The following is a 72089-nucleotide window of genomic DNA, read 5'->3' as shown; positions in this document are numbered from 1 at the left end:
CAAATTAATTAATTGAAGAGGCATATTTGGACACCTACTGACCAGCTAATTAGCAGATATTGCATAATGGTTGCACCTGCTGAACCACAGTGGGATGAGCAGGCTGATTGGAAGAGCTGGTGTCTACAGTATGAAAAACATTATTGTGGCAAAAACTATTATGTCAATGCATACATAGAGTTGTCTCTCTGTATCTCAATCTGTCTGTCCAAAGTGAGAGTTGTCATTGTGTACAAGAATTTGTCAAATTGCACCAGAATCTTCAAAAGTTATGTCTGCATTTAGGTTTTGTCAAATGTTCAATAATCCTGCTACTCCGTATTAAAACATGCAATAAAAGTTGTCAATGTGTACATAGAGTTGTAAATGTGTACAAAGATATTCTAAATTGAAAAATGTACACATGTGGTGTCAAGGTTTAAAATACAGAAAACACCACTTACAAGTCCAGCAGTTTCACAATTTGCTGGATTTTTTTTTTTCATGTGACTTTTGCTGCACTCCGGCCATCAGACAGATTGGTATTAGTAAAGTAAGGGTATTGGTGCCCTGAGCTCAGACTCATGAGTTCAATCAGATGATTGGAACTTCTCTAACCTTTCCATCAAGGACATGAGAGCAAAACTTCATCAGAGACTGCATACATTAACATCATGGACTGTTCTCTCTGATGGCCTCTGGCAGGAGGTATCGCAGCCCGAGGTGCAGAACAGCCAGGCTCTGCAACAGTTTCACACCTCAGGACATAAGACAGCTGCCCTCCAAATAGTATGTAGTGTGTTGTCAGGTTTGAGGATGATCCAGAATCTGGTAGAAGTATTAGTTACAGCATTTCACTACAATAATCAAGTGCAGTATTTTTATGCACCTTACCATTACTGCCTGCTGTTTGTTTTAGCGTCCAGTGAGCAGAGATCCTGTCCGGTTTAGGTCCAGACGAAAGTAGTCCGGCAAGTTTGCTGGGGCCAAGAAAATAAAGCGTTTTTCTTCTCAAACCAATATGTGTTCGAAAGATTGATATATTTGCATCACAAAACCGTTTTTCACGAAAAAGTCAGACCTCGTAAACGCTTGGCACTTTTTTCTCTCCCTTCATATCACTCCGCGCTGCCTCCAGCTGGAGCTAACTTTATGAGTGGTAAACAAAGTGAAACCAGCGCGGCTGCCAGCTGGAGGCAGCGCGGAGTGATATGAAGGGAGAGAAAATAGTGCCAATTGTTAACGAGGTCTGTGTGAATGCACAACACTGCTGACGGGGATGCCATACAGATTCATTTAAAAAATCCCGAATTATCCCTTTAAGTGTTGCTATCTGAGTCATTTGCAAAGAAATTTCATTCATTCGTGCACCTGTGGTATTTTGAATGACAATAAAGATCATTTCAATCGCTCACCTCTGTGCTGTTGCTCAATGTAATCTTGGTTTGAGTAAATGCTGAAGGCAGAGCTGCTTCTTTAAATCTTTAAATGCAACCTGTATGAAGTATCTCAAATATATTCCATATATTTACATGCATCATGTTTTTGGTCTTATTTGGGTGAAACAGATTGGGAACATCGCCGTGGAGCCAAGACAGTTGATACCGAGAATTTTTCAATATAGCTGTTTGCCAATTTTTCAAAGCTATATTTCATGTCATGTGCAACGTCCACGTCTTAGCTCTTTAAGAGCGCAGTTGCCGATTTTCATTTTGGACTCTCCCAGCTCTGGAGGAAAATAGCTTGCTCATTACGCACCAAATGCTTTGCTACATGCAAGCCACCAGCTGTGCCTGTTTACTGTTTGCTGCGCAGCAGGCATATTACCATTTTTAAATACTGCTTAAAGCTGTAGCTTTGGCTTGATTTCAAGTACATTGATTAAAATAATGTATTTCCCCTCCACCACGACGAGGTTCATGGTGTGAGTGTTTGCTTTTGTAAACAACACGATTTTGAACTAAATCCACTGGCGTGTGGGCAGGGTTTGCAAGTTTCTCCTGTGCCATATGAGGACTAAATAAATAAAATAGCAGGCACAGATGGATGAAGGTACAGATGCCTCAGCGTGAGTGGATATCTACCTGCACCTTGAACAGAATATCAAAAGGGTCGTTTTCCTTGGAGATTTCATGCTGATGAATAAAGACACGTTTCAGATTGCCTTTCAAACATAGTGGTGAAATAAATCAAATGCAAATATCATAATTTGATTGGTGATACATCAAAATATATAGGAACTGTCCAAATTCTAAAAGCAAATGGCTTTCATGGTATAAAAACGCTGCTATAGTGTTCAATGACACTATTTTCTCCCTTTTTGTTTTTTTTATAATTTATATTTCAGCTGCATGTATTTTGGATTCATTCAAAGTTTTTGCAGCATAAAAATGTGCATCTTGAGTAGATTTGGATACATAAGGGGATTAGCCTTCAACTCTGTGCATCCATTACTTCAAGCAGAAGCAGAAGAGCTTGTGCCACTTAGAATCAAGAAGGGGAAAAGTCAAGTCTGTGCTTTTCCCAATGGTGCCTCTGATGGAAAACAAACATTTATACTTTAAGTACTCATGAATGAGTCGCATTAATTTCAATGTGCCACAGTAATTTAGTTTAAACTTGATTCATTGCCAACGTTTCCAGTTAAAATCCTGCATCTGCAAAACAGCACGAAAGGAGGGACAACTCGACTTGATTTACAACTTGGGTGCAACATAAAATGAGATATCTGATCAAGCAATTGATAAATACTTTTGAGGTGTGTCAGACAGTTTTATTCTTTTGTATTTTTCAGTATAATCAACCACGTGAGCACTTAACCAGACTGCAATTTGTTTACCTTATTATCTCCAGTTGACAAGGTTTTTGGTGAAGGAGACAGACGAACAACCCATCTGCTAAAACTTGTCATTAAAAATTTGAGACAGACTTCATCATGGTTTGGGTTTGTAACTTTTCTTTTTAAACGGAGATACATTTTATTCAAAACAAAACAGAAATCTTTGGTGGCTTTTTTAAAAGACAGCAGCAATAAAGACAATACTTATCCAGGGTTCATTACACCTCTGGACATGAGGGACCAATGTCAGGTTCTTACTGATGAACTCAGGTGTGGAGAGTGAGCCGACGATGACGGCAGTGCACTGGCATCAAGTAGCCTCGTAAACTTCCTGTTGGAAACTCACCGAGCGCAGACTCTTGCTCTTGCTTGATTGATGTAATACTTGGTATTTTGGCTATAACTTTACTTATTGCAGCTTTAACACGATGGTTAAAGTTTATCTCTGTAATTTCTGCGATGCACAGTGATTGGGTCACTTCCGGTTTAGCCACCGGAATTCGCCAAAAAATTTGAAAACAAAAAGCGGCAACGCTGATTGGCTCAGCCGTTTCACGACCGAGTCGAATCCCCTTCTATCAGTTCCTACCCAGACTGAGCCCAACTCCAAAATCCAAACTGGATGAGGAGTGGGCGGGGCTGGTTTACGAGGCTAGGCACCAAGGGCATCACTGGTGAATTTGCTTCCAAAAGCTAGAAATCAAAGATTCTGACAACACTGAGGCAGTTCAGTGATTGTAATATCTAAATACTATCTCTGTACATTAGTCAAGACCAAAAGTTGTCCAGGGCCTGAACCTCTACGTAGTTTTCATTAGATGCATTTTAATTAAACTTCTTCGCAAAATACAAGCGATAGAAGTGAAGCCTTTTTCAAATGTTGCCAAAGTACAAAAGTACAGCTGTTTCCACTGAATAGTGTTTAGCGCATCAGAATTAAATCTCGAACAATCTCGTCCTGTGAGACTCTACTAAGAGGGAGATGTAGATACAAAATATTTAGTATATTCCTTGTAAAACTCAGCATTTTGCTGTTGTTTGCAATCAAGGACGGTGGTTATATTTTTCTCTTTAATCATGTGTGAATAAGATTTTAAAGAGGGAGTATTACGTGTTTTTTAGCCCTTTCGTATCAATCTACAGCACACTCAAGCAACAGCTTTGCCCAAAGTTGGATGGTGAAAGCTGCATGCAGCTTCACGCATGTGTCAAAAACAACTTAAATCAAATTTGCCTCTGCATCAGGCTGCCTCAAACTACTGGAAATGATTCCCTATGTCTTTAAGAATCTCCTCAGCTTAGCAACACGCCCCCCTCAGAGCGTCTATCTCCATGTGCATTCTCCGAGAGTGGAGAGGGGCGGGGGAGCGCAAGCTGTGCAGGAGGAGCTGTGCATTATGGGCTGAGCTGTGCAGCACCGAGCATTTCAGCGCTCAACATGGCTGCCAGGAGGAGATTCAGGGATTGCTCAAATATGCGTGAATGTTCAAGAAACAACTCCCTGAGTCTTTTTAAAGGTGCTGTAGGCAGGATTCTGCTCGTCAATGCTAATTTTTCTGTGTTTTCTTTGGATTAAATGTTAGAGTATCCATTGATAATCCTTTAGGAGTGTAGCATAATTGCACTACCGCGAGGGCGCAGCATTTCCATCTGTCTCTGTTCTGAGCTGAAAAGGAATCTCGACAGCTCCAGGTATCTTTGACCAATCAGAAGAGCCCCTTAGGCTCTAACCGTGATTGGTCGAGGGGCGTTCGTCGTACATTCTTGTGGGAGGGGCTTAACTTGCGTAAGGGCGTGATGTCAGAGAAAACAGGACAGGATTGGCTGTGCTGGGTTTCAAATCGCCATCTTAGATGGGTCAAATCGTCATCTTGCTTAGGTAACCCTAAGCAAGATGGTGGAGATGCGGAATCCTGCCTACAGCACCTTTAATGGGGAAATGACACTATAGCATTATGCAAAGCTCAAAAAAGTGGATTTTGCATAATACCCCTCCTCCTCCATCGAAATGCAACGCTTCTACCATGAATGGACCGGTTACGCAACGTCACGTTACGTCTGTTGACATAAACGCGAAAAAACTAAAATGTTTTCATTTCATTTTTGGAATATACTTCTTTATTGACATGCCTGAAAAACCACCTTGCAAGAGCGTAAAATCTTTTCAGTGATATTTGGGACTTTTTCAAAATATGGGTGTTTTCATTAGCAGCTTTTTATTGCTTATTTTTAACTTTTTATTATCTTTATAGTTTTTTCTATATTTTATTTGTTTCCCTTGCACTCTCTCTCTCTTCCTATCTTTCTGTCCCCCTGTCAGTTCCAGCAATATTTTGTACCAGTATTCAAAACAAATAAAATAAAGTAAGAAATCATATTATGAAGAGAAGCCTTATACTTTTAAGCTCCTCTTGGAAGAGCAAATCTGTCTGGCACATTACAGCAGCCACTCTGTTGCACTGATGCTGGGAAAGATGGGTGTAAAAAAGAAAAAAAAAGATAACAATACATGGGATATGTTTAATGTAGTCTTGATGCTTCTTTTATAAGAAGTACAAACAATATGATGTTTTCATCTAAAATCTATTAACGTCTGGGGTGTTGAATATAATTGTTTCTCAAATGCATCATGATGCATACGTGGGTAATTCTGTATTGATGTAGTGACAGAGTATAATCGATTGTATTGCATTAATGCTGTTTTCTTGATTTTTGTCCATTCTTTTTAAATATACTGCACAACATTGATTCCATTTTAGTTTACTATTAGTATAAACTGACTTGTTGTCTTGGTTATCATTTTCTAAATAAAAAACAGTTCATATTTATCTGACCACTTGAATTCATTAATGGGGGTGTGACACAGTTCTGCATGCACCGTGACCCATCGCGGAATTGAATCCAATGGAGTCGTTGACAAGATCATCGTAATCAGATCGACTCGTGAGACCAGTGAAGATGCACACCCCTACTAACTTCATCTATTGACAAGTGTGGGGAGCAATGGTGAGTTAAAAAAATTTACCTTTAATTAAAGCTGTTACAAGTCAAATCTGTAGTTTATATGATATGATATGACTTAAATTGAAATGAACTGAACACAGAAAGATCAACACCAAGATTAACACTCACCTGTCAACAGCAATGGCAAGCAGTGCGTTTGTGGACACATAGAGCGACACAGTCTGCAGATAGTTCACAGAGGCACACAGCACCAATCCATGATCCCAGGAAAGCTTTTTTACCACATAGTAGTCCACCAGGAACGGGCAGCACACCACTGCGACAATGAAGTCTGAGATGGCCAGATTAGCTATGAGCAGGTTAGTGAGGTTGCGGAGCTTTTTGTATCGCATCAGCGTGGCAATGAATATGAAGTTTCCTAGCCCGCACACCAGCATAATGCAGACGAGGACCACACCGATAACAATGGTAGCCACAAAGAAGGCCTGGCCCTGGGTGGTGTCGGGGATCTCGTCAGGGGGGATGCCGTAGTCCATATCATAACCGTCCATGTAGTGATCCAGCGGACTCTCTGGAGGTCCGTCATGCATCTCTGTAGACGCAGCTAGCAAATGGCTGATGTTGGCATCCCCCATCTTAAAGCACACACTGCGATGCTTGTTGAGCTATACTTGTTTAAGACAAACTGATCCAGCAATTTAGGTTGAAGACGGTGATGCCTTTTGGTACATGACACCAAGGATCTCTTCCTCAACCAAGTCGTCTATGTGATGATGCTGAGTTGAATTGGCTGATTCTTCCTTGGGGGAGAAAAAAAAAAACATCCTCACCTGAAACAGAAAGTTCTCATGTAAGCAATGCTCTCAACAACCTTGGCAATCTGTTATCACAACAGATTAGACGATCTCAGAACGTCTTGAGGCATCGTAGTGACATGGCTGACATTTCTGTATGTTCTGATGAAAGCCAGTGTGGGTGTGAGGTTAATTTATCTAGCAGCGTTCCTGTAATTTATTAGGACCTTGTCACATTACAGCAAGTCAGCTTCAGACTGGGCACAGCCTGATGACAGTTCATGTAATTTGTTGCAAAAGTGGTCATTTAAACACGTCCCCCTGCAAGCATGAGGTAAGCAGCACTATAATGGGAAACCTATTAGAAGTGAAAGAGCTTTATATGATCAAAGCAGATTTTTAACAACACGTCTGCACCAAACTATTAAGTGAAGCCCTATACATTATAAGGTGACGATGACAGAAGAAAATTACAAGGAGCTTATTGTGTAAATGCCAGAGCAAATTATGTGATTAACTGTGTGCATATGAATGGAGCCCACTGCTGAATTAAAAATCATCAGTTCTAATGTTTGCAAAAGTCGATTGTTTCAACTGACATTAAATCATCTGTTAAACAAAACTTTAATATTGAGAATCAACCGTAATTTAAACAGAAGGTATGTAATCAGTTTTCCTTGAAATTTTTCCATGAACTTAGAACGCAGCAAGTAAGTGGAGGAATAAGATTTAAGACACTCACCAGCAGTCATTGGAGGTTACGCCACTTTCAGCAGCAGCAGGATAAAGGGGGAAAAAAGTGGATTGATAAAGCTGGTTTGAAGCTGAGCAGATTTCTGGTGTGAAATGCTCGGAGTGAAGACACGGGGTCGCTCCATCCACGCAGCTCCCCGCTCATCGGCCGCCTGTCCTCGGCTGCGCGCTGCGCGCTGCGTCCCTCCTCCTCCCGGAGCTCCGCGCAGGAGGAAAAGTTGCGTCTGTTTCTCCTCCGCCGCAAGTGATAAATCTGACAAGAAGGTGTGGAATCTGACGAGGAGCCACACGTCTTGCAGGAGGTGTGTGTGTCTGTGGTAGGTGAAAGTTCAACCCTCCTCCAGGACATTCATAAATATGCGCTACGGAGAAGATGTTGATCCAAGAACTGCTTCTCACACAGGAAGGAGCTATGGAAATACTTATCTGTTTTTCCTCTTTAGAAAGCAACAAACATTATTAAATGGTGTTTTCACCCTGCAGCCTTGCGGTTATCATGCTTTAATGCGCCTCATATCACAGGTGAGCGCTGCACTGAGTCTGCAAATAGTGTCATGGACCTCCGAATGATCTGAACTCTGCCATTTCAGTTATTTGATATATATGTGTGAAGATGTGGGAAGACATCCTTTATCTATCATCAGACAAGTCAAACCACAGCTGGATACTGATACTTATAAGCAGGATGCAAATATCATTATTATATGATCAACAATTTGTTCTCTGTCATGTTAACATAATAAATATGCATGAAATATTTACTTGATCAAATGAAATTAATCGTCTTGCAATTGCATAAATACATAATATACAAATATTGTAAGTGCCTGCTTAAGCAAATTTAAATAAATATACAAGAATAACTGAGCCCCATCACTGTTGGGAAAGTTACTTAAAAATAATAAAAAAAAAATGGTTATAGTTACTAGTTACTTCTTCAAAAAAGTAACTGAGTTAGTAACTAAGTTACAATATTTTAAAAGTAATCACTAGGCAAATTAACAATTGCATCACTTTAAAAATGTGTTTGAATATGTCAAAGATTTTGGATCCTCTCTTAATAGAACTTTGAGATGCATGTTCAATTATTTATTCTAAAACTGAATATATGATTATTGAAATAAATGGAGACTTGAGAGAACAAGTTCGAAACAGGAAATGCGTCATTAATCTAAATTATTCAAATGTGTTGCTGTGAGATGAGACAATCAAATTTGATTTGTAACTGCAGACAGCATTTCTACATTTGTAAAAAAAAATAATAAAACACTACAGATGTCTGCTAATGGTGTTTTAATGCTAAAAAGTAATTAGATTACTAGTTGACTCCATTAGTAACAGTTGCACTCATCAAGCTTTATTTGACCAAGATATGCAAAGGAGTATTTATGCAAATGAGATGATGACGTCATTTAGAACTTTTCTGACTGATGAACTGGCAACAATGTATCAAGTTTCAGTAATGTTAAATGATGTCATCATTTCATTAGGGGGAGCTCTCAACAATATCCACACTACCACGCCCCAGGAGAATATGGACTAAGAGTGTATCAATCTGGGACCCAAGACGCAAAGACAGTTTCCCGTTTTCACTTGAAAACGTTGTTGTGTAAACAGGCCAAATTCCTAGCTTGAGATTAGACAGTTACAGTGACTTGCTTGACAACAAATGAAAATAAATAATTCCATGTATAAAATCTTCAAAGCAGATTTTTAATTCCAAATCTCATTTGTTTTTTAGGAAGTCCCACATTTACAGATAGGCTTTGCCTGTGTAGAGAAAAAATAATGGGAATGTGCTCAGCTGTGTTTCACTGTGATTTTGGGGAAAAGCGGGATTGACTGAGTGACAGAAACTGGCTAAATGGCTTCATACCGTTACAACATGAAGCCTGACGAGGTGTTTCATTACGGGCTTATGAAACCCAAAACTCCTTGTGCTTGACATCTTTGACTGTAGTTGTATTTTTTTTTTTTTGTTAATTGGGGACAGATAAGAACACCTATCAACAAAACACTATATTGTATACTCACGAGAATAAGTTAACTTCAAACAGAGCTGATGTAAGGCTCACTGAAGCTTCTACACAGGCTGTAAAAACATGATTTATGCTCAGATGTCACACTAGAATAATCATCCAGAAAACAGAACTTGGGCTCCCTTGAATTCATTCTCTGGATACCAAAGTGTGATTGAAAAGTATTTTAGGAAATGTTCTCCACAACACCAAGAACAGTTTGGATTGCTGACACCTGGAGCAATTTGGGCTCAATATTTTAAGTATGAAGTGCAATCAACTATTCACATGGTAGACTAGATTCTTCCGGACGTCTGGAAGTTCAAAATAAACATGTGAAATAAAGTGAATTAAAGTCACTTAAGTCACTTTAAATATAATGTATCTGTGTGTGGGCTGGTATAAGTATTTGAGAAACTGAGAAACTCCAAATAGAGTCGCTCAAAAGCAAATTAAATTCAAGTAATTCCCTAATCTCTGTTCAATGATGATTTCTCCATTCAGTGGAAGATCGTCAAACAGGTTCCCATTGCATCGATTACAACGTGCTTGTCTTTCATTCGCCTCATATCTTATTGAGGAGTCTCCTTTAAACTCATTTAATATTTCTTTGTTCGTTCTTTTCCTGTTATATGAAAGCTATTCCATGCATACAGTATAAGTCTATGCAGCCTCAGATCCTGGTGTGGGATTTCATCCGTTATTTCAAAGATATGCTCTGTCTGCACCGCTAACTTTGTAATGGGATTACCAAAGCAGGAGTGCCCAACCCTTTTCCTGGCCAGCCCCCTGCATGTTTTAGCTCTCTCACTGCTGTAACACACCTGATTGCATTGACAGATTCATTACTGGCCTTTGTTAGGAGCTTGGTGATTACAGAGTCATTAGAATCAGGTGTGCTAACAGAGCTAAACCATGCAGGATACATGGGCTCTCCTGGATTGGGTACCCTGTTGTCGTCAGTACCTAACAACCAATGCTTGGGTGGAATTCAGAATCACTTCTTGAGAAGCCTCTCTCCTTTGGCTGAGTTAATGTTGTATTTAGTTATTTTTTATGTACTTAGCCTCCTCTCTCTTTTGAGATGTCTTCATTTTTTACCATTCCGTCCTCACGCTGGGCTCCCCACCGTAATTGCGTCCAACTGTGTCTTAATATACTGCTTGCACGCTGGCTGTTTCTTCGCATCTGTTTTGTTCATTTCTTTAAGTGTTCAGTCAGTTCTTGGAAGTTATTGGTGCCTCAATCTCCTGTTCTTGTTGGTTGAGTAAACGTGCCTTTTTACTCCCGACTGTCTGACTGAGACTTCTCAGCTGCATTTAATAAACACATTTCTCTGCATTTGACATCTTTCAACTCTTTTCATAACTACTTTAGATTTGAATGAATTTTTTTTCCATGTCTTTATCTTTTTTCTTTTTTCAAATTGAGGTGGTGGTGGCCCAGAGGCTAGAGCAATGTGCTCAGACAAGTAAATTCAAGGTTTAAGACAAAGAGTGTTGCATGACGGTGGGCCTCTGGCACAAAATTTGGATATAGAGATTTTGATCTCCGATAGTGCCCAGAAGAAAGCAGCCAAAAGACAATTACCAATGATTTTTTTTCACATTTTTCCATGTACAGTCCCCATTTTTTTCTTTATTTCTGCTGCTTCAGTCTTACATTTGCCTCTCTTACTACTGAGCTTCTTAATTTTTCTGTATATTAATTGCCACTTGTGTCATCACTGTATGGTAAATTATCATTACTCTAACAAGGTTAGTGTAAAGTAGAGCTGGTTGGCTCATTGGGCAATATAGGCAAATGCTGAGAGTGCTGTGGCCTCCAGGGGGCGCCACCAAATCAGGAAACATTTCATTTTCAATGAGATTATGATAAAATTAATAACTTTTAAATGGAAAGCTCACACTGATTCAAATTTAAAGCTATGGCTAGTTACTACTGCTACAGATGCTTATGCCAAATAACGTTAATTTGGCACAAATGTGGCGTATGTATAGAGCAAGGAACGTTACTTATTTAATAATGTTACTTATTTAACCTTTAAATGAAAGATTTTTAAATTACTTAAGTGATTTTTTTCACAAGGACAATTTTATTTATTGTCTTTTGAACTGTTTTTGTTATTCTTAACTTTTCCTTCATGTTTATTAACCATGTATGGTTTCATCTTGCTATTCTGAAGCCCTGTGGAGGTTGATCCATGACGTAGCTATGTCCTCAGTTTGCAAGGAAGGATTCCTCAGCATTGGGATGATGCTGAGACTTTGTGGTTCTTTTCGTGCATGTAACCGTTTCTATAAAGTGACTCAGTCTGTTTACAAAACCAAATTGATGTTTTCAGCGAACAAGTCTATGAAATTCTAATACAATATGTATCTCAACAGTATATTTCCAAGAATCCTTCAACCACAACTGACCTTCAAAAACCTGCACATATCCTCAGTGTTTGTCACAGGCTGTGCCTTTGTGCAGCAATATTAGATCAGATAAACTTATCACTACTAACAGGTTATGTACCACAGACCTCTAAGATTACTGTTATAAACCTCTTTTTAAAAAGCCCACTCTTGATCCAAGTTACAGGCCAATATCCAACCGTGCCTTCATTTCTAAAATCCCAGAGAAAGTTGAAGCCACGGAAAAATTGTGCTGTATTTATGAAGAAATGCTTTCCTTTTGAGGAACAGCATGTTGTTTGTTTGACTTGCTATGGGCAAGTTGTGTGGTTATTTAAATTGTTTGATGTTCTATTTAAGTGATCATTATTGTTATGCATTGACACCTATTTCCAGGATTTTGTTTTGTGGTGAGGATATTTATACTGCATTTCAATTTTTTTTTTTTTTTTTTTAGATTTATTTGTAATTTGCTCAGCATGTCAATTGGGTGATGTTAGCTTTAAAATAAATCAAAATGGTAAAAACAATGCTGATCAGTTTCTTTTGTTTATGAATAGCTACATAGATATTGATAGAGATGGGTGCCTTTAAAAAGAAGTCACCCAGGGGATCAAAATGTGTAGGACAGGCCCTGATGTAAAGCCTACTACAAAACTGTCCCTGTACCCTGGACTGTGGACCCTGGACCTTCACTCCAGACCTGTCTGCCTTGGGTGGCCTGACAGGGAGCATGTGCTCCTGACCACATAGCTCTGGCCCTCATGTCACCATGCAAGCTCTTCACCCCAAATTAAAGTCACAGCCCAGGAAGGATCAGTCAATCAATCAATGCAGCACAAAATGCTTTACAGGTTAAAAACAAGATAAAAACAGATTGGTACCCACTCATACACTCACACCTTGCCAAATATAGATGGAAATTCCAAAATCCCAAAACAGATAAACAGGGGGCATTAGTTTAAACCCTGATTAAAAAGGAAGATTCCAAGCCTGCTTTTAAAAACACAAACATTCCCTGGAGCCCTCGGGTTCTCCAGCATTGTAGCCGCTGGGGGTCAAAGGTCTTGCTTGGGAGCCCTCAGTCGTAACCTGTCAACCTTGGGAATCGAATCTGCCGTTCAACCGTTCAATCCAAGCCTCCCTCTCTTTCCTCTAGTGGAGTCACTGCCTGTAATGTGTAAGAAACAATGTTACATTTTACATTGGCATTTTTGTAAATGTGTTATTCTTGAATCTCTATGAGTCACTTCGATCTGGGATTTACAAGAACAAGAACATCCACTTTCAATTTTATCTTCAATTATGAAAAACTCCAACAAGAAAATAAATGTTTAAATTCATCTATGTTTAAAACTATTTCAATTTCATCCAATGCAATGGCCAATGCCAATCCTTGAAAACAAAGGATAAAAAGTTAAATGAAAGGCACCAATCAACCTTACAAGTCTGTTTGGAAAGAAGGAAGAAACTATATAACCATGTGAAAACTCAAACACACAAAGAACACACAAGTTCCACCCAAAAATAGCCCTACACTGGAATTCAACATAGATTTTTGACCCATCGAGAAAGATCAGATATCCGAAAGCAATGTCCTTGGATCTGTCAATATCCTCACTAATTTCCATTGAGTTAAGATTTAAATCTAACTTGTATGTTTTCATTTTTACTAGTACCCATAAGAACTTATTCTGGTTTAATTCCTTTGCTTCTGGTTGTTCAACATGTCAGGGACAAGTGTTTTACAGTGAACTTGGTTTTATAAAACTGCAGACATTTTAGCATGATTCTGTACAGACACATTTTATTAAACATTTGACTCTCATATTCTCAACCTTGTCCTGAATTGCAGGGTGTTTGGCAATCTTTGACTATGACTGCTATCCTTTCATCTGTTTTAAATTGGAAAAAAAACCCTCAATTTTTATGGATTTTTCAGCCACTGATTGTAAAGCGGTCTTGCTGATAACCATAAACTCTTTCATTATTTATCATTGGAGAAGCAGATTTAAATTAATCATCTGGCCTTCATTAAGTTGAATGTCTGCTTATTAACTGCAGCATTAGAACATCTTCATAACTAAGACAGTGAATTGAATATAGTAATTTTTCTTCGATAGGATCAATGTATAGACAAAGCTGTGAAAAGCTTTCAGCACCATCTATGGAACCATCCTGAACAGCAGATAAACATACACAGACAGCACCGCAGATGAGTTTTTAGGATCAATTTCTTATTGCGACGGAACACTAGTGCTGCTGTTTTTACATTTGCTCTCACAATCGTCTGTCAATAACCACGAGATGGCTTTTTTGTGTTCTCTCAGATGGGGGTGCGGCAGGCTTTCAGATGTCGACTGTGCAGTTTAAATGTTATGTCACATAACAAAAGACATGACTGTACAAGCGGACAACTCTTTCCGCCATCAATACTGGACATGAGAGGAACAAGAAACCCTTCTTTTCCAGAACTTTAGCACCACCACCATCTGTCTTCTCCAGACATGAAAGCACTGCCTCTGCTTGTTCCTTTTGCTTTTTATTTATTTTTATTGCCCACTAAATAGTAGCTACTTGCACAACCTTGCTCGTGTCTGTCACAGCCCAGGAGGCCTGACCAGCAGGATAAACACTGCGCTTTCATTTCCAGCAATGGACAGCTCTCTAATCTCACCCAGCCGCTAGATTTACTGCCCCTCGTAACCAGGAAATATAGATGGGGAAGATGGCAGTATTTTTCTGGTGTTCTTTAGCCAACCGTGGAAAATATGCACACAAGACCTTTTTATCTATAGCCTCTGCAATAAGGCGGGCAGATGAGGAAGTAGTTTATTGGTAACAGTGTTATTTGTGGGATAAACAGCAGTGAAATCCATACACACGTCTGGGATTTAGGTCTAAATAGATTCTATCTGATTTGTTTATGTTGGCTCTGAAGAATAAAAAACATGTGCTTCGTGAGTCGGCATTTGTCCAAACACCAATATTCTCAATCCTAGCTCCCATCTATTTATCTCCTTCAGGGTGTGTTTACCTCATTTACTCTGTTCCTATTTTGCAACAAGTTACTCATTGTATTATCGTGTTGTTTGTCTGTCTGTGTAGAGCATAACAGAGGAGTGGATTAATGTACTTGGGGGTGCTTCTATTACAATGTAAACTCAAGAGGAAGACGGGGATGAACTCTCACAAAAACTCTCCCCACTGGGCAGTGGTGGCAGAGAGGTTTGACAATGGAGGGAGTTTGAATGCCACAGCTGGCGTGTCACTACTGTGGGTCCCTAAGCAAGACCTTTGACCCTCATCAGCTCCCCAGTGCGTGGGTGCACCTCTGCATTGTATTTCTGTGAAGGTGCAGCCAATGCAGAAAAAAAAATTCCCCAAGGAGAATAAAGTAGATAAAGTATAATTACTTTACTTTTAGTTCAATGGATATATGGGTCAAGTATATCATACAAGTACGTCATTTTCTCCACACTGCAGACGTGGCATGTGCACACAGTAATATGTGTCTCAGTGTGTGTGTGTCCTTTCAAATCAGCCTATATTGTGTTGTTGTCATTTGGAAACATTGAAAGCTTGAGAAGTGGTGAGGGGGAGGTTGATTGATGAAATTTGTACCTTGAGCACCTGAGCCTGATGCAGATCCCTGCACATGTCTGGTGAGTCACGCTCAGCAAGGTCAATCACAAACTCCTTTGAGAGTAAGTTGTCCGAAGAAAGACTCAGCTCAGGATGCGTGTTGAATATCAAACAGAGGGAAAAGTCTTCAACGGAATTGTAAATCTCTATTTTACGAGTCGTGTGTGATAATACCGCAAGATTTGAGAAACAGATGTCGAAAAGTACCTTTTTACTTTAATCTCTACAGTTTTGATGCTGACACTGAAACACTAAAGATGATTACTGTGAGATCATTGCTTTTCTTGTAGAGAGAACAAACTGGAACTACTGTCCCTCTTCTCCAGCTTCACCTGCCAACCATAAGCGTCAGCGCAAGCCAAAAGTGCTTTTTTTCTTCCAAAAGAAGGCACCTCCACTAAGGTCTGCATGACTCCGAAGACACTAATAATTCACAGAGATGTGAATGATTTGTGTGTTCCATCATGTGAAATCCAGTTCCGGTATGTAACTTCAGCTGAACTCGATCAGTGAGTCAGTTTTCACGCTGACCCACACAGCGGTGACAGCTCAGCCTGTGTGTCACAGCAGCATTCCAACTATGTGCAAATCATTGAGACGTTTCAATTTTCAGTCACTAAATTCATCACTTTTCAAAGTATCAACAACCTGTAACAGTCAAGCTCTACAGTTCAGCAACTTTCTAACAGTGGTTATCGATCTTCTAACTCACAAAGACTGTAGAAATCCCACAAGATCACAACTTTGGACGAAATGGCCCAACGGTGCGGAAAGTTCAGGTCTCTTAAAAATTGCAGTGCTGAATGTTGTTCAATACTACAGTAGGCAAACAAGCCACTTTCAGAGGCATTGATTTTTTTTTCTTGTCTTGTAACACAGCAACTGCACCGTGTAAAGATGCAGCATCTTTATAGTCGCAGCTTGCTAAAGTTAACGTTCAGGTGGAATGATTTACAACAGTAAAAGATATGTAAGATATAGTTTGATAAATGTAAATATAACCAGGTTTTTCTTTAGTAGATCAGTTTTTCATGGTGCAGCACGTGCCTGACCTTGAGCTGTGGGCTTTTCTGGGGCCAAAACATGCTGAAAGGCTGAATGTAAAGCCATTTGACATGTGTTTCGTTCAGCTGTTTTTACAGACGGCCTGCCAGATCTGTCCAGAGAGAACGCCGACTGACCTTGAACCTGCACGAGTAAAGAGTGAACTCTTTTGTCACATCCTTGTTTTTCCACTGTGCAGAGTTTCAGTTTGCGAGCTATTATCAAAGCACAAAAATCTCTTCTTTAAAATGAGACAATCAAGCTTAATAAGAACTCACGGATTCCGCGGTTGGGTAGCCTATGTATATTAAATTCATATAATACCTGGCTGTGTTCACTTCACATTGACATTACACCTTTGTCAGATGCGAATCAACAGATGCATGAGGAAATACTTTTCTTGCACAACAGCATAATTTGTACCCACCTGTGAACAAAATGTAACATTTTTTTTTCCATTATTCCATCAACACTTAGTCATTTCTGGCAGGTACTGTCACCACAAACTGTGCCGCACGAAATTTCCCCCGTGTCCTGCGGTGGGCCAACATCCAATCTGCCATATCAAACAGGGATCTAGAAAGCAGCTGACTAAGAACCAAAATAATAGCGTGTGACAACCCAGGGCTTTCGTGGCCAGGCGCTTGTTTGTTTTTGTGATTTTGCCTTGTCATCAACAGTGGGGCTGCTCTAATCTCCCGCACAATGACAACAATAAACTGGAAGGCCCCAGGCTCACAGCATGTGTGGCGACAAACCGGGGTGAGGTTTTGGAGGCTATTTCGCCTCCAGCCAGTGCTGCACAGCGTTTAGTCTAGCATGAGACAGCCAAGGGTGAGCACCCAAGTTTTCACACAATAAAGGTGCTGAAGGGGAGCAAGTACTCCGGGGACAACACCGACCCAGGGGGACAGAAGTGGACCACCATGTTCAAAACCAGTTACCTGCGCGAGGTGCGCAAGGAGAAGTATGAGCGATCAGATGTCTTTGACGAGGAAGCTGAAGACTCCGAATCCTCTGCAGGCATCTCAGCCATCCAGGGCTGGGAGAACCTCCAGGAGCTCAACAGCCGCTTCGCCCGGTACATCAACAGGGCACGAGTCCTGGAGCAGCGCAACGCCGTCTTCCGCAAGCAGCTGGAAACGCTGCAGCGGATGGAGGAGGCCAGCGGCCTCGAGGAGGCCTTCACAGAGCAGATTGAGGTCAACAGGCAGCGAATTCGAGAGCTGTTCTCTGACCGTGCCAAACTGGAGCGAGAGCTGAGGGAGGCCTGCCGCATGCTGGACGAATTCACCAGCAAGTAAGGACTGTGGTGATGTGGTGATTTGGGAGGAATGCCACTAAAATAGAGAAAAAGTACAGAAGTTGATGTAACGACGTCATGATAGTTAACTGTAGGTTAAACAGTGACTTGGGGCAAAGCAGCAGTGTGGTGATTTCATTTTTCCCTTGAAGTTTGCATGTTCTGGATTTGATTTGAGATTTTTCTGCTCTAGATTCTCTCCTCAATCAAAAACCATGCGTGTAAGGTGAATTGGTGACCCTCAATTGGCCAGAGTTACAAAAGTGCTTAAATGGCAAACAATGCAGGGTGTTCCCTGACTTTCCAGCAGTATCCTGCTCATCGTTTGAATATAGTTGTTATGAAAGCTGGCTGGATGTGAAAGGGATTACAATGAAATGATGCTATCTGAAAGTAAACACATTTCATTTGACTGTGCTGTTTTGATGGAAGTCAAAAGCAGCTTTTAGAAGATATGCATGCAAGTGTCCTTCCAGAAATGTCCTTTGCACATTTCTGGAAACACTGCAGACCACAATATATTTACCTTCAATTAAGTTTCCCATGCTTTGAAGTCCAGGAACTAGTTTCCGTTTCCATTTACTGCACAGACTGTGATGGAATAATTCAAAGCCAATCTGCGCAACCAGAGAACATTTGTTCCGGATCTTCTACATAAACTGGTGCTTTAACTGCATCTACGCACCAGAGGTCTTGTAATCAGCTCTTTGCAGGTGGCCCCCTCACTACATTATTGATGAAATGAGTATTGACTAACCTGAGCTGAATCAGTTGTGGAGTGAGCTGATTTCACGGCGTGTAGTTTTGATTTATGGCAACCAAAAACACAGAGGAGCTGCTGCTTAAGAGACGCAAGAGGCTTTTAATCTGAGGGCAATATAATATCAGATGCTCTTTCTGCTTTATATTAACACGTAATGAAGATGTTTTGTGTTCCAGATATAGAAATGAGTGTGACTATCAGGAGCAGCTTCGTGGCACGCTGGAGCACTTAAACAAGGTACAGTATGGATTAACTCTTACCAAGACAGAAAACAAATGATTATTCAGCATTGCTATTGACCAGCGTGCAAGCATAGAAAAGTCTGTGTCACAAAAGGTCACATGAACGTATTTACGAATGCTAATACCTTCACAAACGTGAAGAATGATCCATGTTGCATTTTATATTGATACTATGATTCTTCTGTGTTACGTTATTTATAAGAATTTTCAGAAGCAGTGCAAGACAGCAGCATGTCCCTTTGCCAAAACATCTTATTCTCTTTCACTGTTGTTTCATCTCTTGGATCCACAAAACTCTTCTCTTGTCCCTGTGACAGGATGCTGACAGCGCTCTACTGAGAAACCTGGAGTACCAGATCCAGTCCCAGTTCCTGCAGGACGACATCAGCTCCACCAGAGACAGACACAAAAAGGTCCGTTTAAAAACAACACGACTTGTACAGAACTACAACATCCGCATCAGACATATAATCAGACATTAAAGAATGTCATATGTTTGTCAAAAATGTACAAAAAACAGCAAAATATCTGGAAATGTTTCAGCAACCAAAAGGTAGAAATACAAAATAAACATCTTGTTTCATAATTAAACACTTCTTTCATATTCAGCTATGGATATTTTTATTGCCTATGATTAGGATTTGTGACCACATAAGAAAGTGATTTTATGTACTGGAGTGATTTTGTGCTAGGTTGAAGATAATCAATAAGGCAGAGCAGCAATTTAAATTAATTCTCACTCTATATCTGCTTTTTTTTTTCAAACCTCACGGGAAGGTGGATGAAATAAGTAATTTATAAGCAATCTGTAATACTGTCCCTTTCCATAACTCCCTCTCCAAAAAATTGTGTATTATACAGCGCTATTATGTGAAAAGATTCCATGAACATAGGAATCAGCTTCTGCTCATGAGCAAGAAAAGTTATGTTGTTTATGAATGTATGTAAATCTGTATGAATTGTTGACACAAAACACACTGAAATCAGAATAATTTTATATGGTTTAATCTTATATCTCAGAATCAACATTTTGGCAGACTCACAGTCAGTTTCAAGTCTAATCTACGTCCAAAGTAAGATCAGTTCCAAGAATTTCAGACGAGCTGCTGTTGAACATTTGTGACCTGAGGCCACTGGTGCCCGAATGAAAAAGCTCCAGACCTTGACATCAGTGCCAAAGGATGTGTTTCCAGGCTTTTCTCAACCATTACCTCCCTGTTTTGCGGGTGAGGGAAAAATTGTAGGTAAATGTGACACTGCTCATCACAGCTACTGACACATGAGCTGAGGGTGCAGAGTAAAAACAAAAAAAGTGAAATACGTCCCTCTGTGTGGTAGAAATGGCTGGAAGGTCCGACACAAAGGCTGAAGCAAAACAAAGCACACTCTCTCTCTCTCTCCCTCTCTCTCCATTGACAGTCCTGGCTGAGAAAATTCTTCTATTTCTCTCTAAAAAAGCTCTTCTTTGATGATGAATGACTTGAACAGAATATAATTTTCTCTTGTGAACATTGGACTTGTGGTCCAAAGCCTTGAAGTATCTTTCTAAAGAGAGTAAATAGAAGTGCTCTTTGCTACAGTCTGACATCATGCAAATGGGTTTTAGAGGACAGGCTCTTCGCTGTGAGGAAATGCTTTTTCCCCCCACTTATACATGTATTTTAGCTAACTGAAAGACTGTTTATTGTTGAAAGGTTTACAAAGAGTATTTGTCTGGAAAACGTTCCTTTTTGTACAAGATGTGAAGATGTTTCTTTTTTGTTTTTTGCTGAGTTGTCTATTTTTTCTTTTTTTTTTGCCTCCACACAGAATCTTGCAGAGATCCAAACCTATGTGAACATTTTGCAACAGATCAACCAGACGCTTCCTCTTGTTCCCAATGTGTCAGTAGGCATCTCCGAGGTGAGGTCACTAATGTTCTCACAGTGTGTGCATGTGCGTGTGTGTGTTGAACTCCCTCAGGGAAGGGATGATGGTTGCCCGTGTGTCAGACCCGGCTACGTGTCTGGGGTTGATGAGGTTACCGACTTGAATTTCCAATTGGTCACTGGCCCCCGTGCCTAAGCTCGAATGCTTGCGTGCACGTGTGCATGTGGAGCTGAGAAAGAGTCAAATGTTCATTAAGACGCATCGACAGAGCGGCAGTGTGCGGGTGTCAGGGCACATAATAAGACAAACACCTCAAAGAACTGTTGTGCATGCTAATTTCCATATAACCGTGCAAACTTGTTGGCCGTTTGTGTAGCAGACGGGAGATTTACTTATGTAAACATTTCTTGGAGGCAGAGCAGCTCTAAACGCAGAAATTGTTTAATTGGCTGAGTTTAATCTCAGCGGGCAGTGACAGAGAAACACAGCTCTTGGGTGTTGTGCTCAGCTGGAATATTTTGATGAAATAAAAGGCAAACAAGAAGAGATTTGGGTGCTAGATTTTAAATAAAAATTGCAAATAATAATTGGCAAAACAAGAGCAAGCGGATCACCAGTGCTGCATAAGTCCGATCAGAATGGTCATCATCTATATTGTCTGCTGTGACCTCAAGAATCCACCACATAAGATCAGTAGTGACATGTTGTTACATTGTGACAGTTATTAAAATGAAAAATGTCACTCATTTTTAATGAGCACTGCACATAAGTCTTTATAGGCTTGGAAAACAAGTTGCACTGTTCAGTACTGCATTTTGTAGCTTGTCCACTTTATTAAAGAACATGTTTTTTTTTAACTCCTATTATTGTGTTGGTAGATTGTCACCATTTGACAGAATGTGAACATGCTGTTATAATGAAAGTATAGAAAGTTATGTGAGACATTCCAAAGTAGGTTTGTCCAACAAGGAATACATTTGCTGCACTAGTTGAGCACTGGAAAAACATCACAAGTTCTCATACTGAAATACTTTTTCTTCTAAAGAAAGCAAGTGTAGATTGATCCTTTCTAGTAATATAGCTTTAAAAATTGGAACCTGCATTTTTAACAAGGGTCAATATGTACTTCTACTTGTCTTTTCTATTCAGTCAGAGCACATTGAAGATCTTGAAGTTTTATTCATGTTACTAAAATATTTCAGATTTCACAAAATTTCTATTCAGTTTTTGACATGATTGCTGCATTTTAGTTATTTTTTCTTTTTTGTCTAACAGGGATTGGCTCAGAAATGCATGGTTATTACAAATCCTAATGACCTCATATTGCAAAGACACTGCTGTCAGTGAATGTTTGAAAGAAAGAGTGAATGAGCAGATAGACAATCAGCATTGTATGTGTGTGTGTGTGTGTGTGTGTGTGTGTGTGTGTGTGTGTGTGTGTGTGTGTGTGTGTGTGTGTGTGTGTCATGCTATACAACAAACTGAAATTCTCATCTGTTGACTTGTGCCTCCTCAGGAGCAGGAGAAGCTGCTGGCCCAAAGGAAAGTGCCTGGGCTGCAGAGCCAGCTGGAGGAATACAAGAGCGCCCTCTGTCAGCTGCAGGCCCAGAAACAACGCCTGCAGACTGAGGTGAGTTACCATGACAACAGAGAAGTTCCTGTTAATTACTGTTCTGCACTATTTAGTTGTCGTTTGCATGAAAACACATGCATGAGAAAAAAGCAATTATGCTGTTCTCCAAAAAAAGAAAAAAAAAAAACATGACTAAGTAGAAACTTCCAGTCACTGAAATGTCACTCATTTTCATTATTGAAAGGTCATTTTTAAATAAATGTCAATTACAGTCTGACCCAAAACATAATATATATATATTAAAAAGATGGTTTATCTCTTGAATATTGTGGACTATATATAATAGAAGGCATTTCTACTTCCCAGTAAATCTAAGTTTTTAAGTTTAACCTTTGGAGCGAGCTTTAAAAAAAACACAATAAAACTAATCACGGTTGGGGTTGTTTTTATAAAATATACATAAATACATAAAATTATACTGAGGAAAACCCGTGAGAGTGCCTGTCAACATACCAGCCGTTACATTTGTCAGGACCAGGGGTGTCAAACTTAAGGCATACGCCCCAGAACTGGACCGCCAAAAGCACCATTCTGAGTCAGCGTGCAGGACTGGAATTAATATAGTCACTTCTGAATATTGCACTGTTGCAACCTTTTTAAATAATATTGGGATGAATGCACCAGCAAAGCATTTTGATCTTCAAGTCTGAACCTTCATAAAGTTCTGTTATGGCACAACATTTAGACTGAAGCACTCTGTATCAGACTGATCTTCTCATGATGGAGAATGACTGGTTTGAAGAAATGGATTATTTGAGCATGCTCTCCGTATTGTCATGCTCCAATGAAATCACTCTCTTTCTTATATAATCTGCAGTGTGATGACATTCTTATGCGTAGATAAGGTGAATTGCTCTTTAATCCGCCTCTCCTATCGTTCTTCCAGACTGCAATGTTGGAGCAAGCCATCAAAAACACACAGGACAACTATGACGATGAGATCCAAATGTACAACGAACAAATTGAATCCCTGCGGAAGGAGATCGAGGAAGCGGAGAGGTCCCTGGAAAAATTCACTAGTGAATGTCGCCACCTGGCCATGTACCAGACGTCTCTTGAAAACGAGCTGGAGCGGTACAAGAGGATCATTGAGAATGAAGACAACAGGTAGGTAACCTATACATGGTCAATATATAAAGAGGAAAAAAAAACACAGAGATGAGGTTTGACTGAAAACAAAGCTAAATATTCAACTCAGTTTTAATGTGAGAAAATGGCACTTTAATGTAAAATATTCACATTTCCTGATTGATTGCTTGAATGCATTTTACAAATGATGAACAGGAATTAGCAGAAACAAATGATACAAAACATAGTTTAGTATGATTTCTGGACAAAAGTAGGGAGGCTGCAGGAACTGCAAAGATTTTGTTAGAATTCAAACACTGAAATCTTCAGGCATTCGACTGAGTCCAGGAGGACTGCTCTGCTCTGCTCTGCTCTGCTGCATATTTGACTTGTATCTCTGCCCTAACACTCTTGACTCAAAATGTAATAAGTGTTATCAGGCTTTGGCAGAGCGAGATGACGAGCCATTGATTTGGAGCACAGACATGCCACACATGCAGAGCAGGGCTCTCCTCAGGACCGGGTTGGGAAACACCTCAACAACATTTACAATATAATTAATTGAATTTCTGAGGAGCACTGTGGTGCATTGGCAGCAGCTGTGAATGTGTCTGTTGGTGAATGACCAGGGTTTCAGCTGCTTCTTGAAGTGCCCTGGACGCCCAGCATGACTCTGATTATTGAGGCAAGATCTATCTACAGTCGGTGACTAAGCCACATAGCTGCAAGCTCATCTCCTGTTTACGTATGATTAGGAAGTGTTTGCATGTTAAAGTGAAGACTGGAAATACAGTCAGACTTTGTACTGAATGTATTTACTCACCATATAATTGTGGACTTACTGTAATGTGCTTCTTTTCGAAACACTCTTGCCAGTAGTCAGGGAGGATCTGCTCCACTGAGGCTCCAATAGGCTCAAGGTTGTTGTAAAACATGCAGTCAGCCAGCAGATGGCACTTCATGATAACTAATGTTTTATATTGCTAAAGTGTTTTTTTCCTCCTTTTCCTTGTAAGATGATCTATATTCTTTCTTTTCACAGCAATCCAGTGCTTCTTTTTGTTTTGCTTGTTTGATTTGGAGTAATTTGACTGAATTATTTTCTTCATAGAAGCATTCTCCTGCGAAAGAAAATCAGTTCATTTCTTGGATGTTGCACGGTGACATTTCACTGCTCTCTTTCCTGCAGGTTGAATTCAGCAATAATTGGCACTCCCATTACCCTGTTTACCACTAATTACCGCTACACTCACACACCCACTGCAACAAGCAGGGGGAGAGGTAAGGGCACTGAGCACATCCACATCAGTGTTTTCTCTGAGGGAGCATATTACCAAGCCAGTAAATCTCCCTATTCAACGTATTTACTGATTTTTTTTTTCTAGATATCACCCAGGCTATTCAGGACATTACCAGCATCAAACCCAGACAGAAGATTCTGGCCAAGAAGGTCCTGAAAAAGAAGGAGCTCACCCCACGAGACGTGATCGATAGTGGTCAGGAGGAAAGAGGCGGCGGAGCTGGAGTGGAGGGTCAAGAGGACGACACAAAGGGAGCCCATGCTGAGGAGGTCCAGGATGAGAGGATAAAGAGAAGCGAGCAGAGACCTCTCCTCACTGGAGTGTCCCCACAGGATGTTCCAGATGGAGCTCAGATTAGCAAAGCTTTTGACACTCTTTGTAACATCGTCAGAGACAGAATGAGGAAGTACAAAAAGCCCGAGCCCATCGCCGACTTCTACACCAAGGGCCGCTACGTCCTTGTCACTGGCGATGGCAGCTACCTGGACCCCTGCTTCTACACCTCCACGCCATCGGCAGGGCGCATCTTTGTCACCATCAGAGATGGAATGATGTCTCCTTATGAGCCTTACAGGCCTGTCATACCGTCTCCCGCACCCCCACAGCCCATTATCGACCCCAGACCTCTCAATCCAACACTGCCCTCCAACGGAGGAGGAGGAAAGGACGATAAGGGAGGAAAAGGTAAGGACAACGGAGGTAAAGGTAAGCATAACAATGGAGATCCTCGCTCCCGTGCAAAAGATCCAAGTCCGGACCGTCTTCCCTCTGGCCCGGGCCCAAACCCCAAAGATCCCACCCCAGCTGTGGGTCCATTCAAAAAGCAGAGGGATGACATCGGCCCCAGTGGACCCACTCCGAAGCCCGCGACTCGTGGCGCCAGCACCAGCTCCAGTTCCAGCTCCAGCACCAGCACCAGCACCAGTTCCAGCAGCTACACCCCAGACGCTTTGACCTACGAGAAGGTGGAGGTGGTGGAGTCGGTGGAGAAGTTCTCCAATGGCCGCAAAGTTAAAGGTTATGAGGAAACTTCCATGGTGGTGGAGACCATGATTGAGAAGTCCAGCAAGAAGAAACACTGAAGCTGCATCACCTGATGGTCCAGGGACTTGGTCCAGTTCCTCCAATCAGGACACAGTGCTGACGTTGGTATCAAAGTACACAAAAACCTTTGTTATAGAGGAAACCAACAACACATTAAGACAGACTCCACATTCCTGCTCTGACATCCAGTGCTCTTCCATTTGCTTGCAGTCTCTGGTCTTGCGTCCAGAAAACATTTTGCTGACTCCAAAAGTGCTCCTGTTGTTGTTCAGCTTCAATCCACGCTCATGCTGCAGGTCCTTTACTGTCTGAAAACTTGGGACAATGAGAAACAAAGCTGTATGCCACCAATAAAAGTTTGAAAATTAAAGAAAAAAAAAGTTGTGCCACCCTTCTGAACTCCCCTTTGAGCTGATTTGTTTAATTGGATGCAACTGCCTGCCCTCAGCACAATTTTGCTGTGTATTAATTTGCTTTGATATATTGATAAATAAAAAATTAAATTAAAACTATTGGTTTCTTGTTCTCCTTTCATAGATTTCTAGTCACCTTAGATATTTATTTGACTGTTCATAGTATTCTTTCATTATATAATTACACACAACCCTATAAAATGTCCATTTTCTCATCTGGCATTTAAGGAAGTACTGTTGCAAGAACTGCAAAATCTCCAGGTCACTCATTCATTTTTTTGTATGATCTATAGTTACTTACAAAATCCTTTGAGCTTAGCATGAGGTGTATCAGGAGATGAGAATACTAAAGGAAAAAAGGGTGATTCATATTCCGCACTCACTTTATTCAGACTGGGAGTGCAGGGGCTGGAATGTATCCCAGCTGACACTGGGCAAAGGGCGCAGTGCATGCTGGACAGGTCTCCAGTCCATCACATCATAGGAAATGGCGTTCAACTGAGCACACACTGAACACACTGTAGATGTCAGGAAAAACCCAGAATACCAAGAATAAACCAGGGGTGGAAGTAACAAATTGTAAAATATATATGAATTTAGTTGAGTAGGGATTCAAGATACTTTCGCTTTGACCGTTGTTGTTTTTTTAGTCCAACTTCACAAAAACAATAATATATATGTTTTATATAGTTTTTTAAGTCTTCAAATACTGAAAATGTGCCTCATACAGTGATTATTATGGAAGTAAACTGAATAAAAAGCTTTGCATTGACAATGGAACAGGATGTCGTTGAAAGCTTACCAGCACTTTTTTGCTTTTTTTTTTTTTTTTTTTTTTTTTTTTGTAATTTTACTTGTGTAGTTTTCTACTCATACTCTCAGATGTAATTATAGGCTATTCAGTAGCTTATATTTCAACCTCTGAAACAAATGTGGTGCTTTTTTTCTTTGATTTTAACAACCCCAAAAGTGATATCCAACGTCAGTCACATTCACCCATTCATGCACACGTTCACACACCAGTCTGACTGCTGTGATGCAAAGTGCCGGGTCCATCTACCGGCAGCAGTTTAGGGTTTGGTGTCTTGGTCAGTCACATTTTGACCTATGAGGGGATCAAACCTGTGGCCTTCCAGTTAAGGCAACACACTCTACCAACTGAACTGTTGTCAATTTTTATCCAAGAAAAGTTTTAACTTTGTTTGGCGAATGAGTGCTAGAAATACAGTATTTAATCCCCCTGCATAATACATTACAGCATATTGACATAGATTGATACAAATGTATGTGTTTGAATGTATTTTTTCAATCCCAAACGAAAGCTGGGAAGCTACTTACAAGAACTATTACCATCAGTTGGCAGGAACTACTTGTTCTTCCGCTAATCATCGTACCGTGAGTAACGGCTGTGTAAAAGCCTCTCTTCATCAGTCAGCCGATCTATGCTTCCGTCAACAATAAAGGCAAGATAATAAAGATTCCAATCTCTAATAAAAGTGATCTGTTCGCCACAGACTGTGTATAATATGGCTGCAGCCTACCTATAACTTGAATGAGCCACATTTTGTGGGGTTGTGTTTGCCGATGTGGGAAGTTGAGTCGGTTTTGTTTTGTTTTTGTTGCTTTAATTCAAGAAACTATGATAACTATGATACACAGTTCACAGTCTATCTATGTGAATGATTATGTTTGTTAAAACTGATGAACACGGTTTTAAAATAACAATAGTCATGCCTCACAAAAGACATCGTCTGTCAATTAAGTTAAAATTAAATTTTTACTTGTAAGTTCAAAAAGTTCAATCATTGTTTCTACTCTTCTTTTTTGTTTTCTTTTTTGGTGCATAGTAAGAATGACAGTTTGAAACAATTTTCGCTCTGAAAATAGAAAGAAGGCAATATGTGAAATTTGTGGCCAAAAAAACAAGAAACAACAATGTCTCTCTTTATAGATAATCTTTGAAAAACATGCGCTGTAGGGGCTTTTTCTGATTTTGATCCCATTAATCTTCTTGTACTGGTATCAGCGATACCCGCTTCGGTTTTAACGGGGATTGGAAAATAAAAATCAGTGGTATCGCACAAGACTAGTTTATTCGACAGCACAGTACAGAAGGAAAGAAGTATGATGAAAAATTAAAAGAAGGTATTTTCAATATCTGTTAATAAAGTCCCAGTAGGCTACACCTTTTAGTCGAATTCCCAGATTATAAGTTTTATAAAATAACTGTGCATTCTCTGTATTTTGCTTGGGACACTCACAGGAGACAGCAACACCATCTCATTTTACCTGGTACCCCTGAAAGTGTGTTCCAAATCAGTCGAGTGCTTTATTAAACAGCTGAATAGATTTATTATAATATATGTTGTGGAATATGAAATATGAAGTGATGACCACAGGCTGCAAGATGAATTACACATTCCTTTTCTTGTTTATATAAACAGTGCATGTCACAAAAATATAAACAGAAAGACATATCACTGCTCTGTTTGCAAGATATTAAACTTTAAGTAGAATGACACAGAAAATCATTTACAGTCACAAACTGTACAACATTTGGCAGAAGAAAGGTGCAGGGCAGTCAAAGCATGAGAAAGTGGCTTGTATTTGGTTTATATACAGTTCTGTAGAGTGTAAAAATTCAGGTGATGGAGTTTGCTTTCTCTATGCAGAACGGATTATTTGAGGTTACATTTTCATCGTGACTGGATTACAAGAAACATTCATCGAATGGGGCTAATTGAAACACGCGATAACAAAAAGCTGAGGGGAGAGAGGTAGACATACGGGAGGGTAACAAGAGACTGAGAAAAACTAAGGAGATGCAGTGAGGTTTCAGAGGAGGACTGAGCGTGACTACAGAGAGGGGGAAAGTGAAAGAACTGGCGACATGCAAATTCTGGACTTCAGTTGTTTTTACTCAGCAGACTCTTCAGACTTCTCTCCACGGCCTCGTCCAGCTCCTCCTCCAGCTCCTCCTTTTTGGACATCGCAAGCTTGGACTGATAATCGCGCACTATCTGGTCTATATAAGGGGCACTTTGTGTTCCGTGCAGCATGAGAGTCCACTCCTTCAGGACGCCTCGCTGCGGCTCCTCGCCCTGGAAGCCCACCTCCAGGACCCAGGTCCCCCGGGGGTCCTCGCCCCAGGTGTGGGTGGTCATGAAGGGCCACTTGTCGAAACCCACCTTGGAGTCGTCGTCCCGGGGCCGTCGGCTCAGCAGTATGGACTTGGTGCCCATGGGGGAGGTCATGTTGATGTTGAGGTCTCCGCGTCGGCTGGCGTTGACGGTGACGACCGCCTGAACGTGCTCCAGGTAGCGGACAAAGTTGTCCTTCCCTTGGCAGGCTTCAGTGTCGATAGCCAGCACCAGCTTATTGCCGGATTGGATTTTGCTGGGAGAGGAGAAACATAATTAGAGTTGAAATAGTCTGTCAAAGAGAGAGGAAAACAAGCATCACCTGTAATTAAAAGTGGAAAAGCACATTGGGTGTTTCTGGAGCAGAAATGGAGGTGAAATCTCTTTCCTGGTAATGAAGTGCCTCACCTATTCTCCAGCAAAGGTCCACGTTAGAAGTCAGAAATAATAAAGTTTTGCAGAGCAGTGTTTTAGCAGTCATAAGAAAAAAAAAACTGAACAATGAGTTACACAATGCAGTCCACAACAATCTGCAGCACACAAACTTAATTGTGTGTCTTTCACAGAGCTTGAAGAGACTCATTTTATGTCACAATGGGTTTGTTCAGAACAGGGAGTAAAACGTGGGCAGGTCTTGCTATTGTTGTTGCATAGTGGCCGGGGAGGCACACTGCTTTTCCATCTCTTCGGGTGATGAAAAGAAAGAGGGAGAACGCAGCGGGGCAGGGGTGGTGGCCAAACGCAGCAAAGAGGCTTAATAACATTATTAGAGGCTGAGGCCGCATCGCAGGCGGCGGGAAGTGGAGAGGGTTTTTAGAAGATGGGGCTGGGTTGAAGGGAAGGCAGCGGGGACAAGAAACATTAACTGCGTGAGAGAAACGTGTAAACTAGCACTCAGTCAGAGGAATGATTAATAGAGCACTATGCTGAGCACAGCAAGATGAGTGCAGCGGAGCACTGCTCGGGGCTGATGAAGTGAATTACTATTCCCAGAAAAACAGAACATCGTACAGTGTTGCTGGGTAACTTCCACCCAGTGTTGAGAAATCTGACATAACCAAACTCCCAGACTGCTTTTTCCACTGACAACACAACACGCGTCAGCAAAAGTGCAGCCGCAAAGAGGAAACTATTGTCTTTAGATTTCAGCAGTTAGAGGATCAAAATTACTGCATTATTTTCTCAAGCAGGTAAATTCACTCATACTCAAGTAAAAACGTTCATCTAGAGTGTGGAAAGCAAGGCAAACAACTGTATTGTACCTATTTAGAAGTGTCAATTACTGGAAATGTTATCTGTCAGCGAGTGTGTGTCTCTGACCCCAAAATTTTTTTGATTTTTTAGAAAAGTGATGGTGGAAGTCATCGCTCAATCAAGAAAATATGCTCATAGGTCAGTTATGGGATATACAGCAGATAATAGTAATTTTATAGAAATCTGGTCAATGAGTAAAGCCACTTTGAAACATGGAGGTTCATCTACAAGTTATTTATAGAGTCGAGAAAGCATCTACGAATGCTGGTGTCAGTGTGTTATTGGCTCAGTGTGACTTTGTGAATATAAACTAATGCGGGAGTGAATGGGCCTCCCAGCCTTCCAAACCACCTTCACATCATTTCCATCAGATAATATGCAGGAGTAATTACATGAGAGGGTCACAGAGCGGGGCGAGGGATGCCTCTGAAGGGCAGAACGGTGCAGATTAAAAAGGACCGCAAGTGCAGAGAGGGGGCACTGTGTGCCAGCTCCACTGATAATGAGAAGTTTTTGCTTTTGCTTAGTAAGCTGCAGCCAGAAAGAGCAGCGATCAGATCAGCGCCGAGCGGTGTGTTTGTGAGCTTGCCTATGTTGGTGTTTATTGCTTTTCTCTGGCGATACACTATCATCAGAGGTGGGCCTGTTGTAATTATAGCTCTACCACAATAGAGGCAGCAACAGCCCTGCAGTGCTGCTGTGGAAACAGTGAACCGACGGAAGATATAACCCAGCCAGAACACAATTCACATTTTAACACACAGCTGCAGAAATAAAGCTCCCAAATGGTAGAGGCTCGAATTAGAGCTTCTCAAACACCATCTTTTATCCATCACATATTCCAAGTTTGTGCAAATCTGACAAAGAAAAAAAAAAAACAGATGATATTTCGTGCATATTGACCAGGAAAGTCACACTGAAGGGCATGTCTTTCCCACCTCCTGCACAGTATGTAATGGTCTGGGGATGTAACAACAGCTAACACACACTTTAAAAGCATGTTGTCGTGACTGCGTCATCTGTGGAGCACTGATTAGAGGCTAAAATAAGGAACTGGGGGTGTTGATGGTAGCAGAAAAAAAAATACACACAGATGAACTGTATTCAGTCGGCTTTTTTATCTTCACCCACACACTGACACTTTCACAATGCACGTTAACACTCGGGGTAAGGTCACAGACACACGCACACACACACACACACACACACACCTGCACGTGGAATCCCTTGCTGGCTGCCACTAATTCTAATCGACTGCGTTTCTAGGACATGGCAGGCTGGGGCATTTGCGGGGCTCTAATTAGAGCGAAGAGAAAAGGGTCGCCGCCACAGGAAACTACCAAGCATCAGACATCCAAGCTCAAAGCCTCAGGATATGACAGATGAATGGATAGCGCGGCCCCTGGGATGTGTGCAGCAGGGACAGAGGAGAGGGAGGAGGTGGAGGGGAAAGACTGACATGAGGTGGTGGCCGGAGGCGCAGAGGAGAAAGTGGACGCAAAGGCTGAGGGGAGGGAGGCGGGGCGATGCAAAGGGAGATACCGCACAGACAGAGGAAGGATAAGACGGGAGGAAGGATCTATGAAAGGCGATGACAGAGACTGAGGAGCTTCTCCAGAACAGAGGGCAGAGCGGATTGTTATCGAAAGACCACTTCCCCCAGAGCTCTGACAGTTGAACCTATTCCTATTCTTATTATTGTTATTGCAGAAAAGACTACATTATGGTTGGAATTTACATCCCAAAACAGCACGCAAGCTTATTTCAACAAATAGAGAATATAAAGTGTGGAGTGTGATTATCGCTTTCACAACTTTTCTATCACAGATTGCATTTGAGAGATCTTTTTTAATTGTGTAATCAGGATTTCTCAGAGCTCAGCCTCTTTCTTTTCTTCTGTAGATGAAAGCATCATAATCGGTATAATGAACTACCACTGGCTCGAACGCTAAATTTGTTGAATTAAAGTCCTGCTCACAAAATTGCACATCAAACTGAAAATCAGAACAGACGAATGTTTTATCTCTGGCAATTATATGAGATTAAAAACTCTCTCTCGGCCAAACTTTGTCTATGAATCTTTCTTTACAATGATGGACAAACAACTGAAACAGGACAACGGTGAATCACAGGTTTCAACATTGTTTTCATGTGTTTGCTGAATTACAATCCAAAAAGAAAGAACTGCTTTGGAGCTGTAATGCGACCCATTATATAGCAGACACTACCGCAAAATATGTTTAATGCATGCTAAACAGCAATCAGATGATCGTTTGTTGCAGAAGTGTGCTTCAAATGCTTGTAGCTTCAGAAGTTTTCTCTACTCACTGGGGCTCCTGAACAGATCCGGCAACGCAGTGGAAGCGCTCAGGCACAGTTTTCCACTCCTTCGCCATTTTCACCATGCCGCCGGCATCCAGCACGCCGTAGCCAAACAGGTGGTTGAACTCCAGGCCCACGCCGTTCCTCCTCCACTGGTGGACTTCGTCGTGGAGCTGGTTCCTCTTCGAGGTCAGGACCGACAGGTGCTGCATGTCTCGCCACGTCAGGTTCGGGCTGGAATTGACAGTTGGTACAAAAATGACAAAAGAGTAGATTACAACAGTAAACATATCTGTTTCATGTTTTTGCTTTAATTAAATGCTTGCAATTGTCAAAACATCGTAGTTCGTGTGCTTGGAGGAAGATGGCTTCCTTTGTGGCTCCTTCCATTATCTTGGCTGTTTATAGTGACAGCTTTGTTCTGGCTGACTCACGGACTCATGCTGTTGTGCGGTTCAAGTGTGTTCGGGCAGTAAAAAGGCTCGTGCGATATTTGCCAACGGACAGGAGGCCATCCACTCCTCCCAACAGCAACATCATTAATATGTGTGCAGAGCAAACAGCGTTTCTTTGCTTAACTCCACTCGCTGGTGTGAGTTAATGGCTGGAGAATCTGGTGTGAGAAATGAAGGATCGGAGAGAAAGAAAAGAATGTCCTCCAGGATTCAAGAACGAATTTTCATATTCATCTAATGATGAGTGTGTGGATTTAGCTCAGAGGTAATGCTTTGAAATAATTAAAACTGTTTTAAAGTCACATGGCTTCTAAAATAATCTCCATGAGGAACTGATTTTGTTGGAAACATCAATGACGGAATCTTTGGGTGTCGGCATTAGCCGACAGAAAGCAACATTTTCAGCATGCTGAGATGATAATGAAGCACTGCAGTCTGGTTCTCCATCCAGCACAGAGGAAGTGCGGTGATAAATAATACATCAGCACTGGATCCTCTGAACAGGATATAAGCTGAATGTTTCCATTTGCGCTGAGATATAAAGAGCACAGATCCAAATGTGAGTCGTGTCCTCGGTTGAAATATTTGGAGCCTATCAGTAACAGGATAACTTTAACTTTTTATTCCAGTTGGTGATCACTGCAGATTTCTGTCAAAAGTGAAGAAATTAGTCGAGTCTGACACATGGAGACAAAATGAGAATACATAATATGCAGATGGAGATGGACTGAGAAGGTCAAAGACATGACTGCAATATAAAACGCCGTTGCAATGAGGAGGAAATAAAACGTCGTTTACGAATAACATGCTAAACGAATGAGACATTCTGCAAATCTAAGCACACTCCTTTCGAATCGTGCCTTCTCACTGAAGCAGAGTGTAATTGAATGAGGTAACCTAATAATGTCTCATGCAGACATTCAATCTAAATCAATATTCACACAATTATTTCAGGTCTGCAGCAGGGGCATTAGAGAACATACTTAGCCTCAAGAGCCAGAGCAAAAACACCAGCCGCTTCTGGAGCTGCTGCCGACGTCCCAGAGTGACGCAACGTGCAATTCCCATACAAGTCTGTGGTAGCCTGGAAGGAGCAGATCAGAGGGATAAACAGCTCGTCATGTTTAACTTTTGGAGGTAAGGCTTCCCCTTGACGATGAATGACTAAGATAGGCAGGTCTTTATCACACCTCAAAGTGTACAACCTCGACTGGTGGCCGATGTTTAAAGACACATCTACCAAGGACTGATTAAGGCAGAATAAAACCGATGAGTCGGTTGAACTGTCACGTGCACGGATTATGAAACAGTATGTTTATATTTACACTGAATAAATGTTTATTTATTTAACTTGGTTACTTAATTAGAAATGACAACAGATTGACTGCAATTAGATGAGAAACCCTGGGGAAGATCTGAGGCTTTGTCAACAGCCAAAGGTGATTTGCATAATCAGTCAAACACTGCTGCCTTCATACACTTTATTCACACACACATTATTGAACGGGGGTCTACATTTCCAATTTGCAAAAAGCTATAATGAATTATTATTACACGAGCCGTCAAGGTCGTGCTTTCCCCCTCTGAAAGAAAAGGCAGGAAAGGCCATCGTTCCAGCTCTCGTCCCCGTGGCGTCTTGCTCATTCGCGGTCTGTGTTTCTTTAGGGATTGCCCATTGATGAGGCAATTCACAATGTAAATGTTCAAATTCGATGAGTCACGCGCAGTTATTGCTGGATGCTGTGATGTTGCCAGAGAGATTCCATTTCGTGCCTCAGTCATTCTCTTTGTCAGTGTTCTTTTCAATTATACGGACATCGTCAAATAAATAAAAACATAATTTGGAGTTCTTAATGGATTTCTTTGTCATAATGAAAAAAATAAAGTGAAACACATTTTTTGATCTGTCAGAACTACACAAGGACTCCATAAAGAGCTGGGAGACAGAAAAGGTTTTGATTCCTCATATTTACACATTTACTTAATGAAAATAATGGGATTAACACAGCGTGCCATGGCTTTGAGCCTCTATGGCTAAATGATGCATCTGATTGTGCAGGATGGTAATCAGCTATTCTTCTTGCCAAACCTCTGTTTTCACAACTAGCCAGCGATTACAGTGTACGAGCAGAAAATCCTGAAATATGCTGCCTGCAGGTGTGACTTAAAACAAGCTGCATGTGATGAAATCTATGAAAGACTAAATATAATCTTAGAATTATCTGTGCTCTGCTGTGGTTTCTGTGTGATTGCGCCGTCCATAGGGCTTCCTGTTGAGGCAGGTCGGCACCCAGGAAACAGAAATGATGTCACCTGGAGATCTACACCTGTAGATAATGTTTCTATCCTGACTCGTAGTGCTTGAGAAGGCAAAACCACAAAAAAATTGTATCCAAATATCAAACACTTGATGTTTAGAAGTATCACTCACGACGCCAGCCTCCGGGTTCCTCTTGCGTCCGTTGCTGAAGGTGGATGCCAGGGTGGAGGAGCAGCTCTCGTCGTAGAGGGCGGTTCGCCCGTCGTTGATGGCGGAGTTGATGGAGATGGTCCACATGCTTGAGGCGTAGCCGTCGCAGTTGCAGTCGTCATAGCTACCACCGTCTCCAGACGCCCAGACGTAGATGCTGCCTTTTCCCCCGCGACCCTAAAACAACATCATCGTCATGAGGTGGAAGCGAAAATGTCTCACTTACTGTAAGCGTGATGGGTGATGAATGGGAAACTTGGGAATTTAACTTATATATACAAATACAAATGTGTTACTGTGTCTTATTTAGCAGTTTACAGTTCGAACTGAAAGTCCCCTGAAATCTTGACTGAAAGTTAAGATTAAAACAGATAAGTAAGATGTGACTCTCAAGTGTTGACAAAAAAACTGTGTACTTAAAAATATGGTGTAAAAAAATGGACTTGTAAAGTAGTATAAAGTTTACTGATCACAAGTGAGAGACCTGAAAATGTGTTTCTGTTTGTATTTTTTTTTTTGGCATATAGTACAGAGAAGCAGCCGCAAAATTCGAAGCACGTAATGGATAATGACAGTGATAATGCTCAGTAAAGCAAAAATTAAAGCAGTTTAATCTTGTAAATACAACAAAGAAAAGGGGAAAAAAACTTTTTACTTTTCTTTATAGACATGAATTTATAACTTTCATCTAAACTTCATCAGTTCACCAATTACCGTCCGATATCAATTCTTTCTCAATTATCGAAAATTTTGGAGAAGTTATTTGTTATACGCCTGAGAGGCTTCATAAATAAGCATAATATACTCAGTGACAGCCAGTATGGCTTTAGAAACAACAGGTCAACAGCTCTTGCGCTGATTGATCTCATAGAAGAGGTAACGGATAAAATCGACAGCAAGATGTATTCTGTGGGTATTTTCATAGACCTAAAAAAAGCCTTTGACACAATAGACCATAATATACTTTTGCACAAACTATATCTAAATGGAATCAGAGGAACTGCATATAATTGGTTGAAATCTTACTTAACAAACAGACAGCAGTATGTGCAGATAGGTGAGCATAGTTCAAGTTGGAGAAGCATAACCTGTGGTGTCCCCCAGGGGTCAGTGTTAGGACCTTTATTGTTCTTACTATACATAAATGATCTGTGTGATGTATCACCAAAACTAAAATTTATATTATTTGCAGATGATACTACAATAGTAGGCTCAGGCAAAAATTTGCAGCTCCTTGTGACTGAGATTACAGCAGAACTTTGTAAAATTAAAGAGTGGTTCAATAAAAATAAATTATCGCTAAATGTACTCAAAACAAAATTCATGTTATTTGGTAAAATCAAAGAAGACACTGAAACCCAAGTTAAAATAGATAATGTTGAAATAGAAAGAGTGAAAGAATACAAGTTTCTGGGAGTGATTCTGAGTCACAACATGAGCTGGAAGCCGCACATCAACAGTATCCGAACTAAGATGGCTAAAAACATTGCTATTATGAGAAGATGCAGACACCTTCTTGACCAAAAAGCTCTCCAAATCTTGTACTGCTCACTTGTCCTTCCTTACATCACGTACTGTGTAGAGGTTTGGGGAAATACCTACAGAAGCCACTTGGAGATTTTGTTCAGACTTCAAAAAAAATCTATCAGGATCATACACAACGTGGGGTTCAAGGACCATACAAACTCATTGTTCTTAAGATCTAGCCTTCTAAAACTTGAGGACTTAATACATTTGAAATCTCTGTTAATACTCTACAAGGCAAGAAACAATTTACTTCCCGGTAACATAAATCGTCTGTTTGCTAATAGAGAGGGCAATTATTCTTCCAGGCAAATGCTTAATTTAAAAGTTCAACGTGTTCGTACGACCCTCAAAAGCCAATGTATTACCCGGAGAGGCGTAAATCTATGGAACAGCTTAGATGGGAACCTAAAAAGTGCCATAACTATACATCAATTCAAAAAACTGTATATGCGCCGTATTTTTGATAACTATGCCAAACAAACATAACACACACTGTGTGGCATGCCAGGACATGAATCTTGTACCACATAACACACACACATTCATAGGCAGGCACATGCACATGCTACTGTGTAATGGCCTGGGTATGGATGATAAAATTATGTACAAATACAACAACATTGCCATGTGACCCTCAGTGATATAATTACGAGATATGGGAAGGGGTAGGCACTGATAAGCTTCTGCTTCAGCCTACTCCTTTTGGGCTTCATTGAATGGTTTTGTATATTTTGTTGACATGTTTATGTTATGTGATATGCCCAAATAAACGAAACGAACGAACAAAGTCTTCGATAAAATGTAAAATCCCATCAACACACAGAAACACATCTTCCTTCCCCTGTTTCTTGTTTTGTTTTAATTGCAGTGGAAAAGGAACTGCAAATGTTAAAGCAGGCAAAATGGCTGCATTTCATCTTGTAAAGGAGCAGAATGCCTCCTGGAAATTCAAACACTCTGCAAAATGTCATTTCTGCTCCTGACGGAGTGCCTTGAACCATGAAACAACTGACTGAGGCTCCATGCAAAGCGCATCCTCTTCACTAAACGCTGCACCTGTTTCCACAAAAGGCCCACCGTTTCGCCGCGGAACAAAGGATCAAGTGGAGGAGGAGTGGCAAGTCCTTCCTATTATCACGCTTATTTATGTCTGTCTATTTAAAGTGCACAAAGAGCTTGGAGTATTGTTGAGCTCACCTAGGTGCGCTGGGCCTTTCTGTCTGCACAAACCAAACAAAGTGCTTTGATTCTGCACCGCGCACGGCGCCATTCATTTAAATTAATGCCACACTGTCTTCCTCATTTGTTAATATGGCATAATGTGCTTCTTAATTTTAAATGGTTCCTCTTGTGCTCAGTGCACATCGTGCTCAGCCTACACACAGCAGCTTATATAAGTGATCATTACAATCTAAGTGGCAGATTGCAGACTGGCTGCTTGATTAGTTATGTTTACATGATCAGAGATTGCAGTGAGCTTTGCTCCTACTCTCCTACCCTGCATCAGCCAGGGTCATTTCAGACCAGCCCACACCTGCTGGTCCACGGTGCAGGGTGATGAATCAAGTGAGTAATTGGCCGTGGCGTTGTTAGCATGGCAACTGTGTGTGTGTGCGTGTGTGTGTGTGTGTGTGTGTGCGTGTGCACATGTATTTATTCCTGCTGTGGGGACCGAAATGTGTTTTCAGACTCACACGCAATGAGGACTTATGTGATTTTAAGCAGACATGTTTTCGAGTCACAGTTCAGACGGAGCCAGATGAAGGTTATGTCAACAATATGTAGCTGTCAGGACCTTTGAACATTTTAAAAAAGAAGGGCCTGTCATGTCTCATGCTGCATGTGGAACCCTTCAGTCCCAGTTAGTCAAGTGGTAACATTTGTTGTCTTTTCTGTCTCACGTTTCCTGTTCAGCATTTGTCACGTTTATGCATGTTGATCACTCCCCTTTTCGCTGAACTGCGCTGTATGAATAAAACTGCCTCGCTGTGTGGATGCGTGCACGTCTAGCTGTGTGTTAGTTGAGATGAGTGTGTTCCGCAGGGCTGCCCTCAAGTCAAGGTCCTAGATCCAAAGCACTGTTGGCAGGATTTGAAAAGTTGTCACTTTGAATGTACCTGCCCGCGACTCAAACCCAGTCTATAATCAACTTCACAAGCACTGAAACTCCACTCTGACAGCTTTTGGCAGTGGTGATTTACTAAAGCAGGGTGCACGAGTTAAAAGAACACCACTGATCTGAATAATTACAGAAAATAAGAACTCATTCTAATTTAGGGACCCCATATAGAGTCCCATTTGATTTGAATTGAGATAAATGAGTAAAAAAATAAGTTTTCCCAAGTAAAAATCCATTCTTTAACAGAAAAAAAGCATCTTAATGACAATACATGTTGTGAACAGCCTGAACAATCCACTGCGAAAATATCAGTAATAGTACTTCCATTTATTGAAAAATTACAGGTGTTGTACTCTACAATGATGTAATTGTACTGTAGACATAGTAGTAGGAGAGTAAATGACATTATATTGTGGATTTTTGCCAATTGTGCATTTGACAAGTCGCCAGCATTTTAAAACTATTATTTAAAACTTGATAAAAATTTTTTTAAATGTTCCCGACTACCATCTGACTCGCTGATAAACAAAGAACTGTCTGCTCTTGTATTTGATTGTGATGTTCCAATTTACAGAAAATTACCATTTACCACTGTGGATATTACAGTTTCCAACTAGTAAAACTAAAATATTTTCAGTAGATCCAGTGCATTTATGGTTCGGGAAAAAAAAAAAAAAACTCTAAGAGAAAACAGTTTGCAAATTAGTCATTATACCTGAAGTTATATAGCAATCTTTTCTGTTCTTTTATTTATCGAGGTTGTTTTAATTAAGCATAATTTCACATGCAGCCATGCATTTTAAACGCTGTGCTATCTGATGGTTTGGAAGGCTTCATTGTACATGGAAATCTGAACAAAGATAAACAGGTTCATAAATCACTGATGACATTTTTCCATTAGCTCAGAAAAGTGTCAAACTGTGACGAATCGACAGCTAAATTCCATAAATGGTGTCTCGGCTTGCATTTTGTAAGATCAGTGTCAACAAAAAGAAGTCTCGGAGTGTAGGCTTCCTCATCTACATGCTTATTTTAACCACTTATTTTTACATTTAACAGTTGTAATAATTCAGTTTCCCACTTTAGCTCTGCTCATTTTTTAAACATTTCAGTTACACAAGACACAACCTGCTGCAAAGCTGAAGTTAAATGAAGATACAAAGGTGGTAAAAATGTCATTCATTACTGTGATATTTGGAAATCAGAATTTTTAAGTAATGTCAATGTCTGTACGCTCAAACAAATGTGTTTCCTTTATTACTTATATCTTTTAGAAGTATTTACAATAGTTTGAAAAAAAAAATCTCAGTCTTCACGACGTATTTGGTGAAATAGATTCAAGTTTCCACCTTTTAAAGAGCAATTTAGTGGATCTTTTCTCCAGAGCAACTGTCTGCGCACTGCAATTTTGTAAAATGTATTTTTCTGTGTCTGTGCAACAGCTGACCTTAAATTCCAACATGTTGAAGATCGGTTCAGAGCAACGGCACCTCCTATCACTGCGATCACCACCTTTTTTTTCTCACAAAGTCAGGGAAACCACCAGCCAAGATTCCCCTGCTTGATTCTTCATATAACTTGTTAGTATGTTTATAATGCAATAAAGCAACATACAAATGAAAAAGGACACAAAGAGTCCAGGTTGCTTCATCAAATGGGGTTTATGAAAGAAATCAGAATGACTGAAAGCACCAGCTTGGCCACTATGTCTCTTGGTTTAGATAAATACTGAATCCTGTTCAATGTTTTCAATACGATCCACCAAATCCCCTCTGCTAAAGAGAAGCAAATTACACTCTCCGTGTAAGAGGCAACTCAGCTGAAGTGGCAGAGACCATAAAAATCTGCACCAATGAATTTCTGTGAGACTTCCACATCATTATGAGAGCCTCAGCACAGCGGGAGATCTGCCGCATTACCTTGTTGACGCCATCAGCCATAGCCTGCAACGTGAGCTCTCGGGGTCCATCCACCGTCTTGCCGTCATCGGTCGGTCCCCAGCTGGCACTGTAGATGTCAATAACCTGCGGCATGTGGCTGATGGACGAGGCCTCGATGATGTCGGTCATGAAAGGTTGGTCCAACATCCTGATACCTGGAAAAAAAAAAAAAAAAATAGAAGCGCAATCAGATTCAAAGCCTGAACAGCGTCAAGGAAAAGTGATGTCAGCTTCATTGTTCAACACAAATCAAGTTGTCAATACAAATTTTCTTATTCCTGCTGCGTGACTCCCAGAGCACGTTTCTAAAAAATCAATATGAAACAGAAACATGGAGCTGTCTGGATTAATGGCGTTGTCCTGTTGCTGTGTGGACTCTCACTGACCTCTCTGGTAATTCACAATAATTCTCTGAGTATAGGTATAATATGTGTTTCAGCACTGCAACGCAGTGGCCCAGATTTTTATGTAAGAGGCGTTCAGCATTTTCGGCAGTGCATTACCCTCATCACACCTTTCATCCTTTCATCACGCCGCAAATTACATTTCAGAGCTGTTATCTCATATCGCAGCCGTGCCATTAGTGTTCCCCTCACTTTTCAACGCCGCAAGTTTAATTTGACACTCACCTGCCACCTTGGAGTTGTAGGCGACTCCCACACCGCAAATGTTGTTGTTGGCGGCCGCGGAAACCTCTCCAGCACACCGCGTGCCGTGACTGGTGACAGCACAAAATCAGAGGAAATTATGGGCTGAATACGAGCAGAGATTGCATGAGGACTGTGATAACAGTACATGTCGTATCTTGTGCAGCCGTTACAAGAATAAATGCACATAAAGTCTGTTTGAGGACATAATATTTCTATTTAACAGTGCGTCACTTGTCTCTCTGAATACTGTATGTTTGCACAGATCGGTGTTACATGTTGGCGATGTGATGTGTGCCTATCGCTCCATCCCTTCGCTCCCCACAGGGACATTGCGGAGAGTCAACCTCCCTTTTCCCAGCATGCTTTGCCACAGACGGGGAGCTATTTATAACAACCAGCTGATTAGCCAGTCAGCATTGCCCGACAGTCGGCAACTGCTACATGACGAAATACCCGCTTCTCAACCCAACACACACACACACACACACACGAGCGCACCGACACACGCAGATCTGTCTGAGCAGATGGCGGTTCAGCGGCGGGGGAGAGGTGCAGTGGAGAAAGAATACATTCCTCTTTGTTCCCGTCCTCGACATGTGTTGTAGTGGCAGTGGATCACCCAGTGTGATTGGGAGATGGGGGACGGATAAGGTGCTATCAGACAGAAGGTCACCGCTGTGAACACTCGTCCCCGACGGGTGACTGGACTTGTTCTAGTTCTTCCTTTATCTACCTTTATCTCCCCAAGAGACAAGGTAAAAATACAAAAAAAACCCAGAATGTGCTTTCTATTGTCTTTTTGTTTAAACAACCGCTCTCTTTTATACTGCACCATTATGTCTTAATGGAACTATGTGGAGAGAAAATCAATAGAGGAGGGCTGCCAGACTCCAGGGACAGCTAACAAATGTGCACACAGAGACACGCCGGGCATGTGTACATATAAACAAGGGGCTGCCTGGGCGAGCCTTACCTGTTGAACCAGTCATCTGTGTAGCGCGGAAAAGGGAACGGGTCATTGCTGCTGAAGTCATAGCTGGCGTCGGCATTCTGGAATAGATGTATTCACACACACAAACACACACACACATACAAAAAAAAACAAAACAACAACATTGAGAGAGAAAAACAACAGGAGAGAGGAATATTTCACTGGCAAGTGGTGACCTTATCACGGTGTAACCTGTCGTCTGGATGCACCAGAAGGGCCTGAGTTTAGATTCTACACAACGAAAGCTTGTGACAATGTGAAATATATGTCTGTTTGAAAAATATTCATCTTTTTTCAGTTTTCAGTCACATTATCTTCAGCACAGCTTAATGATTTGAAAATGTATTTTTGAGAAGGGACTTATGTAAAATAAAGAGCGATATATTATCCTAATGGAGCTACAGGAGCAAAAGTAGGACTGTAAAAGTAATGTGTTAAATAATCAATTAGCACGCTGTTGTCTTCATAATTTTTTATATTTTGCTGGCAAAGACATCCTATTTTTCTTTTTAATGAACCATGCATTCATCAATCGTGTCATGAATGAAGTTAAAATATGAATATTGTTTTAGATATTGGTTGCAATTTCATCTGGGTTTGTTAAGCAATTGCTGTTGTACAAAGAGTGTGTGTCCGATGTTCATAACAGGATACCTCATTTAAAGAATGGCACTGATGGCTAATTGTAAACCATCTGCAAAGTTTCCAAATCAATCAGTCAACCAATCAACCAATCAATCCATCAATCCATCAAAATTTTGTATGCAGTACAAGACTGATTCAGTCATAAGAAGGACAAGCAAACCAACAATGTAAAGAATGGAGAAATACTTTCATAGATTTTATTGTGTGTATTTGAATCACACACACATGAGCAGTTCTACTACGTTAACTTAGTAACTAACATAACTGAACATTTTATTTCCATGTTGCTGTTCCAATTCTATATTGAGTAGAGTGTTTTTTACTGAAAAACAAGTGAATGACTCTACTCACAATAGGATCTATTGTTGCCAAAAACTTTAATCTGCACTATTTGGCTTTTAGGGAGATGGATGTTTTGACAGAACCACATAATCTGAGATCCAATGAGATTTGCCTCTCTGGTCCTAATAAACTTGAACCTCGGTGCATATCTAGAATATTTCCATGATTCTGAATACCTTAATGCAACACTTAACTGAGGCTTTAATCTTCATCAACATGAGAAAATCGTGTAGGATTTCAAGCTGTGAAAATAATGCGCTCAGTCACTGCTAGTATTTAACTCTACATGGCCTAAAGTAATAGAATAAGAACAAACAGCCGCAAAAAAGCTGAACAAACAGGATTCTCTGGACCCACATCTGCATGAGACATTAATACAGCCAATGCAACTATCTGAGTAGCGATGATTGAAAGGAGAAACACACACACGCACACACACGCTCAGTCTTGTATTTCTATCCTTGTGGGGACCGTCCATTGACTCCCATTCATGTCTAGCCCCTAACCCTGACCCTAACCCTAACCCTAACCCACACCACAATAAAGCCTAACCCAAGAACCCTAGCTCAAGAAAACACTGTTTCTCCTACTTAGGACCGGAAAAAGGTCCCCACAAGGCACGTCGTTTCACGTTTTGCTATCCTTGTGGGGACATTTGGCCCCAACAAGGATAGAAATATGAGAACGCACACACACACACACACACACACACACACACACACACACACACACACACACACACACACACACACACACAGTAAGATTGCACAGACATCCCTAGGAAAATGTCACGCTTGCTGTAACTCTCTTCAGGACTCATTCAGATGGCCGCCGTCAGCCGCAATCCCTCCTTTACCTGTCACTCACGTCACCTGCAGCGCGACCCGTTTCGCTTTTGTGCAACCGACAACAGGTGTTTAGTGCAGCCATGAGGACGGAGAGGCTCCAGCCGTGTTCATTACGGACAGATCGGGGCACATCGGATCGGTCTTGGAGGCTGTCTCCACGCCGCGGCCTGACAGCTGGCATTTTGCAGGAGATGACTCAGTCGGCAACAATGAGAGAAAGGCAAATGACACGAGCTTGCTGACCCAGTGGAGAAACACTGTAATTATCACGACGTGGAGCAGGCAACAAGAGGAAAGTAGAAATTCTCACAGCGGCAGGGGTTACACGGCGGAGCGCTCGAAGAAACAGGCTCATAAGAGTGTAACTGTAGAAAAGCAGCGATAAAGAGGAGAGTAAAAACCATCTAAAATGTTTCCACCATTTATCATTTTTCGATTTATCGTTTCTTTTTTATGTGTCATGCTGTTGGAATGCCAGTTTAAAACAATAATAGACAAATTGGGTTCAGATTGTTATTGTGCTTTCAGACTAGAACATTCAGGAAGAAATAAACTTACATACAGGTTAGAAACAGGAGAATGTTTTTGTTTTCCTTTTTCATTAAATAGAGTGAAAAGCGCTGAGCCCTGATAATAAATAATGCCCCTGTATGTCCATGAATCATTTGCTGTGCTCCTCAGACTCATATCTCCGGCCATCAATCAGACTCTGCTTTTCCTCTGATGTCTTGTGAGCAACCCGGGTCACAGTAATGGATTGCGCCTCACCTTTTCTCAGTGACCCCCGGCTGCACGCCGTCCTCGCAGCAAAAGGTTCTCGGTAGAAAAATGACTCAGACTTACCAACGTGAGGTCACTCTGTTTCTCCAGATTGAAATATTTCACAGCAATTAAACCGAAGAGGAAAGTGGAAAACTTGATTCACCTGGCAGTAAATGTTGTCATTGTACTGTCGAACGCAAACCTTCAGATTTTATTTCCAGAATAATTTCCACAGTCCGTGTCTAAAAATGGTATATTTGGTAGTCAGTTTAGTAGATTTATAACTCTAACATTGACATCAAAGTCCCTTTTTTGACAGTTTGATTTCTTTATAACTCATATTTCTACAGCAAATTGATTTTTACAAGTAATATTACTTTTAAAAAATTAAGCATTTTAAATGAATGATCTGCTCAGTGGTTTAGTGGCTAAAACTCACAAATCATCGCAAGAACTGAAAGCATCTATTTCTTAACACCCCTCTAATGACTGAGGGTCAGGGTTAGATTTAGAGAGTATCAAGTACACAGTGCTTGACTAATGTCCCTCATGTTAGGACCGCAGCAAAGAACTGGATAAAAATCAAGCCAGTAGTTCCCAACCTTTCGGGGGGTTTTTTTTGTGAATTACACTGTAAAAGCAGCATCTAGTCTGGCCTCAGGCAAATTTCATGATTTTTAATATTCCCACCGAGGACAGACTTCCACTTCAACCTGTGCAGATGGTTTCATTTGAAGGCACAAAGAGGAAGATTCATAAAAGACGCCCACGCAAAAATAAAAATGAATTTTGAAAAGGCTGAAAAGGTCAAACCAAATTTGTGAGCTTTTCTTTCCTTTCTTCTCCCTGTAATCATTTCATGACTCTTCATATTTATTGTTTGACCCACTTGGGTTGGCCAAATTTCCAGCCTGTGAACAAAGTCATGCGAACACGATGACGAACCCAAAAAAATATGTAAATATGATCACGAGTCGTGACGGTGGACATCTACAAGATGAGCTTACTTTTGAGATTTCAAGTACTTTTTCTGAATGCTTTCTACCGAAAAAGCAGTCGACATCCTCACAGTTTTGGAGAAAACGTAAATGCCCTCGTTCAATGCCTTTTATCACGTGATCACTGCAGATTTCAATAGTCCAGGTAATGCAGCCAAAGCTGGAGCAGAGTTGTGTCCTTGATTTAAAGACCTCTGCAAGATATTTTCAAGAAAAAGAAAGACCTTTTATATGATGAAACAATCATCAGCATCAGCAGCATCAGCTCTAACCAGCTCCACACATCACACAGTGATGTGACTCCAGAAAAAGTCACATCATAGACCGTATTTTCTCTCACTGCCGCCTTCTCTCCTCCCTCATAAAAATTCAGACAAAAACAGCTTAGGACATGCACTTCAGGGTAATATAACATCCTGACCTGTTGTCATGGCAACTTCCCAGGGCGTCACACTTGAATAATATATTCCTCATAAAGGACATGAAATCCAGCAGCACACCTTGGTTTCTTTTGCCCGGCTCTCTTTGAAACGGAAGCTAAAAAGGTCACCCACCAATCGATGTTGCCTTTACCTAAAAAATCCTCTTAATGTGGTTGCCCCGGCACAATACAAGTATTGATCTGGATGAGCAGGAAGATAAAAACAGAGCCACTATCCATTCCTGTGCAGGAACTGGGTCAAAATCACCCTCTTTGCACCCCTGATAGCGGCGTGTTCGTGTAAAAAGTCTAATCTGCTGGTGAGAGAAAACAGCCAATATACCATACGCTGCCATTTCTTTCTACTGGTGTCTGTTAAAGTGTATTTATTGCCGCAAAAATAATATAGCAGTTGGCATTTGCAGATAAATGTGCCATGAAATTGAACAACCAGGTTAGGTTTGTCTCATCTCAGGACACACATAATCTCACTTCTAATTCAGCATATCAAAATGTATTTTTATGAGCTGCTGCAATGTGATCATCACGTCAAATTGGAAACAAACACGCCACAAAAAGGTTCTTTTAAAAAGTAGAGAAAAAATTAAAAGCAGATGCTTACAAAGATCCACTGTCTAATCTATTCAAACTGAGCTGACAGATGTAATGAACCCACGCTGATGTCTTTTATGTAATTTTCTGCATTTTTTGCTCGGCTAATACTATTAAGTTGTTGCCAGTCCGCAAAAAACACCAGGATGACGGCAACAAAACAAGATTACACACAGTCAGTGTCACCCTTTTTCACTCTTGCACACTCCAACTCACACAAGCGCACACTTTAGATCGGGGCACAGCGTGATCCATCAATCCAGTGGAGCATGCTCCTGCATCACCACAGCTGAGGCTGAGTGTTATTTTTGGGCCACGTCTCATCTCTGTTCTCAGGCAAAGAACATGCAAAGGCAAGCAAACGCCGAGGTAATTTTAAAGCATACTATTGCTCGTATGTTCAGATGAATCCACAGGAAAAAACAAAACAATCGACCAAAATTCCAGAGGCAGAAAGTGCTTGAAATGCAGCAGTAAGGATAACTTAGGAAGGATGTGGTTTTGGGATCTCAGACATATGAAGAAATAGGTGAAACAGACATCAAAATTGTTAGTATTTCTTGAAATGAAGCATTAAAGACATGAAATTACTCATCAGGTAAATTAATGGGGATGTTTTAACACATATTACTTGATTTTAACTTAGGTTTTCAGACTCAAAAACGCAGCGCGCCGAGCAAATCGCAAACCTCAGAGCGAAATCAAAATAAACTCTAAGCATTCCCATGTTCCATTTAGCAATGCCTCTTGTCCTTTAAGGATTTATCAGTATTCTGGAGATGGAGCATCACATTATGCAGCGCCAACTACCCTGGCATTATCTCTGCTTGTGACAGATCGGCCTGCCATTGTGCCTGCCACAGTGCAGTGTGCATTAACATTAAACAGCTTGGCTGGCCGTCTGCCTGTTTCTGTGTCCTCCAGGAATACAAGGAGACTCTGCCGCCATGGAGGCAACTCGGAAAGCACCTGTCACCGTGCATGACACGCCGCACAAAGCCCCCACCTGAGCCCAACACTTCAAAGACATGAGGAGAAGTGAATTTCATAACTGCTGAAGGTACTCACGTAATTGGACGCCAGGTCTGGATGTAGATAATCGATACCTGAAATGTGATCGTGATTTCATTTAGTGACAGTATCTAATCAAGCACAAGAAAATGAGCATGAAAGCTTAAAATCAAGAGTACACGATTACAGAATTTTCATGTTTGTTTTGCTCTCAAAAGCTGTGATAATTATGAGTAATTTTTTTCTCTGATAAAAACACACAAAATAACCAACATGACGCGGTGTGAAAAAATCGGATGATTAATGAACTGAGTGACAGAAAACTGCTTGTCAAGAACCACTATAATCCTCAAAGTCTGTTTGGAGCCACTCAAATTAAATTAGAATTCTCTCTTGTCGCACATCGTCAAATACAAAATCCCCTGTGTGGCATGCAAGAGTTCACAACTTCAAGAATATTTGAGTTAAATGATTATTTATTATTCACAGTTACAGCATGTTCTCAAAAATATATACATCATTTTGTGTGATGCATAAAGAAATGAGTCGTGTGTCAAATAATGCCGATGCCTCGAGATTACAAAAGGAAACAAATCCAAAGTTCCACTGATTAGTTTCATACTTGCTTTTGGAAACTTAATCATTAATGCATCATAAGCAGTGAGTCACCTTGTGCAGAGAATAACAAATCCTTTCATGACAACATGAACATTCAGGCTAAAACATTGCTTTTTGTTGTAATTCAGGGTTCGGCAATCAAACCGAAGTAAACTAACGTAATTAATCGAATTAGTGTGATGAATATGAGCAAGAATAACTAAGTGATCTCAGACAGCACTCAAGGGTACAGAACAGAGACTTTAAACCCACCGTCGTCCATGATTGCGATGGTAACTCCTTTGCCCGTGTAGCCCAGTTGCCAGGCCTCGGCCACATTAAGATCCAACCCGGGGGTCCCGTCCGCCTGGCCTGTGTTTATCTAATCACTCAGACAATATGGAAAACATCCATGAGTCACGGCGCCCAGGTGAGGCGCCATTAAGAAATTGGTCGGCGTGGAGGATGTGCGAGCGCGTGGGAAAGGAAGGTCGTGGGTAAGGGCTGCTCGTGGGTGGAAGAGCGAGGGAGAGAGGAAGGGGAAGTAAATGTCAGCGATATGGCAAATTCATCTGACACACCGGATGAGTGAAGGTGCGCTCGCTGTGGCATAAAATTCAAGCAGCGAGGGTAAACAAGAAGGGAGGAAACTCGGCAGCGTGAACGTCTTCAGTAGACTAATTTAAGAATGAATAACAATGTTGACTCAGAGAGGAGTGGGGAATATGCTGCTCGCCTTTTGAGTAATTAAGAAGGAAAAATGCTAAAGGTCAGGCAGCAAGCAGACGGCTGGTTGGCTGATTACTCACCAGATACCACTGTTTGGTGAACAGAGGGTCACTCATGTTGACTTCAATATCATTGATATTTCTGTAGCCGCGTTTCTGACGGCTGAAGCCCTCCTGCTCAAAGACGTTCTTCACCTGGGGAATAAGACAGACTCGGATTAAAGTCAACAAAGTGTTTTACACATTTACGAAGAGCAAAATCAGAAAACACAGCTGCCATGAAGGCAGAACATCATGTACATGAATTGGGGCGAATCTTGCCCTCATATTAACATGAGATGCAGCTGGAGCCAAGGCTTCAAAACTCACCTGCTGCTTATGAGATGCAGCCTGAGACATTACACACACTCACACACACGCTTGTGTCCGTCTTGATCATCAATAAACAAACAAAAAAGAAACCCTCAGCTGAAGAACAGCTGGGTTTCTGACCAAAAATCCTTCCTGACATCTGTCAATAAAATAATGCAAGAAGGTGAGTTTGGGAAATAAATGATGGGAATAGACGTGGAAGATGAAATTCAGATCCCTGATTGTTTTTTTGTTTTTTTAATATGATGTATTCTCACATTTGAGAGCAAACAAAAACAAACTCTTGATATTTCATGGCTTTTGTCTGTTTCTGCACTTTTAGAGACACCAATAATCACTGTAAACCAGCTCACCATTCACACGTGAAATACGATCTCCCTCTTTTTCCTTTTTCTCTTTCTTTTTTTTTTGTTTGAGAAGCTTTGTGAAATTTCATCAAACCCGTTTCAGTTATCTGGAAAACCTGAAAAGGTTGAGATGAGGCACAGAGAAAGGAGAAACGAATCACTTCATCTATTGGAGTCTGGCAATAGCTAAAGCTGAGCCGGTCGGGAAGCCTTCAATCTGAAATTTATTATCAATCAAGACTGCTTTCACCAAGGCCTTCTGGAAAAGGATTTCATTTGAAGGTTTAGGTCCCTTTGTATCACTTTCTTTCCATCCTTACATGTGATTGTGTTTGTAACATTGTGAATAAATCTATATCTCAAGTGTTTCATTGACAGATATCCTCTCAATGCTGCCCTCACAACTGAATCAATGATCCCCACAATTAAAAAAAAAGCTAAATGTGTTTTTACATTTTCAAAGCCAGATTTTTAAAAAATGAGAAATGCTCCTTTTACACTTACCCTGAGCAAATTCACTCTGCTGTGACTCAGAGAACCTGGCATTGTCTGGTGTGTTTACCACCTCAGATAAGAGACCAGAGCAGCACTTAAGACGTCCTTCTGAAATGGCCAAAGCCTATTCATCCATATCTCCGTTTTTATGGCATAATCCAAGCAATCAGGAGGCACACGCACACATTAGAAATCAGCACAGCATCAAATCAGTCCTGAAAACCTCAAGAAACACATCTGTATCAACGGCAATTTTGAAATTATGACAATCATTTTCTGAATTGATAAATGTTTTGGTAACGTGTATGTATTCCCGCTCGCAACCAGCTTTTTCTGCAGTATCCCCGCATCCCCCGTCTCTTCAGCCATCATTAATTTGTTCCATCACTTGGCAGGAGAGCTGGTATTTCCCCTCCTGAGACTGCATGTCATACTGCCCACTCAGAACATCAAACAGTGCCCATGCACCACCATCACTGTCCGCCTTTGTCGACTCACAACGCTTCAGTTCATTTCGAAATCAAAGAGCTGCAGCATCTCGCTGCCCTTTTTCCTTGCCCTCATTTCCCTGCAGGCTTTCCTCCTCAGAGTGCATTTTTTTGGGGTCAGGGGATGCGGCTCATTGACAAACATTAATTACATTTTCTACTTTTTACTTGTTTAAGTAATGACTTTTCAAGTGCTATATAATATATAAACAGCAAAAAAAAAAAAAAAAAAACAGCCTGGATGGATGAAATGGGTGAGCGGCGGCGACACGTGTGAATAAACAGACATCTCTCTGGGACTCAAGATATGAGACGGCGAGCCAGGACAAACATGAATTGAGGAAGATGGGGAGGAGAGACTGAAGAAAATTACAGCGGTTGAGTCAGAAGTGGGTCAACATGCTCCATTAATAGCGTCCTAGAAGGAAAGCTCCGGGGACACTGTCCAGTTCACTCACTGTTGCTCTTCAATTTGACTTGATTGATTTATGTTTGATAAAATGTCTCATTCAAATGTAAAATTAACTGGCTGCTAACTTGATGCTCTTTAAACTTTGCACAAACTACTACAACACTGTGCTGTTCTGAACATCGTAGTTTAAACCAATTTATGATATAACTAAAAACATAAGGTTCAGAACTTCATTTTGATGAGATACACAGGAAACTCCCTGAAGTTTTTCAGTCCAAATCTGCAAAGAAATCCATGAGTGCAGAGTCACCTGGAAGCTTGTCGAACCCAGCAAGTGGAGCTCAGACCTGTCTGTGCAGGCTCGCTGCCATTAGCTGTATTAGCTTGGTGGAGTGGCTCGCATTTATTTTCATTAGCACCTCTCACAACCGCAATTAGAGAGGTTAGTTGATTGTGAGCAGCAGGACCTCCACTTTCACTGCCTCCAGCAGTGGACAGACCTCAGCGCACGCAGCTCAGCACACAAACTTCTTCACACAGAGGAGAGTGTGAAGAAGCAGCAGATCAGTCCATGCAGGTAATCTTAAAGCAAAGTCATTATATTTATTTTCTTTATCTTGCATTTCTTTCGTTTCTTTTTTGTTTGTTTGTTTTTGTGGCGATTGAACCAAGTCAAAAAGGTAGAACATTATTATCTTCAGTATAGTTGTTTCTTTACTTCTTCCTTCTGACCTTAACAAAACAATAATCGCAAATGAAATACAGTATGTTGACACTGTGATTAGGATAAATGAGGATTTTAGAAATGCATAATACAAACACACACACAGATAAGAAGTTTGTTGACTACTTGACAAAATATAATACAAGAATGATAAATATAGAGTTTAGAAGTACAGAAGATTATTAATTCTTTCTGAAAATGAGGGTGTATTAGTCGACTAAAGATTAATGACAAAATACTTTAAAAAACAACAAAAAAAAAACAACAACAACAACAACAACAGAGATCACACAATCTCATCTGGATACTTGTTCATACATAGGGAGAATTCAGGAAATAGAAAAAAGGACCAAAAAAGAAAAAAGCAATCTAAAAGCAAATCTTATATTTGAACAAAACAAGCAAAATGCATGTCTGTGTTAAAAATACACTTTACAAAATAATGTAGAGTTGGTAATAAATATTCACATTAAATTTGATTTTTGACCACCCTATAGCGGCACATAGCAGTCCTTCTTGTGATAACAAAGCAAAGAAAGTCGGAAACCACAAAAAGAACCGTCCCAGAAAGAATCTGTCACACTATTATTTTTAGTAGAAAGGGGATAATAATCCCTGTTCAACTCAGCTGAAAACACAGTGAAACATCACACAATATGTTCTGAGAGAGCCTGTCATTGTAGTAACTTCAGTAGAGGCTTCAGTTTGAAATCTGGAGTACAATCGTTCATCTTATAGTATTTGCTTTGTTTTTTCTTTTTTGCATTTTGGTGTAAATTGATCTTTGCTGTCAGTCCTCTCAGAAGCTACAAACACATTCTGTTGACTTTCTGTATCCAGCTAACATGAAGGTTAAAGAGCTGATTCAGGAGGTATTTCCACACTAACTGTACCGTCGCGTGTTGATGCGGACTGAACGACAGCATGCGTGCAGGTGACAGTGTCTTTGTATCGTGCGTGCACGCTCACCCTTCTGTCCTTTTGGAGCCGCTGTCTGCTGTGAGTGCTGCGAGTGCTGCGTTTGCTCCGCCTCTTTGAAGTGTCCTGAGGATAGAAGTGAAAGAGCCCTTCTCCGAAGGGAAGCTGGGTAAAAAGGGAAAGATAAAACACGAGAAGAAAATGGATCACGGGCAAAAAGAGACACGAATTCAAACACGACGGCAGCAATCACAAAGTATGAATGGCAAATCAAAATACAATGGACCCCCAAATGGAAGCGAAGCACAGCAGGTCATCCTCCAGGAGGGAACAAGGGCACTGATTCTCCGGCTTTCACCGAGGGTCTATTTTAAGGCACTGGAGAACAGTGCTGTAATCAACCATAATAAATCACAAGGGCAGGGAAATGAGATGCATCATCCAGAGCTTTCCCTACAGCACAGTGCACAGATTAAAGACCCCCTCATGCTTTAGTAACAGCCAGGGTGCAGGTCAATCCTCAAAATAAATGCTTTCAGATGTGCCTGTCAGATCTAATGTGAAAATGTAATACTTCTGGAGGGATGAAGATTATTCTTATCTTTCCCTGCTCTTTATAGCAATATTGGAGGCAAAAAGCTTGTGCATGCTTAAACAAAGAACAAAAGCCAAAGTGGAATACTGCAATTCCTCTGAATGCTTTTTTAACAATTAAGCTTTTTGTTTATGTTGGGTGATCCCCATGTTTTAGATATTTTAGATGGGTTTGTGTTCCAGAGCTGTCTCCCAGTCTAGTTAATTACACAGCAAAAGGAGATAATTTAAACACAGACATTGTTTAATGGTGCATATCTCATTAAGACAAATATAGCCACAGATTACATAACCTCAGAGGCAGTAGATGGAAAAGATGATTTGGGGCCTACATAAAAAAGTGAATAAGCAATGTTCCAAGGATGAGTTACAGACTGAAACTGTTTGATTGTGAATGTAAACAGAGAATATAAAGGGAATCTCGATTCAGAGCGGCACAGACACCCCTCTGTTCGCCGCTACGCCTCAGTGAGTAAGGCTCCAGCCAATTTCACCCACACATTTATTTTGACATGTGACAAGAACACACACTGCCAGGGAATTATTTCCATTGGCCTCCCATCACCGGCTTGTTATGTCGTTTGACATGTTGTAAGGTGTTATGTATGTGGCAAGCTTTTCTTCAAAGTGTTGTCTCAGGTGAGTTAAACAACAACAAAAAAGGCCCACGTATGAAATGTTAATACTCAGGAAATTTCATTCAAAATATGTTGGTATTTTACAGAAATTAGTTCCTCTGGACAGAAGTAAATGTGATCATTTGGAATTGTTGGCTGGATTTGAAAAAGTAAATATAATAAAAGGGAAAATCTAAGCAGAAAGGATCTCAAAGATGAGATCACAGCACAACTTCGTGCTGTGAGAGAAACCCCTGCTGGGGCTTTATCTGATTTTTAAAGAGCATCTCTCAGTCGCAGATGGCTGCAGGTGTCTCTGCTTTGAAGGATGCTGAAATTGAATACGTTTTGAAACATAATTTCATTTGGCCCACAGGCCAGAGGACAAGGCACCAAGCACGGCCTGGCGACGCCAGCAGCCGCAGGAAAAGTGCAATGAAGTCAAAACAAAAGAGGAAAAACTGCTTATTGTTGTTAGCATGCCACTGCACGGCTTATTTTGATGAATACAGGATGTCTGACTTCTCTGTCGCCGGGAAAGGATCGACTCGTCGCTGGATATGCATGCAAGCAGATTATTGTTTTGATTTTTTTTTTTTTTTTTTTTTTCATTTGTCAAATAAAATCTTGCCTTCATGCTGGAGGGGCATGCGGCTGTCGTGGCTGTGCGTGGATTTGTTTTGGATTTCAAAGAGGAGGGGGTGTCCCTACCTTTCGGGCACTCTGGAACCCATGTTGTGTTGCAAGTTGGTGCGCCTCATCCTGTGCGTCCTCATGCAACTGAACCAGGAGGTGTTGCGTTGACGCTCCCTCTGCAGCCCGGCTCGCGAGCAGCAGAGCCTCCAGGATCACTATAATTCCCACAGCTGTCCCATATCGGGGGGATCCGCGCATCGTGTCTGGCTTGTGTCAGTCCGCCTGCCCGCCTGCCTTCCTGCCCGTCGGAGTCAAATCAAGTGCGCGGGATGCTCCTCGCCAGAGATGGGAGGAGGTGGAGGAGGAGGAGGAGGAGGAGGAGGAGGCGGCACAGGAGGAAGAGGAGAAGGACGTGAAGAGGGAAGAATCAGAGCTGTAGCGGGCGCATCTCCCCCACTGGAAGTTGGATTCCACCGAGGCGCAGCCGCTTCAAGCCGTCTGCTTCGACCGGGGCGGTTGTGTGTTGTGGAGCCAAACCTGCATCCTCAGCTTTCTTGCTCTCCTCCTACTCCTCCTCTTCTTCCTCTCATCCGTTATTCATTTACCTTCCTCGCTCGGGTAGTTTCTGCGCGTGACGTCGTACCAATGGGCTCCGGCGGGTGTGTCCCCGGTTTCCTCCCCGGATGAACCCCGGGGCACTTTTCAGCACCTTGGAGAGTTCCTCCATCGCCCTGTAGAGTTGGCCAGGGCGGGGGATTGATTAGTGTTTCTCACGTGACATCCTGGATTAATGCCGTCATGTGTTGTGACCTTTTCTCTTGCCATTATATTCCTCTTGTCATGTTCCCACATTGTATCAAACTCATTTCATACATGTGATCCTTTCTTTGCCGCTGGACTGTAATTGGTCATTTGGATGTGAACAGCAAAGCACTGCCCTTACAAAGGCTGCTCATTACAAGACTGAGGCTTTGTTTCGACTCTGTGCATTTACAAAGATCGAATAAAGGTGACTCGGGGATGCTATGAAATAGTGGAACTTATGTTTGTGTGAGAAAGTGAAAAGTAAGAGGGAGAAATAAAAGAAAAATTCAGTAAGATCTTGGGAAAAATAAAAGGGAAGCATACCTCTTGCTGCACAGCTGGCAAGTGCTACCTTCAAAGCCCTTGCAGTCAGTTCAGGCTTTAGGACTTGAGAGCGGTCACCTGGTGTGACAATTCATTGCCCTGAATTGAGTAAAGATGCCCCCAGGGTCCCCTTCATTTATTGGCCAATTTGAGAGTCAACATGTTCTCCAATTATCAGCACACTCCGTGTGCTTTTGTGCATAAGCTGAAGACCAAGTACACAATGCTCAAGGTTTATTCTCCCTCCTTTGGTTCTTTCCAGCCATGACCAATATTATCCTGTCGGTCCCTGAAGCCCTCATTAAGAACAGTCGGTTCCATGCTTGAAGTATCTGCCACATCAGAACAAAAAGATCCTCAACAAGAGCAAAAACAAGCTTCATAAAAATACTCTCACCCATCGCAGTTCTCCCCCGATTTCCCAGAAGGAGATACATTTCTTGAATCACCTCCATTAAACCAAATGGATACGGAAGAACATAGAGAAACTCATAGAATGGGCTTCTATACATTTTACCAACCGTGTTCAGTCCAAGTTAATCTCTGTCAAGTCTGTGCGCAGCCGTTTTAAAAACACTAATCCATCACCATAATGGTGTGCTGTCAAATGTTCACACTGTTACATAATATGATCTAAAAGGTGGTATAACAAGGGACTGCAGCAAGCTACGTGAGTTTGTCATCAGGAACGGCTCAAAAAATAATGAAGGTGAATTCTCTATAAGTGAACCACTTCACTAATCACTGTTTCCATGGTCCTTGCAAACCTCCTCCCACACTGCTGTCATTCTGCAGCTAAGAGATTATTTCGTTTGGGAAAGCCAGCATCCCTCTCCTCTGCATCAGCGTGACTGACCCACACTGCTGCTGATTCACACAATGGATGAAATATCTGTTTAACAAACCCACAGAATATTCTGCTTTTAGAGAGATTTATAAGAAGCAAGTCTTTGTATTCCCTTAATTCTCACTCTGTTTGTGTGAACTAAAGTATATGAACCCTCTACATGAAGTTTTCACAAGGAAATACAATTAGATTAAGCATACTCACCACGTGATCCACATCTGTGACTTGGAAAAGCTTGAATCAGTGACACAACCTGAGTAGTTGGGGATTGTTGAGTTTCGAATTTAATCTGGCAAGCCTCTTCCTCCCTAAAGTCAATGTCCCCTTTCAAATTATGCTTCTTCCAAGAATCTAATAAGTTGTCAGGCAATTCACTTGGGTTTTCAAGCATGTATTCAAGAACGAATTATCTCAAATTAGTGTTAGAAATCGAGGTGAAATATCCAGCAAATTAATAAATTTCAGGAAGACAGCTCATTTTCTTTAGTGCAGACTTGGGAGTTCATTCAATCAGCCCAAATTTTATATTCTATCCTCTTTATCCGTTTTGTTTTCATGTCATTATCAAATATCCTTGGTATTAGTTAGATTTGAATTTGTACCTGTAGCAAAAAGAAATAAATTATGTTTTGAAACATCAGTTGAAGCAGTTTCTTATTTTGATATTTCCTCAGAGGCTTAAATGTTCAGTTCCATTTGAAGATGATCCTACTTCTAATCATTTGTGTTGCATTTCCTGTGTACTAACAGAAACTAAACACCCTCATGGCTGCTGGTGAGATAGTGAAATGGTTTTGTGCCAGGTAAACCTGAAATACCAAGGTTAACAACTCATTTAAAGTGCTGCCACCAAATGTTATTTCACACTGTATGAGCAGACAACTTTGTATTATCGGCTGCCAGAGCAGAGAGGTCATAACATAAACAGAGTTTTTAAAATGCACGGATGTGCATCTGCGGCAGTGTTGAAGGAGGAGCCGACAAACGCGGATCTTTAATTTTTCATACTCGCCTAAGGCTGGCGGGAATGCAAGTTGTCTATCAGAGCTTCAGCGTGAGCAGAGGAGATTAAACTGGCAGTTACAAGCCGATGCTCAGCGGATCATCACGCATGCACACACCAAAACACACAGATCATAACACCATGACAAAGTTTCTGTAGCCTTTGCCACGAACCTTTCAACCAGACAAGAAATAGGGTTGTGTTGATCTTGCACTCTGCATGCTGTTGAACCAATAGGTTGTTTGTTTTTTAATTGGAAATATCCAACCATGAGACATGCACATTAAAAAGCAGGTGGCTGAACATGACTGTAAGTGATGTTGGCAAACCTTACATGAAAACCAGCGAATCAAGCGATGAACCTTTTAAAATACAACAGTTTCCACCTCTTAGTGTCTCAGAAATTAAGAAGCAGATTAAAAAAGAGCAAAGATAAATTTCTTATCCCTTCCTGTGGTTAAGCTGTCATTTCAGAGCTGATTCCATACTCTACTGCTCTGGCAGTGCCAGCTAGTGTTCTGGGATGGGGAGCGTCTGAGAGAGTCTTGGGACTGTGGTTACTATCGCTGCACTGATTGCAGTGTGGATTGAGTTGGGAGCTTCACATTTGATGGTTTTATTCGTTCTCTCGCTCTGGCTGTTGCTCCTTCTTTCTGCTTCGCTCTGTCTATAGGAAGCTCCCGCCTGCCTCTGGTTCTGTGAGATAAGATACCGACCTTCAAAAGTAGACAGATATCAAAGCACAGCCTGACAGCAGTGGTCTTCATAATGGCAGTGCAGTGACAGGTGATGACATATCATTACTTCAGTGTCTTGTACCGACTATCGCTCGATTTGACTTCGGCTGTGGTCTCTTGGACACAAAAAGCACATAATAAAAGGTTCACCTAAAATCTGGGACTAACCTGATATATATTGTATATATTAAAATTGGTATGGGAGCTAAAACTCTCCCCATTTCGATATTCAGACACATTCATTGTGGAAGTGGGATTTAATTGCAGCCACTTAACAGGCAGACTTGGCTGTAATACTGTGTCGTGCGGATCTGTTACTTCCATCAGAGCAGCTGGAGCAGCAGATAGTATGGAGCAGAGGGACGACATGAGGTTATGTTGGGCTTAATGCGCTGTGAGGCATGGCAGGCAGCACGGCCAGCTCAGGTGGAAACACCGGCCCGATTTGTCATGAGCCACACAGTTCAGCACAGGAGAAAATTAAATTGAACCCATCATTCTCTTTCTTCTTTGCGCACCCCGATCTTTTATATCCCCCCTTCCGATTTCTATCTCCCTCTGCCCCCTCCTGCCACAGAGCAGTATATCGTGTAACATTTCCTCACTCCTCCAGCTCTTCAGAACCGACATGTTGTCACGCAAGTGCTGTTTACATCCCCCCTGCAGGTCGGAGGGAGTCTCCGGAAAGACTGTTTGGTCCCGTGGGAAGCACATAATTCAGGTTTCACCACACCCCACAGCTTTCCTTCGTGAGGTCCGGCACCAGGCGAGACTGCTGTGATGTTTTGATTTGTCTCTCTGCAGGGTCCTACTTAATGTGGACGCTATTGATATTCCTGTCTGCTGCTGCTTGGCCATCAGCTAAAATTGAACATCATATAAACTGTGAAGGATTACAGCACGTGTGTTAATAATTCAATACATTTTATGTATGTGATGAGTCATATTTGAATCCTATGTATTGACTATGTGAGACCATCCTGACATAAACGGTGGAAGGCAGTCAGACAAAGTGAGCAGATGCTGCAACAGGCCTGTGCAGTTATAGAATAAAATTGAGCTTTTATTTAATGTTGTACTTAATCAGATTATTTATTGTTAGGTTTTAATATTCTAAACCATCAAGAGATGCTTTTTTGGTTTTCTGTATCATTTGTTGCATATCAAAATGGACTGGTTCATGTAGTGTGCTTTACCAACCGAACATGATCTCTTTCACACATTCAAACAACCAAACTATGACCTGCTCAACCAGCTGGCAGCCTCAGCTGCTGAATGAAAAATAAATACAGAAAATTGGTTTGAAAAACGCAAGCAACTGCATTCATGTTAGGCTTCAATAAAAAGCATTATGTTCACACTGAATCCCACTAATACTTATGTCTTTCATGCACTGCAATCACGATGTTAATCCATCAGGTGCTTTATATTCTATTCACAGAAGATATGCTGTTTTTTGTTTTTAACAAGAAATTGAATTTCTCTTTGTGTGTGAGCCTAGATGCTTGAATACCTGTTGAACTAAACGTGACCTTGTGGAATTCATGCAAAGACTCAGCATCAACATAGAGAACAAATATTCTGCATATCCAATTCATGCATTGCTTTCTCTGACAGTAAGAAAAGGTGACGTGCTATTACGGCATGCAGAGGTGCAGTGATCGTGCAGTTTTCTGAGCAAACAGTTATGGAGGTGCAGCAAGAGCGAAGGTACCACCTGTTTTCATATTCAGAGCGTATCCTGAATATAAATTTGGTTTAATTGGAAAAGAAAAACAACTGTGCGAGCAAAAGATTATGCATAATCACAATAATTATTTCCCTCTGTGTATTATTTATTTTGAGGTGAGTATTCGGTGCCTCCTAATGAATGCACCATGGAGGAGGGAGCGAGAGGACATGCAAATTAGCTTTAGAGATTAATCACGTTTGAGAGAGGAAGAGAGGATGGGAAAAAATGTAGTGTGATTTGATTAATTAGCAATCTCACTTTGCTTGTGAAACAGCACCTTTCACAGTTTGCCAAGAAACATTCATGTGTGTGAGGCGAGGCACTGTAAAGGTGTTAAAGTTTAACATTTGAGATACCTTATTGTTCATATCTCTTTTAGAAAGACAACAATGTCCGTGCTTTCTGTTACCGACAATGTAGAATAATTAATTTCATGTCACTTCATGTTAATTTAAATGGCACTATCAGCTGTCTGTTGGTGATTTAGTGAGTCGAGCCATTTGGCAGCAGCTCCGGCTCTGCTTCAAAGAATGGGATGATTTATCAAAAGCACAGCAATAACCAGCAGAAACTGACAATGTGTGCTTTAAATTTCATATAAGTTTGTGGATTAGACAAACGCTTGAGCCCAGCATGTAGTTAGAAAGGATGTCGATGTCTTGACTGCAGTAATTGTCATTACTAGTATATCACACTGAGTGATCCCAACATGCCGCAATCACCTCCAACACATTTGTCACTGATGATTTTGCTTGGACAGTTTGGCAAACATTAATACAGACTTCATTTTTTTAATTAAGGCACCTATCGAACTTCATATCATATCCAGGTATCCCTAACACTGCCAACTTTCTCATTACTTTTCATCTGCTCATTAAAGCATCAGTAGAGTCAGACATCTTCAATCTGATGGGCGAGCAATTACTGGCTTTAGTCGAGCAGTTTGGCCATGTAGCTTTGAAACGTTTGTCCTTTTAACGAGTCTGATGGGTCTCAGACCAAAACACAACCGCAAAATAGTCATATGTAAGGTAAAATAACTGTCATAAACATCAGATTGCCATGTCCTCAGTCTGGACCTGCATGAGCAAAAACAAGTATGACTCACATTTCCAAATATTACCCAGATAGGTCATCTTTATCTCTTGAGACACAGACACGACGTGCCCATTCCTGTGAAAGCGTGCGTGCATCCTTAAAGTTAATGACTGAGAATCCTATTATGTCAAAATGTTAGACATTAGTACTTTAAATAGAGTGTAAAATGTTCACATCAGCCCTCCAGCTTCAGAGATGGCCTTTTCTAAGAAGCTAATTTCCAATGTGTCTGTGACTACAGGAGGTGGAAAGGGCCAAGTGACCTTGGCAGGATATGATGACAAAGAGGTTGTCTCACACAAAAAGCATACACAGCAGTCCGCGTGTGTGTGTGGGCTCTGATGCTCTTTCCATTTTAAAAGGACATTAGGGCTAATGGTAATAGTGTCTCAGAGGTTTCCAACCCTCTTTGCAGTATTGTCCTACGTACAGTACTTGCAGTCAAAGAGCAAACTCCATTAAGAAAGTAAACAAAAGGGTATTTTTCAAAGCCACACGGGGCATGGGGTAAACGTGGCTCCACCACGAGCAATTAGTGACATATCATGTGCTTTTGCTGTTTACAAATGCAAAATTTCCCATATTATATTTTGATCTTCAAAGCAAATAGCCTGAAAGGAATGAATAAAACATGATTTTTTCTGTTTTTAAAAAAGGGGGTTAATGACCGCAACATTTCCATTAATTGATAGGACCTCTTTCATGCATCAGTTACTGGAGAACAAAAGGTTTTAATGGATACAGAGAAATACACTGCATAAAAACCCATCTGATGTGGATAATCATGCTTTTCCATGTCGCTCAGCTGGCTCATTCCGCTTTTGCCCTTTTGTGTGTGTGTGTGTGAGCAGTGCACACGTCAGCGAGAGAGCCCAGATTCTCATGGAAACATGGAGTTTAGTGCTTTTCATCAGACTCTTAACACAGATGTGAAAACCTGCATCGCTTGAGCCAGCCTGGGATTAGCGATGGCCACAGTCTCTGTGCAGCTCAGTCAGAGCACCGAGGCGACAAGCGGCCGAGCGATAAGCCTGCCATTCTGTCTCCTGACTGTGAAGTCAGCACGGCTAATTAGCGGCACTGTCCTGCGCTGATTAATTTATTCAGTGTGGCCTCATTTATTTAATCAGGAATAGGTAATTCATTTGAATACAGTTAAACTGTTTTCACTTCACAACTTTACTAGCCGTGGCCGCCTTATAGTGCTGTTCACCTCGTTATAACCAGTCAAGTGTGAAGTGGCTGATGCACATTGCTTCCTTCATCCCCTTCCTCACAGATCCATCATGCCATTGTAAAAACAGGTTGGTGGCAAACTGTGTAAATAAACCTGGCACTAGCTCCTCCAGGAGGGTCAATAAAACTACAAGCTGAAATGCATTTAGAGATTCTCAATGAGAATCTCATTGTTCATTCCACCCCTGCGATTTGCGAGGATACCCCAGCCAATCAATACAAGGACCATTAGGCTTAACAAACCCAGTGTGTCTATAAACTGTGGGTGAGCTCTCCAAGACAACCTGCCTACCTGAAAAAGATCTGAGGCAGGTAGTTTACACAGAGCAGGATGTGATTTTCCTCTGACACACTGTACCGTGTCACTTACCTGCTCTTATTACCAGGAACATTTCACTTCTCACCATAATGTACAGGTGGTGACGTAGACAAACACTCAACCAAAGCTGCAAATTTATCCGCCTGTTCATTCTATGACGCTGACTCTAATTTGACATTTGACATTTGGCAAAATGGAGCAACACATGAATAGTCCCTCATATGTTATGTTGCAGTAGTTTGATTCATTCTGATGGGGGGTTCACCGCTCTTTCGCGTCATTTCACTCTGAGGAAACATCCTGAATACACTGCAGACTGTAACATCTCTTTAAATCAAGTAAGGTAACTTAACCCTTCAAGAAAAAATGGATGCACTCATTTACACAAACATCACTGAATACATTTAAAAATATCAAAATATCCAAAATGTTGACAGTGGGCTGTAAAGTAAGGTAGAGGTTAAAACCCTCACCTCAGAGAGAAAATGTCCAGACACGCCTGGGTTATCCAAGAGGGCTGTGCATCATGGAGGTCCTCCGCTTTCCACCAACAATACAAAAACGCGTGTGACTCCGAATTGCCTTTATGCATGAAAATTTTTTTCTCTTTTTGTTTGCTCTCTGCTGGACTGGAGGCCGTACAGTGCATTTCAGCTCAGAGTCAGACAAATAACAAACAAAGGGACTGCATGAAGTTCAAACAAAAAGAACGGCACATTTATAATAAAATCATCTTGATGCCTTCACTAAAGCAGCTAAATGATTTTAGTTCTGATTTTGAGTAATTTTAAAGCAAAAAAAAAGAGATTATCAAGTCAACTGAAACTGGTTTCAGTGTCACAGAGTGTACTGTCTTTATTGTGGCCCTAATGGTAAAGTTATTACAACAGTTTGTTAACTCAACTTAGATACGGCTTCCTGCAAATTATCATGGTGCAGTTGAAGCTGTCCACTAGGTGATGCAAAAACCATAAAAGTTCCCATTTAAAGAATGAAGGAGGAATTGCCAAGACAAATAGTCGAGAGTGAGACAGTCATTAAGGGAGAAAGGAGAAAGACAGAGATGAGAGAAGAACTGAAAATAGTCAGAGAGCCAGAGAGGATAGAGAATAACCCATGAGCTCCTTAAAGCAAAGTTCAACTCAAGATGAGCTCCTTGAATCTACATCTTTAATGAATGAATGAATGAATGAATGAATGAACAAACAGGATACAAACAATGATGAGTGGATGATCTATCCTCTGTTAAGCAGACCAATAATCTCAGAACATTGTCTTTTGATTTGAATTTATTAATAACCGGATGCTGTTGATTGAAACAGACCACCATTCGCCTTATTTCATCATTGTGATTTTATGATCTGCAAACTGAAAAGATTATTTGGAGATTGTTAACTTCTTTATATAAAGCATGGTTTAAGGTTTTCAAACAACCGACTCCTAACGCACTAGCACACAGGAGAAAATGTCACTTGGCTAACCTTTCACTGAATCCTTGTGGTTACTACAGTGACGAGTACAACAGAGGAAAACAGGATGTATGGAAATTAGAACTTGCCTTTTAAAAGAAGGGTTTATTCAGGTGTGAGAGCAATGTAGGTGACAGCAGAGACGAGGAAGCAAAGGGAAATAAGTGTGTGTGTGTGTGTGTGTGTGTGTGTGTGTGTGTGTGTGTGTGTGTGTGTGAGAGAGAGAGAGAGAGAGAGAGGGGAGGGTCAACAATAACCCTCAGTCCTACAAACCCCTTGATTGAATAAATCTGCTCTAAAACTTCCTTTTCCCCCCTTCTCGTCCACTATAATGAGCTGTTCTTCACACACACATCTTATAGAACATAATCAACAATGTGGTGAAAAGTGTAGGTGCACTGAATTAACACTAAAAAGGTGATTTCTCGGTGAACAAATGAATCCCTATAGTGAATGTAACTGATCCAGCTATTGATGATTTGTTATCCTATTTTGATCTCATATGCCGGTTCTCAGATGACTTCTTTGGTTCGACCAGAAAAGAGCCGAAAACATCATGTAACAAGAGTCCTGAGCTGTTTGGAGGGTTGGACGCACAAGAAATGAAATCAATTACCTCGTTGTGTGGATGTGTGACAGAGAAAATGAGGGGAATTACACTAGCCTGTGCAATTACATGAGTCAGAGATACAACAGAGAGCCCAGAGAGAGAAAGAAGAAGAAGAGGAGAGTAAGATGGATAATTTATGAAAGAGAGAGAATATTGTTAAAACTGCACTTTTCCTCTCAATGAATCATTTCTGTTGTCACTTTCTGAGAAATGGCAGCAATACACAATAATGAGGTGAGCTGGGCAACACACTCTTGACACAAAACAAGACTGACAAATGCATTTTGAGAAGTTGACAATATTAATCAACAGGGAAGGGCACCGCGGATCCTTAAGGCTGTAGCGGAGATTGAGTCAGCCTGACTGATTGATTGATTAGTTCAAACAGGCAGTGAGCTGGCATTTTCTGACATTCTTGAGCAAAATTTATGCCAGCAAACCTTGTCGTTCAATCACCTCCACAGACACTCTTGATTGAGTTAGGTTTTTGCCCCTGGTCATGCATGCAGGCATAAGGATAGAGTCTCATCAAACGGGAAAATAGCAAATTAGTTTCCTGTCTGTTTTGGTGAATAAATACCATTTTCTCAGGGGTACAAGGCATTCTGTGTGCCTGTGGAACAGCTGAGGAGCTTCAATAAAAAGAATTCACCCTGAGTCATCCATCTGCAGTAAAGTATGGAAGGACTTCAAATATTCTTATCCTTTGTCCCTTTTTACCTCCTAATTCCATTCAATTCTGTTCAGTCTGGTTACATAATTTCTCAAAGGCGGACACGACTGACTGATTCTTCCAGTAGTTTTTTTTTTTTTCTTTATCCAGGAAGTTCTCCCACACAAATGTTTGAGGGATTATCTCTCTGCTGAAATACATTTTCCATCATGCTGGTCTATGATTGTTTCATGGTGGTGTTGTCTGGCTCTGTGCTGGGTCTGTGCTGGTCCAGTGCTGGCTCCAGCTGGTCTCCGCTGGTCTGTTTAGGTTTAGGTTTCATGCTGCTCTCCCCTCATTTGACGCCAGTCTTTTGCAGACTAGTCATGATGGATCTAATACAGGTCTGCGTTGGTCTCATGCTGGTCTCAACAGGTCTGGTTTGATTCTTGTGCTTCCTCACAGTCTTGTAATATCTAGTCATTTAGATCCTGTGAACATTAGTTTTTGGAATGTGGGGAAAAAAGTCAGAAAAATCCCACTCAGATGCTAATCAGACCTGAAAGCTGTTGATTTCTCAGCTTCATAGGGTGCTGCTGCCTGTGGAGGTGTGGTGTTAAAAACTGGATGGGGGGAAAAAACATCTATTTTGGGCTGTGTTTGGCAGCTGTTCCTTTAGGCTTACTCACATACAGTAACAAGCATGCACATACATCAGTCTTTTCTGTCACACTTTGCACCCCGTCACCATGGTAACACCCTAAAGCTACATCTGTTGGATGGAAGATTGAGTCAGTTTGTGATTTGTGTATTTTGTGGATTTCCATAAGCATACACAAGCAGACACATTCAACTTCACATGATCGCTGAGCTTTTCACATCTTTGGGACAATGGTTAATAACCATCATTGTTGTTTTCCATTGACGATGTGAATATTGTGTCGTGGTTTCATTTTAATTCCAGTATGTCTACAGACTGAGAGATGGTTCATTCTCTTCTCTTCTTTTCATCCGATTCATTTCCCTGAGTGACATTTTCTGGCAACACATTGGAAACAGGTTTGCATTGATCTGGCCGGAGATGGAGACAGGGGCAAGATTGATCCTGCGTGTGACAGCCCTATTTCCTAAACCTGGAAGCACGGGTTCCCTAAAAATGCCTCAGGATGATGAGAAATTACTAATGTGCCCTATTTGTGGTTGTCTCAAAAAAAAAAAATCAATCCATTGAGCAGTCTTGTAAGAGTCTAAATGGGATGTCAGGGAAATGACACGGCAACTCGAAAGAACAAATCACTCGCTCTTTTTGTCAAACTAAACTGTCTTGGAGTTTCATAAAAGGAGGATGTACTTGATTGAGACGTTCTATTCGCCACTACATCTGAGTTGAGGGATGAGGCACTGAAGATCCAAAACTAATCAAAAAGAAAATCAAATCATCCTTTGAAAAGCGCTTTAACAATGACCCGACTTCAGGCCATGTTTAATCATGACAGGCCTTTGGAAGCTGCCTGTGTGCGACAGACAGACAACCCGGTGAGGGGCAGACGCAATCTTCTCGGGGAAATGATCATTTTTCCTCTCACATCAATTGAGCATTTTAGTACTTTTGGGTTCTCTTGACAACATAATGTAGCAGTGCCTCATGAAAAATAAATGAAGCTACAACACTCACGGAATGTGGCGCTCAAATTGCACCATTTGTACGCTTTGGGGGAACCTATGAATGCAAACTTTATTTTCAAAGCTGCTGGAGAGGTTTTCTTTTTTTGTGTGTGGTGTGATCGATCGAGATACCACACAAAGAAAAAAAAGATTTCAAAGCTAAAGCGTCAGGTCTCCCTCAGTCCATCGTGCTCCCCTGTTCAGCCTTTGTTGTCCCGCGTTGTGTAAGTTTGTGTGTGTCTCTGGAGTGCATCTTCCCTCCATGCGCCCAATTGTTTAATCACCTTCATGTGATTCACCTGTGTGTTTCCCCTCCCCCTCCTGTTCATATATATTCCTCCCTTCCACTTGTGTTGTAGCTGGAGTGTTGTAGCTAGAGAACATGAAATCTGTGAAAGGCCTTGAAACCCAGACTGAACATGTGAAATACTCCCTGTGAGTTATTTTGGCCCCAGGTCTTTGTTATTGTAATAATACATGATGTCTCATGCAGCTGTCCACTGTTTCCTGTTTCCTGTCTGCTTTGACCTGCCCCCGGTGCAGTCCTCATTGGGCTGGACACTGCTGCTCTTGCTTTGGTGTTGCTTAATTCAGTGTTTGGTTTCCTTTGAAATGCACTCTGCTGGTCAGTAATTCATTTTGTTTGAGTGTGCTGCAGATGCGAGGGGCTGATGAGATTCAGATCACACTGCTGCAGTGTGTGTTCACAGCACACACTCAGGAGACTTTCTTCACGTTAACTGCAGAATATGTTACCCAGTATTTAAAGGTTAAAGCTGTTGTACTGAAGGCTTATTGACCCTCTCATTTGCCTTTGCTGGGAGTAGGGAAAATGGTCCTGCTGATAGGATTCATTTCTCTCTGTGTTTTGGCCAAAATATTTGGGTGCAGCAAGGCAATCACAGTGTCCATGAATCTGACTGACAACGTCTGACACAGAAAGGGTCACTGGAAAAGAGACTGCCCTGTCACTGCAAGATCATATAGACTTATGTTGAGCGTGGATCTATTGAATTTCCAGGTGCTTCAAAACCTGTGCTTCATTCAAATCTATTTAGAATTTTGGATATGGTGCGATTTCATAGAAAATGATGGCAAGGAAATAAACCCATAAAGAACCAGTCTTCATCATATGATGCACAGACTCAAGGAGCGCTGGAGCTTTTCCGTCGAACATTGAAACTGTTGCTGCAGGGGTACTGTCTGCAAATGGATGCACGTTGGGAGGATGGGCTGACCTTTTAGCTGGACAAAAGGTGATACAGCAGGGCATATTAGCTAGTTTTTGGTCATGATGTGCATAGAACACCTTGCAGAACGACTGGAGGAACGCTGAACAACTACAAATATTAACTGAGTATATTAAATAGTAATTGTGTGATTCTCCTGAACTCTTTGCAAGTTGAGTTCTTCATAAAAAAAGAAATGAAGGCTTGTGTGGTCAGCAAGCTGAACATCGTGTTTTTTCTCCAGCAGATGAAGAATCGGCTTTGTTATCGATTGTGCGATGTTTTCTGTTCCTTCTTGTACGTGTGTTAAAATCAATACTGATGTGGGAAATTCGTAACAGGTAAAAAAGATGTTTTATTGTGTCTAGATGTGTCTAAAGCTGAGTTTAAAATATGTTGTAGAGCAGAGTGATCTGCTTCCATTGAGGTATTTCCTGGTTTGTTTCTCCCAAAGTCAGATAATGTACTTCTTTTTGTTCTAAAAGTCAACTCCATCACAGAGACTCAGTCTTCACCTCTGCTTTGAACAATAATCTGACTAGTGTGGTGTGCCAACATTCAATAATAAATCTGTTCTATTTGTCATAATGGGTGCAACACATTGCAGTATTTGTTACACCGACTAAATTGCAGTCTTATTCTGAAACGGTGCTTTGGTTATCCAACACATCCACTTTTTTTTGTATATCTGTTTATGTAGCAGTCTTTACTAATGTAGATGGTTGTGTTGTGTATTTTTATGAATTTATGGTGAACTCTGATCCTTGGCTTTGACATATTGAGCACATTAAGTCATTGTTTGGCCGCTTGGCTAAAAAACACAGCTCACTGTAATGTTGGGGAAAATGTGAGTTTCCTAAAGCAACAGTGGTTGGACAGGTCCAGGTGTGACCCCAGAGTGCAAAAGTGCAGCGCTGACTCAGCTCCACTTTGTGCTAATTCATCAGAGTTGGCAAGGTATAGCTCAGAGACAAAACAAGTGAAGCGGATTATATGACTGATGCCTCTTTTTGTCATCATTTTTGCCGTCAGCCAAACGTCTGCTCTCTTCCTTGTCACCTCTATTTCTTATCAGATTGTTTTAACTTAATTAAAATCATTGATTGATAAATCTGTTTCACCTCAGTGAAATTCAACTCTGTTGCTACTTCAACTTTATTTCCTAACTTACATTGATTGTAGAAGTTTTTGTCTTTCAGTGAAGTTTACATTAAGATGGATTCCGATTTGGTGTTGATGGTAATAATGCACACATTAAATAACTAACAAACGGACTGTAATAAAAAAAAAAATAAACAAAAGCTGTATTTACTATAATAATTTCAATAATAGTTTCAGTAACTCATATTTCTTTGAGTTTATTTGTTACATTTGCCACGAATAAGTTCGTCTCACTTTGTGGACAGTTGGTGTTAATTAAGCATTAATTGAGGTTTTTAATGATTCTGGAACTCTTGCTTACAGGAAAAATGCCTCATGAATTCTGAACTAACTCAACTCTCCAAAAAAGAATCTGAACCTTACCGTTGCATCACTCTACATTATGGGGCTGCTGTGGGGTATTAGTGGTGCTGAAAAAAATTAAAAACAAATTACCTTGTTGGTGTGTGATTGTTCGTGTGACTTCTTTTCATTTCGAATCATTTAAACTTTGTTCCTTCAATCGCAAGTTGATGTCTGTATGACTGCAAACAGGTGCCTCCTATTTGAAGGAGTACGTGCAGCTGAAAAGACTGGACATTAATTACTGACTAATAAGTTAATGTGTGTGCGGTGCCATTTGACTTCCAACCAACTGATGAAACTTCAGCTGAACTTAATGTGTGACTCAGCTGTATGTGGGTGGAAGAATATATTGGAGTATTACAGTCAGAACAAAAGCAGTAAGAGAAAAATAAGTATAAACGAGGTCATCGGTTACAAAATATCTTAAAGTCTGCAAATAAAAGTCACGGTGAGCCAGATGAGAAATACCTCCACCATGATCACAGAAGACTGAGCCATTGGCAATACTTTTTTGAAACACAGTAAAGAAAATTTCCAGTCAATCTTTGCCATGTAAATGGTCCCAGAGAGAGGGAGTTCACTCATAAGGTGCTCTCCGAGAAAGTTATTTTCTCTTTTCAGCAGTATGTGACTCTACTACTTTTTAAAATAAGTATAACTGTGATCAAATAATATTTTTCAGAAACTTACATAAAAACTCCCAGTAAAATATAGCTCTCTCACTGTCTTTAGGAATATTGTGATAAATTTGTTACTGTAATGCCCATGCTTCTGATTAATAACTAATTAAATGCAAACCTAGGGTAGCTGTCACTCGGTAGGCAGAGTGATCATGGGAAGTTCAATGGAAGCAAGTGGGAAGTTTGAAGGTTCAAACCCACATCTCCCCGAATCCACATATCGAGGTGTCCTTGAGCAACACATCAAGCACCAAACTGCTCCTAAAGGATGGAATGAGTGTCATGCATGGCAGCCACCTAGTGTGTGTGAAAGTGATTAACATTGTAAAGTGCTCTGGGGACTGCTCACACGGTGGAAACATGCTATGCAAGTGGAATTCATTTACCAAACTGAAATATATAACAAGTTTAAGTTTGAAAGTGTGATGAGAAAAAAAAGTATATATAAAAAAAATAAAGTCCAGCTGAACCAAGATTAATATTCATAAATACTCTTGATTGAAACACTACTTGCCACATAATTGCATTTTGACTCAGGCGGGGGAGGGGGGTGGAGGGCCTTTGTATTCGTCATTATAAAGTAAATGTATCTTTCCTTGTACCTGTCTGCCTCGCATTAAATCCACAGATTCTTTTAATTAAAATGTTTCATCTCTTTCTGTGTGGTGCTCT

General features: G+C 41.0%; 3 protein-coding genes across 3 annotated transcripts in view; 1 reads left to right on the top strand and 2 right to left on the bottom strand.

Moving 5' to 3' along the window:
- Positions 1–7643, bottom strand: part of prokr1b (prokineticin receptor 1b) — a 12816-nt gene extending 5173 nt beyond the window's left edge. Inside the window, exons 1-2 of the mRNA XM_030106845.1 lie at positions 7319–7643; positions 5951–6612 (exon numbers count right to left, since the gene is read on the bottom strand). Of these exons, the coding sequence (XP_029962705.1) occupies positions 5951–6417 (467 nt within the window). The 5' untranslated portion in view covers positions 6418–6612; positions 7319–7643. The remainder of the gene's footprint in view (positions 1–5950; positions 6613–7318) is intronic.
- A 9603-nt stretch (positions 7644–17246) lies between these two features.
- Positions 17247–26028, top strand: bfsp1 (beaded filament structural protein 1). Its single transcript, XM_030106123.1, has 8 exons — positions 17247–17735; positions 18678–18738; positions 19061–19156; positions 20553–20645; positions 22129–22242; positions 23132–23352; positions 24503–24594; positions 24699–26028. The coding sequence occupies exons 1-8, from the start codon at positions 17362–17364 to the stop codon at positions 25694–25696; spliced, it is 2049 nt and encodes a 682-aa protein (XP_029961983.1). The 5' UTR covers positions 17247–17361; the 3' UTR covers positions 25697–26028.
- A 2451-nt stretch (positions 26029–28479) lies between these two features.
- On the bottom strand, positions 28480–56079 carry pcsk2 (proprotein convertase subtilisin/kexin type 2). The gene is made up of 12 exons (XM_030106125.1): positions 55582–56079; positions 53711–53824; positions 49985–50098; positions 49449–49557; positions 48636–48673; positions 42922–42998; positions 41928–42016; positions 41278–41453; positions 35674–35889; positions 34226–34326; positions 32794–33021; positions 28480–29467 (listed from the first exon to the last, which is right to left on the bottom strand). Exons 1-12 carry the CDS (start codon positions 55762–55764, stop codon positions 28978–28980), a joined length of 1935 nt encoding a protein of 644 aa, XP_029961985.1. The 5' UTR covers positions 55765–56079; the 3' UTR covers positions 28480–28977.
- Positions 56080–72089: the final 16010 nt, after the last annotated feature.

Source organism: Salarias fasciatus, chromosome 13 (genome assembly GCF_902148845.1).
Source record: "Salarias fasciatus chromosome 13, fSalaFa1.1, whole genome shotgun sequence".
NCBI classification, from domain to species: domain Eukaryota; kingdom Metazoa; phylum Chordata; class Actinopteri; order Blenniiformes; family Blenniidae; genus Salarias; species Salarias fasciatus.
The sequence above is the reverse complement of the archived record's forward strand: the minus strand, read 5'-3'. Positions and strand labels throughout refer to the sequence as shown.

Bases quoted from the DNA above. Each gene is read 5' to 3' on its own strand.
- bfsp1 (XM_030106123.1), top strand. From the start codon at position 17,362: ATGTTCAAAACCAGTTACCTGCGCGAGGTGCGCAAGGAGAAGTATGAG. The intron at 20,646-22,128 runs GTGAGGTCACTA...GTGCCTCCTCAG, and splicing joins TGTCAGTAGGCATCTCCGAG to GAGCAGGAGAAGCTGCTGGC. The intron at 23,353-24,502 runs GTAGGTAACCTA...TCTTTCCTGCAG, and splicing joins ATTGAGAATGAAGACAACAG to GTTGAATTCAGCAATAATTG.
- pcsk2 (XM_030106125.1), bottom strand. From the start codon at position 55,764: ATGCGCGGATCCCCCCGATATGGGACAGCTGTGGGAATTATAGTGATC. The intron at 50,099-53,710 runs GTGAGCGTGCAC...CTTATTCCCCAG, and splicing joins GGCTCCAAAAGGACAGAAGG to GTGAAGAACGTCTTTGAGCA. The intron at 34,327-35,673 runs GTGAGTGATACT...TGCTCCTTCCAG, and splicing joins GGAACCCGGAGGCTGGCGTC to GCTACCACAGACTTGTATGG.